This window comes from Passer domesticus, chromosome 4 (genome assembly GCF_036417665.1).
Source record: "Passer domesticus isolate bPasDom1 chromosome 4, bPasDom1.hap1, whole genome shotgun sequence".
Lineage (NCBI taxonomy): Eukaryota > Metazoa > Chordata > Aves > Passeriformes > Passeridae > Passer > Passer domesticus.
The window spans coordinates 78735135-78804761 of NC_087477.1; the positions used below are offsets into that span (position 1 = coordinate 78735135).

General features: G+C 46.3%; 2 protein-coding genes and 3 long non-coding RNA genes across 6 annotated transcripts; 4 read left to right on the forward strand and 1 right to left on the reverse strand.

Moving 5' to 3' along the window:
- Positions 1–572: 572 nt before the first annotated feature.
- Positions 573–17585, forward strand: RPIA (ribose 5-phosphate isomerase A). Its single transcript, XM_064419019.1, has 9 exons — positions 573–845; positions 6191–6251; positions 8264–8319; positions 12070–12129; positions 12933–12997; positions 13305–13373; positions 13879–14020; positions 14465–14564; positions 16383–17585. The coding sequence occupies exons 1-9, from the start codon at positions 663–665 to the stop codon at positions 16478–16480; spliced, it is 834 nt and encodes a 277-aa protein (XP_064275089.1). The 5' UTR covers positions 573–662; the 3' UTR covers positions 16481–17585.
- Positions 17586–22669: 5084 nt separating this feature from the next.
- Positions 22670–23817, reverse strand: LOC135300125 (uncharacterized). The gene is made up of 2 exons (XR_010362007.1): positions 23705–23817; positions 22670–22771 (listed from the first exon to the last, which is right to left on the reverse strand). It is a non-coding gene; the product is annotated as an uncharacterized LOC135300125 (long non-coding RNA).
- A 109-nt stretch (positions 23818–23926) lies between these two features.
- Positions 23927–27100, forward strand: LOC135300126 (uncharacterized). Its single transcript, XR_010362008.1, has 4 exons — positions 23927–24178; positions 26606–26666; positions 26770–26888; positions 26974–27100. It is a non-coding gene; the product is annotated as an uncharacterized LOC135300126 (long non-coding RNA).
- Positions 27101–35309: 8209 nt separating this feature from the next.
- On the forward strand, positions 35310–50891 carry SUCLG1 (succinate-CoA ligase GDP/ADP-forming subunit alpha). Of its 2 annotated transcripts, XM_064419020.1 has the most exons (10): positions 35388–35457; positions 41099–41167; positions 43913–44016; positions 44862–44978; positions 45485–45697; positions 45786–45843; positions 48138–48221; positions 48822–48973; positions 49509–49697; positions 50638–50891. In XM_064419020.1, exons 1-10 carry the CDS (start codon positions 35406–35408, stop codon positions 50662–50664), a joined length of 1065 nt encoding a protein of 354 aa, XP_064275090.1. In that variant the 5' UTR covers positions 35388–35405; the 3' UTR covers positions 50665–50891. The 2 variants fall into 2 exon arrangements, with proteins under 2 accessions (XP_064275091.1, XP_064275090.1); XM_064419021.1 differs by lacking the exon at positions 41099–41167 and having other exon boundaries at positions 35310–35457.
- Positions 50892–65082: 14191 nt separating this feature from the next.
- LOC135300127 (uncharacterized) lies at positions 65083–66066 on the forward strand. The gene is made up of 3 exons (XR_010362009.1): positions 65083–65519; positions 65833–65864; positions 65989–66066. It is a non-coding gene; the product is annotated as an uncharacterized LOC135300127 (long non-coding RNA).
- The last annotated feature ends 3561 nt before the right edge of the window (positions 66067–69627 follow it).

The following is a 69627-nucleotide window of genomic DNA, read 5'->3' on the forward strand; positions in this document are numbered from 1 at the left end:
TGCCTCTCTTAAGCTGTTTCAGAAACAACTTCATCAAAGGTCAGCCCAGGGTAGAGGGGAAAGCTATGACAAATAAAAAACGGCTCTGTGTGCTTCAGGACAGGAGATCTCTGGGGGTTTTGTCCTGACCCTCCTGCAGGGCGGGGTAAGGACCAAGTGCTGGTTGATACCGTGTGCCCAGAGGACCCCTGGCATTTTTCATGTCCTTGTTGCTACTTTCGAGGTTGCTAAAGTTTGAAAGTCCGAGAAAGGCTCTTCCTCAAAACCTGTGGAAGCCCGGCCAGAATTCCAGTTACTCCCTGAGCTCAGTGCATCCTTGCAGGGACTCCCCCCGCCACCCTCCCTCCTCCCCCAGCACTTCCCGGTGGGACACCCCGCATCCCTCTGCTCTTCGTGGAAACGCGTGAACTCTTCCAGCCCTGGCAAACGCAGTCTCCCGGTACTTAACACGTACTCGGTACTTTCACATCGATGCAACAAGTGGCTCCGGGCACTGTCGGGCATTGTGGGAGCTGTAGTTCGCCGCTCGCAGCACTACAAGTCCCAGCCTCCCGGCGGAGGAGAAAGAGGAGGAGGAGGCGGAGGCGGAGGAGGAGAGGAGCCGGCACGGCCCAGGCCTGCAGCCCGTGAGGAAGAGCCCCCCGGGGGCGGGCCGCGCCGGCATGCGGCTCCCCGGCCGGCTCGCCCTGCTCCGGAGCACGCCCCTGGCTGCCCGGCCGCCAGGGAGGGTCCGAGCGGGGCGGGCGGCGGCGCGGCGCGGCTTCTCCCGCGGGCGGCTCGGCGGCACCATGGCAGAGGAGGCCAAGAAGCGGGCCGCCTTCGCCGCCGTGGACAAGCACGTCCAGGTGAGGCAGCCCGGGGTGCTGCGGGGGGCTCGGAGCCCCGGAGCGGCCGCGGGGTGCGCGGAGCCTCCGGGAGCACAGAGTGCACGGAGGGGCTGCGGGGACCCCCCAAAGCACAGAGTGTCTGCAGAGTGTTGGGGTCCCCCAGTGCATGTTGTGGGCATGGAGTGCTCCAGGGTGACGGGACAAGCTCTGGGCTGCCGGGAGCTCCAGTACACAGTGGCTCCGGGCTGCCGGGACAGGATCTGGTGTGCCGGGACCCCCAGTACACTGAGCGGCCATGGGGTGCACGGAGCTTCCCAGCGCATGGAGAGGCTGTGGAGAGCACGGAGCCCCCAGTACAGTGAGAGATCCCGGAGTGAGGGACTGGCTCCGGGGTGCCGGGACCCCCCAATGCACGAGGGGCCACGGCGTGCGTGGAGGCTCCCAGTGCACGGACGGAGCTCGGGGTGCGCGGAGCGACTCCGGGCTGCAGAGACCCCCTAATCCACGGAGCTGCCACATGGTGCACGGAGTCTCCGGAGGCACGGATGGGTCCTGGGCTGCGTGGAGCGGCTCCGGGAGCAGGGACGGGCTCCGGGCGCTGGGACTCGGAATGCACGAAGGGGCCGTGAGTTGCACGGAGTTCCCCGGTGCACGGAGCAACTCCGGGGTGTCAGGACTCCACAAAGCACAGAGCGGCCGCGGGGTGCTTTTTGCAGAGCGACTGTGGATTGCGGGAACAGGCTGTGAGCTGCCGGGACCCCCCAGTACACGGAGCGGCGGTGAAGTGCACGGAGCTTCCCCGTGCACGGACAGGCTGCGGGATGCACGGATCCCCAGCACCCAGAGCGGCTCTGGGGTGCCGGGACTGCCCAAAGCACGAAGCGGCCGCAGGGAGTGCAGAGTCCCGCGGTGCACGGACGGACCTTGGGACGCATGGAGCGATTCTGGGGTGCAGGGACACCCCAAGCACAGAGCAGCCATGGGCTCTCCCAGAGCACGGATTTCATGGAGCTGCTACGGGTGTAGGGACAGGTTTTAGGGTGTTGGGACTCCACAATGCACAGAGGGGCTGTGGAGGACACAGAATCTCTGGTGCATGGATGGACGCTGGGGTGCACAGAGCAGCTCTGGGGTGCTGGGACCACACAAAACACAGAGTGGCCACAAAACATAGGGGTGCACGGAGCCTTCCAGTGCACGGCCAGACCCAGGGCTGTGTCAGGCAGCTCCAGGTGCAGGGGCAGGCTGTGGAGTGCCGGGACTCCACAGTGTATGGGATGTACTGAACTTCCCAGGGCATGAATGGGTTTCAGGTGGCACGGACTCCTGCAGCGCAGAGAGCAGCCCCAAGGTTCATGGATGCAGTGGGGGGCACTGAGAATTCCCCACATTGGGAGCATGAACAGTCCTGGGTGCAAAGAGGGACCCTGGGGTGCACGGATAGGTCCTGCTGAGCCTCTTTCTCCTTCGCTTTGGACTTCACTCCCTTTAGCTGAGGCAAAGGGAGAAAACTGCTTTTCCTTCCCCAGTGTGTGCCTCCCTAGCAGCAGCTTCATGCCTGATCCAGCTCAGCGCTGCGTATGCCGAATTTGGGGTAATGTCTGCACCTCCAGACTTTCACTGTGCACCCTCCTGCAGGCTGGGCTGTGGTGGGAGTTCAGGCTAGTGCCAGGTACTGCTTCTTTCTCCAAATCCAGGATGCGCTGCTGCTACGCCCCATTTTTGAGCACCCAAGCAAGGAGCAACAGTCCCTGACCAGGGGATTCTGTCTTGTCCTCTGCAGGGAGGGAAATGCAGCCAGGGGCCCTGTGTCAGATAGGGCTGGAGCTGCCTGAGGTTTGGCACAGCCTGGTTTGGAAGCTCAAGGATCAACGGTTACAGTCACGCAGAGCTTTATCGCAGCGTCCCTGCCAGCCCTTTCGCAATAGCAGTGGTGAAATCGGGGTGAGGAGTTCCTGCTAAGAACGTAGATATTAGCAGTTGGGGGAGGAAAAAAAATCCCTTTTCCTTCCCGCTCCCCCCTCGCTGGGGTAGCGTTTCGAGGTTCAGTTGTGATGGCTTCCCTTACGTCCCATGAAAGTTTTGCTTGTTGTGCAGCTGCTCCTCTGAGCAGTCTGTACCTGCCTGAGACCCAGGCCAGCACTGTCAAAAATGAACAGTCTGTGAGATGGGGGAGCCTGGGGGCTCTGGCAGTTGCATAAAAATCCTCTTTCTTACCCAAGGCAAGGCCCAAATTGTGCATTAGGGGTTGTGGGAGGAAGGACTCCTTTCAAAAGGTGTGGAGCCAAGACACCACTGTTGCTGTGAGGTATCATAAATGGGGGCTGCTTTGATTTGGGGTAAACCCAGTACTTTTGGACTTCAGCAGTGAAATAGCTGGCCTTTGTGCTGTTTTATGGCCAGGCAAACTTAGGATAATGTTTCTGGCTGTGTCCCAGCTAATTAAAGGTCAATGTCCAGCTTGTGATGCCGGTTAAGTAAATTAGCAGTGTGTGGGGTAACACTCCAATGCTCGTGCAAACTGGCTTCAAGGAATGGTGGAGAAGGAGCTCAGGGTCACTGCCCAGGAGCTGGATGGGCTCAGCTCTCAGTTTGCACGGGCAGGGGGCAGCTGCTGTTTGTGATGGATACGTTTGTGTTTGCTTGTTAGAGCTCTGGTGGGGAGCAATGTTGTCTCTGAAAGCAAAGCTAAGGCTTCCCTTGCACAGCAGGGACGTGTGGGCGATGCCAGGGTTTGGTTCTGCTGGACAAATCTCTCTTGATTAACTATGCCATCAATCTGTGGCACTGGGGGCTTGGGACTGCTGCTGGGTGAGGCTCCTCACCTGGCACCCATCTTCACACCCATCCCTGCCTTGCCAGGACAGCAGCTCCTTGTGTGGCAGATGCAAACCTGGGTGTGGGAGGGGGGATTAGGAGAGGATAACTTTTCTGTTTTTCTTTTATTTTTTAAAATTAAAGCTAGATCGGTGTGTTTACCCAGAGCACTCGTCCCTGGGCAGCTGCAGGAGCAGAGCTCCCCAGGTCTGGAGTGGACACTGAGAGGGCCAGCCCCAGATGCCATGGACTGTGGGGCTGTGACAGCCTGGGGGAGTGGGGCTGGCACAGGGCTGGGGCTTTAGAGCTGTAAGCTGCTTGGGGAGAGCTGGCTTTGCGTTTATACAACACCTCTGAGGGCGGGCCCTGTGAGCGTGCCTCTGTTGGAAATGAAATTACAGCTACTGCCCTGTGTCCCACTGCCCCAGAGAGACTGAGCAAGCAAACCTTGGGCTTTGCTGTGTATTTATCTACTGCTTTTCCATGGAGCTCTTTGTTCTCTGACCTTGGAAACTTAGGTGGGACTGGCCAGTGCCTGTGTGCTGCTGGTGCTGCTCCATGTGTGTTGCCTTGTTGGCTTCTGTGGTGCTGGGCAGTGACTTTAGGCCCTTGGGGTGGCTGAAAAAATGCTGTGGTCGCTGCCCACTTCACCCAAAAGGGTCCTCAGCTGTGCTGTGGCTCAGTGCCTGGGTTTTGTTTGGTGGGCTTTTGGTAAGCAACTTGAAATGTAATTTTTTTTTTTGCATGAGGTGCTGCTCCTCAGTGCTCTGCTTTTCACCAGTGTTTGCCCTGCCCCTGTGTTTAAAATGTTTTGTGGTTGGTTTTGCCCCTGGTCTGGCTGGGGTTTGAGCTGAGGAGGGAGAGGTGGGAGTCACGGTAAGGCAGGGGCCGTGACAGCACCAGTTTAGACTGATTAAAAGTGCTGCTTCTCCTCTAATCACTGATAACTGGATTGGCTGGGACCCCTGTGAGCTTTTCCTGCTTTACTACAGTGGAGTTGCCCATGCTGAAGCTTTCCCCATCCCTTTAGGGTACCCAGCTGCTCCAAGAAGCTGTCCCACCCTACAGAAATGAGGGCAAAGAGAAGAAACTGCCTCTCCCCGGGTCAGAGCGAGTCTTTTGGGAACACTGGTACTGCCCGTGTCCTGCCAGCCTCTGCACAGCTTTGCTTGCCCCTTCCTTGGCTGGCCTTGCTCGGCTCTGCCTGCCTGTGGGTGCCACGAGAGCCTCAGGAGCTGTTGGGTGTGTGCTGGCCGTGTTGCAGGTGTGCAGCAGGGACCTGTTGCTGTGCCCACCTTCTGCAGAGTCACAGTGGTTAGTGAGGGCTGGGATGGAAGCTGTGCCTCTGTTTTTGGAGAACTTTATTTTCTTTAAGCTTTTAACTTGCAGAAGCAAGAGAAATGACTAATCCTAGGGGAGTGTGACCTGTCTTGAACTTCACCTTTCCAGGTAAACTTGAGTGACAGCAAGATTTTAGCTGGTTGAAGTGCTGCAGGTGTGGCTTTTTCCACAGCTGCCGAACTCTGGATTTGCTGCACACAAGGAACGAGCTCCAGATCTGTCTAATGTCCAAGAGATAATGCAAAACAGCTCTGTGCCTGCATCTCTGGTTGTCTTCATATGTTCCTCATCTGAAGTCTCTGTGGTGATACTGGGCCTCTTTAAGTCAATTTAAGCTTTGGATCCCATCCAAAGAAAACGAAGTACACTGAAAATGGGAAGTGCAGAAGGCTGCAGGTCACTTACAGGGGATGGGAAACTGAGTTGATAATAAACAGAGGCTGACGTGGCAGAGAACATGTCTTGCAGAAGTAACACAAATGCACCCATCCACCCTCAGCCTGCAGCACCTTTTAGGAGTGTTTCTGTGTTACAGATGACAGGGCAGTGATCCTTCTTAAATCAGGCAATACACAGAGAAAGGCCAGGATGGAGCTGTGGTTAAAATTTCATCCTCTTCAGCACATGCTGCCAGGCTCACCCACCTTCCAAGTTTTGCTGGACTCTCCTATAGGCAGCTTTACACTCTGTTTTGGAAAACATTCTTTATTATTCACAGGAACAGCTGCTGTGCTCTCTGCTTTGGCTGCTGGTGCATCTGTGCTGTTTACTAATGATATGGTTGGCAGCAAATTCAGCCTTTTACTGTGTGGCTTCCTTGGGAGATTTTATCTTGAGGTTGTTTCCCCTTCTTCCTCTGTGGTATTGTCTGAAATTCACAGCTTTCCGGCAGGAGAGCTTTCATGGAATGCCAGCAACCACCAGTGAGCGTGCATTGAACACCCTGAGATCGGACTGTGCTGGTAATTAGCAAGCACATGTCCTTTAATGAGAGGGAGAGTTGATTAAAATCCCTTGGCTGCAGACCACGGCCGTGCCCTCGCTGGCACAGCGTGTTCCCTCCCTTGCCTGCAGAGTGCTGAGATGCTGTGTCCACGTGCATCCCTGGACAAGGCTCCTCTTGCATGTGTTTACAATGCCACTTTTACTGGGAAAGTGGAGTCTGGAGCCTGCAGTAACAGCATTCCTCTGTCTTTCATTTGCAGAACAATCAAGTTCTTGGGATTGGAAGCGGATCTACGATTGTACACGCGGTGCAACGATTAGGTAGGATGCTCCCCTTCCTGTCCCTCCCACCACAAAAAGTCTCCTTTTCCATCTGCCCCAGCTGCTTGAAAAACACCCTGAATCACCTGGGTGCTGACTTAGAGCTCATGCCTTGGGTCTGTTCACTGGCTGCTGTGTCCTGCTTGAAGCTGAAGGTTAAAACCGTGCCTTGGGCTCCAAATTTATTGCCTGAGAGTCCTGAGGAGGTAATGATTTGCCACCTGTTCCTGACAGCCAGGAAAAGCTCTCCACTGGCACCCACCACAAACTGGAGCTGAGCTCCTTAGTCTGGTGCCAGCTTTGCCAGCTCTGCCCAGTGCTGACTTGCTGTGTGGCTCGGGGCCATGCAGCTGCTCTGCTTCCTTGAGCCCGTTTGCCTGTGGCTCATTTTGCTCCCCACATCCACAGGATTCACACTGAGGGCCCTGCTGAGGTGTAATGAAAATGAGGAATGTGAAATCCTGCTGCATTTTATTAATGTACCTTGCAGCCAGGTTTACCTGCTTGCTCCAGGTGCAGGGATTTGCTCAGGGAGTGATGCAGAAAATTTCTGCAAAATATTCAGGTGAGGCAAATGCAGTTTTACAGAGTGAGTGTGAGGGTAATTACTGTCACGGCTCATTACAGAGCGTGCAGAGGTTTACAGGTCCTTTGCAGGGCAGTCTCAGCCCTGCTTGTGGAGGTGCTGAACTTTGGATGTCCTTGGATGCAGAGCAGAGCAGCTGTGGGGGCCATGGTGGGTTGGGAGTGCAGGATCAGTCCTGTTGTTCTTGGGGGTCTTGCTTGGGTACAGCGGGGGAACTACAGAATCATTAAGGTTGGAAAACACCTCCAAGATCCTCAAATCCCACACAGCACCACTGTGTTCACCACCAAACAATACTCCCAGGTGTTACACCCACACTTCAGATGTGAAGATTGCACCACTTCCCTGGCAGCACAGTTCAGTGTGCCCCACCTGGGTGGCTCTGCCTCTCTGGGAGTCCCCTGGTGACCTCCAGCTCCCTTGGGCAGAGCTGTCCTGCAGCCCAGAGCAGGCTGAGTTCTGAGCACAGCCCAGCCCTTTGCTGTGCAGGGACACAGCAGGGCTGGGGCTGCCCCTTGTCACCCATTTCCCCACTCTGTGTGTGATGCACTTCATTGTCTGGGAGCTGCTGTTCAGCCTTCTGGGCTTGGCTCAGTACTGCAACCACTCCCTCCTTGAGCACAGAATCAGTCTCTAAATAAATGGCTATTGTATTTGAAGAGGAGTGGCTGTTCCAGGCTGCAAATGCTGGCTTTTCACGTCCCCTGATTGCTTTAGAACTGGGATGTGGCTTGTAACAACATCCAGCCTCATGTACTGCATGTTCAATCCTTCCAGCAGCAGCATTACCTTGGAGCATGTAGCTCATGTGCTTGCTCTGGTGCACGAGCTCTTGCTGGCTCTTGGGCTCTTGGCTCATGCCTGGGTATTGTAGTTACTAAAATAACATTTTGTCCATAATGATATCTTAGTAATAGATTTTAGTCATTTGAGGTTAGCCTGGGGGAGGAAATATTTCCTTCCATTTAATGGAATACTGTACTTTATTAGTTCTTTCCCTGCTATATATTTAAATGTTCTATAATAAATTAATGTGATGTCCCCAGGGCAACAAGCCAGCAAACCTTTCAGACAGCTGCTGGAGCTCTGTGTTTACATGGAGTGAAAGAGGGGATAGGGCAGATTTCCCAGGTGAGGATTTGCTGATGGGGCTCCTCTGCTGCTGGGGGCATAAAGGTTAATGGCTCATGGTGGCTTGGGCTGGGCCAGAGTGGGTGTTTAAACATTTCTGACTGTTGAAACTGAGCCTCAGCCTATGGAGGGGGCACCTGTTTGCATTTTGAGCGTGACTGAGTTATTTGCAAGCCAAGCAAGTAATTGCAGTGAATCAGAGGGGCTGTGCTGAACTGAGGTTTCTGAAAGAGAAAGTTGCTGTGTTTTTGCCTTGTGCAATGAACAAACCAGGGCTTCTGCTTTTTGCCTGCAGCTGAGCGAGTCAAGGAGGAGAACCTGACAATTGTCTGCATCCCTACATCATTTCAGGTGAGTGCTTTCCCCCTTTGCTTCCTGCCAGTCCAAACACTCCTGCAGGGGATCTCCCTGGGCTGTGGGAGCCCACCTTGCCTCTCTCTGCTTACAGTGGTGTGAATGAACCAAAAGCACCAGTGCAAGCAGTCGTGGTGCAGCCTACAGAAACACCTCACAAAGAAAGTGATGGTGCTGTGTTACCCTGACCTGAGCTGGGGCTGGGAGGTGTGTTTGGAGCCCGTGTGGTAAGGCTGGTTGTGTCAGGGTTGGTGTGTGGCTTCCTCTGGATCCCACTTGCAGGAAAATGCTGCTTAGTGGTGAACCAGACTCGCAGTGCAAAGCTCACTGGAGACACTTTGTCTCCTTTGAGTCTGTATCAGCCCTGACAGCTGTGAAGAATAATAGTTAGCTCTTGTGTTTTCAGCAGGAACTTCAAATGCATCAGCTGGATTTGATAAGAGATTGCAGAAGAGAAATTGGCTTAACCTCTTGTTGGCTGTGCAGCCTTTGCAGGAATTGATTCATACCAAGCTAGATGTTGAGAGGGAGAACCTGGATTGGTGGTGGAATACAGATCCGCTGGTGAAGATTCTGAGCATCTCCCACGCCTCTGGCAATTGGTTTTGGTCTTTTTGCCTCTGCTCCCTGAGGTGGGAGCCTTCTTTTGGGCAGGCAGGGGTGACACAGTGGGGACCACCCGAAGGGTCTTCAAGGCAATTCCCCAATAAAGGAATTGGGCATGTGTCCTTGTCATGGTCCTGGTGTGGGCCGGGGGACTGCATTTTTGTCACACTTGTCACCCTGAGGGCAGTCAGGCAGTGTGGCAGGCAGGGCAGAGCCTGTCCTGTGAGGTGTTCAGGGACTGGGTGGAGCTGACCCTGCTTTGACCTGGAGGTTGGATAGAGACCAACCTGAATTATCCTAAAATCTTAGGAAAACCTAACATCCTCTTACCCTGCAGTTGTATGGGTGTGGGGGTGACAGGGCTCTCTCTTCCCAGCTCTTGCAAACAACTGGGGTATAGTGCAAGGTGCTGCAAAGGCCAGAAAGTGGAAAAAAAATTAAGCTATATTGGTACTTTTGTTGATTGTGGTGAGAGTCTGTCTTTGAGCTGTCTCTAATGATTCCCACCCTGAAATGCCATGTCCCGTTTGAATTTAGGAGAAGTGCTCTTAGTTTAATCATTAGTTCTTAAAGAAAATACTGATGAAGCTGTTGCAGTGAGCGTGTCCTGCCTTGAAATGTTGTCATAGTTCATTTAACACCACCAAGTTTCTTACCAGTTAAACAAAAAATTGCTCTTAAAGGCCAGAGAGAGATTGTACACCTGCAGGAGCCAAAATTCCAACATGGGGCTGCCTTGTATCTCTTGCAGTCCCTTAGACCTCAACCAATTCCGAGTGGAGCATTCCCAGGTCAGCAAAACAGCATTTTATTTTCACTGTGTACAGGTGTAGATGGCTGCCTGAGGTCACTGGCAAGGAAGAGTTGGTTTCAGTGGGCTTTTATACTCCTCCCTTCCCTGTTGTCAGGTCATTAATGCATCACCATCAGTAAACTAGAGCAGGGTAAGTATCTGTCCCTGGCGTTTGCATTCTCTCTTCTCACCAGGACACGGAGTGGGACTGCTCCTGTCGAGTGCTGTGCAGTTACCACCACTTTTCCCTCAGTTATGGGAGCTCTGCTTTTGATTCCCACTGCTCCCATTGCCTTGCAAGCAGAGCCTGGAGAGAGCCAAGCCACCTCGTTGCCACACTGCTGACTCAGCCTGTTCAGGGTCTGGCCTGCATGTGCAGCACAGTGTTTTTCAATGCTTTGAGTTTCCCAGATCCCTGAAATCTCCTTTTGTGGACACCATGTGATGAATGCCAACTCACTGATTTTTATTCCTATCATGTTGTGTGTCCTTAGGGCCCCACAGCCCATGGTGTTAAAACTGCATGCCATGAAATGCCATGATAAACTATCCAAATCTTATTGCCAGGAGTGCCACCTGCTCATTCTAATGTTTCTGGGATGCCAGTACCTGTGACTGATGCACTTTGTTAGTATTAGTGGGTGGAATTCAGGGGAACCAGCTGATCCAGGCTGTTGCACTGGGGTTTCTTGGTCCAGCTGCAGCATGGTAGCAAGTTTGGACTGAGCAGAGTCTGTGCAAGGAGGGAATCTCACTTGAATGATGATCTGTAACATACAGAAAGTTCAACCAGTTAGAGATTCTGGAGATGACACCAAGTTGGGTGGGAGTGTTGATGTGCTGGAGGGCAGTGTCACTCTAGGACACGAAACAACATGACATGGACTCGCTGCTCTTTCCAAGGTAAAAAGGGTTTTTTGTTTTCTGGCTCCAGCATTTACAGATTTCCAAAAGTGACAGTGGTTTGGAGGGTGAAAGTGCCACCTCTCCAATGACACTGGACAAACCAACAGTCCATCAAATTCCTCCTCCTCCATAAAAGAATGCAAAACAATAAGTTATTTACATAAAGCGTGTGAGAAAGTTTGTTACAAGAACGTAAACATCAGAAGGCTTAGAAAATCTTAAAAAATCAGGGTGACAGAGCAGGAAGGCTCTGCAGAGAGATCTGGACAGGATGGATGGATGGATGGATGGATGGATGGATGGATGGATGGATGGATGGATGGATGGATGGACTGACCAAGGCCAAGGGTCTGAGCTTCACACCTGGAATCCTGTGTTCAGTTTTGTGCCTCATGAAGGGCAAGAGGACAAGAAGGGCACTGAGGGGCTGGAGCACAGGTGTGATGAGGAGCATGTGAGGAGCTGGAGAAAAGGAATCTTCTCACTGTCCACAACCCCCAGCCACGTTGGAGTTGGTCTCTTGTCCCAAGTGAGAAATAACAGGACAAGAGGAAATGGCCCCAAGCTGTGCCAGGAGAGGTTTAGATTGGATATTAGGGAAAGTTTCTTCACTGAGAAGGTGGCCAAGCACTGAACAGGCTGCCCAGGGCAGTGGTGGAGTCACCACCCCTGGAGGGATGTAAAACCATGTACCTGTGACACCTGGGGACGTGGTTTAGGGTGGCCTGGGCAGTGCTGGGTTAAGGGCTCGACTTGGTGTTAGCAAACCTGGCCAAACAATTCTGTGATTGCCTGTTCAAGCTGAGGGACTGAGCCCAGGGCAGCTCTGGGTGCCCTGTGTTGTGTTGCCACTAGAGGGAAACAGCCACTGCAGGAGACAGATCAGAGCCACCAAGCAGCTGTTTCAGCAGCTTCCCACACTTTCCCCATGAGTTGTTTCTTGTTTACTTTTTAGCTTGTTTCCAATATGACAAATATTTTCTGTTAGTTCCACATTGCTGTAGTGTAAATATTTAATTTTCTTGGTCCCATTTTTCAGCCAGAGGAGATAGGAAGGGCTGGATGGGTGTAAGGGAGAACGTCCAAGCTGAAAAAACATAGGAATTAAAAATTCCATATATGCTTTAGTGCTTAGGTAGAAGTGATTCCCACCAAGCTGATGAGGCCTCCTGCTATTTAGTGTGGAGACACCCAAACCCAGGAGTTCTATTGCACCACCTGAGCATTTCAGTTCAAATCAGCAGCAGGATTTTCTTTTCATTAAACTGCTCTGATGTGGAAACATCATTCTCCTTGCTGTGTGTTCCTGCTGCAGCCTCTCCACGAGCAGTGGAGCTCTCCCAGGGAGGCTCCATCCTTGCTGCAGCCAGGGAAGGACACCAAGAGTCTGTTTTCCTTTCCTGCCACGGGTAAATGGTGTTTGCTCTCTTCTTGGTGCACAGGCTCGTCAGCTGATCCTGCAGAATGGCTTAACACTGAGTGACTTGGACCGAAATCCAGAGGTGAGTGGGACCACAGAGCTGAGACCTCAGCTGACCTTCCTCTCACCTGGTCCTTCAGAAAGCATCCAGGCTCCTCAGTCCTCCCCTGAGGCTGAGTTTGGGCAGCCACGCTGCAGAACTTGAGTTGGGACAACAGGAAACAGCCTCAAGTTGTGCCACAGGAGGTTCAGATTGGATATTAGGAAAAATTTCTTCACTGGAAGGTTGGTCAAGCACTAGAACAGGCTGCCCAGGGCAGTGGTGGAATCAGCATCCCTGGAAGTGTTAAAAAAACATGTAGATTTGATGCTTAGAGACATAGACTAAATAATCTTAAAGGTGTTTTCTGACCTTAATGATTCTGTGATTTGAACAGGTTTAGTTCGTTTTTCCCCAAAGTTCTTTCTTAATTATTGTCCCTTTAGATGGCAAGAAGGCTTCTGGGTTGTGTTGCCTCCAAGTGCTTGGCATCTCTTCCAAGATGAAGCTTGAGACAGGGAAAAGATTTTTCCTGGGGAAGTCTTGCATGCTGGTCCTTAAACAACACCAGAGGCTAAAGGGATGTGCCTTGCAGGCCAGCACTTGGTTTGGGATTCTCCTCCTCTCACATGCCTGTGGTTGATGGAGGGGCTTGGGTGGTCTCAGGGTATCCTTGGCTGGCCCATCAGACACTTGTGTCTGGTCAGGCTGGCACCAGGCTGGTCCCAGCTCTGGTGACACTTGTGGCTGCTGCTTGGGACACTCCAGCCCTGGAGCTGCACCAGGAGAGGGCCTGGATGCTGCACCCGAGGGGTTCCCACAGCCATTTTCTCCTCTTCCCACAGCTTGATGTTGCCATCGATGGAGCAGATGAGGTGGACTCTGACCTCAACCTTATCAAAGGTGGCGGGTGAGCCTTGCTGGCTGTCTGTCTGTCTGTCCCAGTGCTGGTGGAGCTCTGAGCATCCCTGTGTGGCTGTGGGTGTCTGGGCTGGGCTGGAGGGGATCCTGTGCACCCACAGATGGCTCCTGGCCAAGGCTGCCAGGGGCAAGGGGCACAAAGTGAGGGGTGGGGATAAGGAGGATAAGGTGTGGGGCAATGGCAGCACCAAAACCAGCAAGAGCATATTAGAGGGCACTGGATTGCAAGGCCATTAGGCACGGTGAGGAGCAGTCTGATGTTTTCTGGTTTTGTTTTTATTTTTTCCCCCTTGCAGTGGCTGCTTGACACAGGAGAAGATAGTTGCAGGATTTGCAAAGTGCTTCATTGTTATTGCTGATTACAGGTGAAGATATTACAGTTCATAATACCTTTCTCCTCCATGGGAGGTTTCAGATGGTGCTGTGTTAGGCCATTATTGTCATTCCAATGGTTGCAGGAGAGCAGGAATGGGTGGAAATGAGCCTGGCTCCCAGTATTTCAGCAATTCAATTTATCTTTTTTTTTCTTAATTTTCAACTCAGCAGGCCTGCTTGGGAGTCAGCAGAGCTTGTGGGGAAGTGGCAGTTCTGCTCTCTGAGCTCAGTGATTGTCAGCATGGGATAAATTTTCCAGCCATGGGGCTGTGGAGAAAACAACTCCTGTTCTGCTTGTCCAAAACATGTCAAAACAGAGCTTTTGAGTGGATAGAGCATTGTGCATTAGACTGGCTCTTGCTGCACCAGGGCACACATGGGCTGGTGTCCATCCTGAGCCGTGTGCCTGAGGGCTTTGCCAAGGGCTTGGGGTGCTGTTAATGGTGACAGCAGTGTAATATCCAGCACTAATCCCACCTCAAACTGTGCCCTCAGGAAAAAATCTGACAGACTTGGGGAGCAGTGGAAGAAGGGAATTCCTATTGAGGTCATCCCTATGGCTTATGTCCCTGTCACCAGAGCCCTGACCAAAAAGTTTGGCGGTGTCGTGGAGCTGCGGATGGCTGTTAACAAAGCAGTGAGTGTCCCTGTCAGCCCTGCTGCCCTGGGGACCCCCTGAACGTGGGCAAAGGGAGGACCAGAGGTCTGGCCCTTCATCTGGTGAAATCTGGGCTTTCACTCCCACAAATGACATCTTGTGTAATTCCTTATTATACTTTATTATACTCTGGCTGTGACTCCCAAAGAAACATCCTGGAGCAGAGGAATTTCCAGCCTGGGTCTGACCTGCTGCTCTGGGGGTGTTGGGGGGCTGCAGGGCAGTCTGAGCTGCCAAAGAGGGTCTCAGGTTGGGGGTGGTGGTTTCACTGACAGGTTTATTGTGGGGACAGCCCCAGTTTGTGTGAATGATGACTCTAAACCACTGCAGTGGGGACAGCTGGTCCCAGTGAGGGCTGTGACAATCCCTGTCTGGGATCAGGAGACACAGGGCTCGTGCCATGACAACTGGGTTTGCTTCCAGGGCCCTGTGGTGACAGACAATGGGAACTTCATCCTGGACTGGAAGTTTGACAAGGTTCATGAGTGGCGTGAAGTGAACTCTGCTATCAAAATGATACCAGGTGATGTCTGTGATTTTTTTAAAAACCACAAAAGCTGGCTGAGGCTGGGTGTGTGATAAGTGACCTGGACTGTGGCAGCAAGGGAATGTGTGTGTGTGTGTATTTGCTTCCCTCCTGTAGGTCCCTGCATTTGTTTCTACTCAAGAAAGCAGTCAGCTCAGTTGGTACAATTGTGCCCATGTGGCTTTTTCCATACACTGGTGAAAACCTGGAGTGATGCTTGATGTTGACACTGCTTCCCATTAGACACAACAGTCCCGCCCTCTTCCTTACTGTCCTTGTGCCCATTTAGAGAGGGACGCCAGTGGAAACACCAGTGCACTCTGGAGGGAAGGTTTGCACTGTGCTCTGGTATTTTCCAGGAGCTGCTCACAGCTCTGCATCCCGTTCCCATTGGGAAGCCCTCCCTGCTGGCCTTGCTGTGAGGATGAAGTGTACTCAAGCTCTTGCTGGGCTCGAGCAGCAGTGGCTGAGTGCTCTGTTTGCAAACAAAACAGCCTCTTTGCAAGGACTCCTGCATTGCATGAGACCTGCTGCCCAGGCAAGAGCTGCCTCTGGATCATCTGGGTCTGCCCAGGGGCACTGGCACTCTCTGAACTTCAGGGAAGCAGCATCTGGGTGTCTTTCTGGTTATCTTGGCAAAGCCTGTCCCTGGAGTCCTGCCTTCACACAGCTGCCTTCACTGACTGCTCATGTGTTGCCAGAACGTGCAGGAACAGGTTGGGATCTTGTTGCACAAGCCGAGTTGCCAACATCCCCACAAAGCAGCCAAATATTGTCCTGGCTCCACAAGTGAAACACCAGGCCAGGCAGAGGCTCTGGTCAGTGGTTTTGCTTCCCTCAGTAGTGCTTATCACAGAATCACAGAATTGTTTGGGTTGGAAGGGATCTCTGGTGCAGTGCTCCATATCCTAACCCTCTTGCTGCCCATGGCTGTACAAATCTCTGTATCATTAGAGTTGTGTCTGTGCAAGAGGCAGACAGTGCTTGGTTGCTCTGCACAGCAGGAGCTTCTTCCCTGCATTTCTTGTTTTTTGAGAAAGGAATCGTAAATAATAGTAAATAATAGTAAATAATAGTAAATAATAGTAAATAATGGGACCTGTTTCCTGCTCAGAAATGGACCTGCTCAGGGAAGAAGAGCTTCTTCCCTATGCAGAAGTGGATGAGCCTACACGTGTGGCTGTTAAAGTCTAAATGCAGTGCTGGTAGAAGGGTTTTGGCCACCCTGTGCTTGTGGTAGCCCTTGTCCTCTGTTTCTATCCACCTTCCTTGGCCTCTGGCTGTGTCTCAGTGATCACTGTGAAGTTAGGAGCACCCCATAGTTAAATGAAATCAAAAGTACATTTACAAATGGGCTGCAAATTGTAGAGGTAGCACCAGGGCTGCCGAGTTTTAACACTTGAACAAATGTTAGCCAGGTGTGCTCTTACAGGGAAGTCTTTCAGGTGAGTTTAAAGGCAAAGGGAGTGATCCCCAGTCCTGTGGGTGTGTGCAGCTTCCTCTTGCTCCCATGGGTCATCAGATAGCAGAAACTGCTTTTCTCATGCTTGTGTTGGTGCAGCAGTGGTGGCTGGGGCAGCGGGAATGTCGGGGGAGCTTTGGGAGTTGTTCCTCAGTCCCTGGAGAGTTTTTGCTCAAGTGGCTGCATGGAAAACACTTCCTAGCAGCTCCCAGCGTGGCCGATCCAGGTTGGACACAACTCCAAACCTCCGATGGAGACACTGGTGCTTTTCAAGGAGCCAAACCTCGGAGGGCAGGGCAGAGGACACGAGCAGGGGTGGCTCTGGCAGTAACCAACAACCTCTCGTTCTGCAGGCGTGGTGGAGACGGGGCTGTTCATCGACATGGCCGAGGTGGTGTATTTTGGGATGGAGGACGGCTCCGTCAGCGTGCGGGAGAAGCAGCCCTGCTGACAGGGCCCTGCCACGGGGACTCAGCTTCCCGCCGGTGCCAAGCCCACGTTTTGCCTTAAGGAGCAGCGGCTGTCGCAGGAGACCCGCGGGAAAAGCCCATCAGGATCCGCTGATGTGATACTGAATGTCTTTTTTTAAAGAGAAACAAACAAACAAAAAATAGATTCTATTTATATATATATATTTTTACTTTACAGGAATGTCGTCTTTTTTTAATGAGTCGTTTCAATGAATTGCTTTAATGTTTTTATTTTCTTTTCTAAGAAATACTTACCAAAAACATTACTCCCTGGTTTTGTGTTTGGAGGTTTGTTTTTTGTTTTTTTTTTTTCTTTTTTTCAAAGAGAACTTGAACCCTTCTGGTTGCTCATAGCACTTAATGATGGAGGTCAGAAATACAATCCTAATGCATCGTTCCTAACTATCCTGGCTGGGAGGGTGATGTATGTAACAGGAGCACATCCAGTTGGGACCTGCTGATGCCTTATTTGGAACCTTTTTGGTTCAGTATTTTATGCCTTTTATTTTTCTATACCACTGTTTTTTAATAGTTCAGGATGTCTGGTTGTCCTCTGTGCACATGACAATTCTCTGAGCCTAGGGTGGTCTCTACATCACCCTCTCTGGGAAACTAATAAGGGCCTTTTCTGGGCTTCTGTATGGAGGAGACATTCATCCTTTGAGCCAAACTCTGCTCTCATTTAATTCAGTACCTCTGATTAAAGTCTGTCCTGTAGCTGGAGATGTTTGAGACTTTGTCCTTTTAGACCAAGAGCACAACTGGGTGCTTGATGAAGCTTACAGGAGCATATTTTAGCAGCTTAGGGCAGCATGGAATAGTGTTCAGTGGCAAATGATTTGGTTTGGAATGAAGGTTAATTGTCACCCCTCACAGCTGGTTGATTTGTGGAAGGATAGGGCAGAACGCACACGAAAACAGAGTCTTCCTGCCTAAATTTTCAATGTGTAGCAGGAGAGAGACGCTCGTTCAGTATCTCATTTTTGGTGTGTAGGTGCTTTGCATGGTTCTGATGTCCAAATGCAAGCCCTCTCTTTGTGTTTTAGACACTGAAATAAAGAGCTCTTATACCAGACTTGGTGGTAATTTTGTTGTCAGAGTAAATTATTTTGTGGATAATGGGGCAGATCACAGTCAGACCAACTTCTGCGAACTTCCCCCTTGCAAGAATCCCTCACCCTCACCCAAATCCACCCTTTCTGCATTTGATTTCTTTTTGCTTAAGGTAAATGAATTATTTAAAATTAACCAAATTATCTGTCAACACTTGCTATCTGCAGTACTTTCCTCAACAGACAATGTCTTCAATTTTTACATCTAAAATCTGTACAACCTTGTACTGAGCAAACTGCCAGCAGCTTGCTGGAAACACTGGGATTTCTTTTCCCACAAGCCAAGTGCTGCAGAAGCCATTTGTAAAGCCCTAGCTCTGGCTAGAGGCTGTTTTCAGATGCTCTTGGGCTCCTAATGTAATCCTGGATAAACAGAGAGCAATCGAGCACAGCTTTGTGCCCAAGTGCCTTCTCACTCAGTGTGCTGCTGGAAATGAGATTAGCAGGAGTGAATGCTGCTGTTGACTCTCCTCTGCCTGAAATCAAACAGCTCCTTCTCAAAAAGCCAATAAACCCATTACTGCACCATTACTTTCTGGCCCTGGACCAGCTGTGATCTCATTCAGCTTTGTGCTTAGCAGGGGCTCCATAGCCTGAAGATGGGCAGCTCTGACTCTTGAGCTGCTCTGGGTGCTGGGGTAGATCCCGTGGGGGCTTTTGCAGCAGATTCCCCTGCTGGGGTGGGATTTTGAGTGGGTCTTGGGCTGTGGGTTGTGGGCACGGTGTGCACTGTACCACACAGCTGGAATTAAAATGTCTGTGTGCAATTAAAACCCCTGGAGCAAATGCAGTGTCTGAATCCTTGTGCAAGCTCCCCCAGCTGACATTTGCAGAGCCAGCAGATGGAGTTTGACTTAAGGGCCTCTTGGGAATGGTTGTGTCCTTTCCCTTGGAGGCTGCCAGGCTCCCTCATCTGTCATGACCGCCCTCATCTTCATCTGCCAGCACGTCCAGGTGTGGTGCAGGTAGTCCATCCTCTCCTGGGGATGGATATCACTTTCTTCAAACAAAGTGAAGTGTACAGGCAGCAGAAGTATTCCTAGTCCCTGGTCCTTGCTTTTCCAGGCTACCACCATTATTACATATGTTTTTGGAGAGGTAACAGTTCATAGATGAGCATGCTGTGGTGGATCTCCAGCTGAGGGCAGGCACTGCAGCTCCCTGTCACTGCCCTGGGTAGAAGCAGTGCAGCTGCTCCTGAGAGCTCCTGAACCTGAGTTTGCTGGATTTGATTTTACCACCGTGGCTGGTTTACTGTGGCATTTGCTCTGGGCTTTGGTTTTTCAAGGTGCTCTTCAAAAGAGCCTTCAGAAGCCTTTAGAAACGGGCTGCCACTTCTCTCCCACCCTGCTCCCATGCACCCTGGGAAGAAAAGCAGGGATATATTTTTAGAAGATGGCATTGGGAAAAAAATTGCTATCAAAAGCAGGTGGAAGGAGGTGTCCTTTTCCACCCAAGGCAGGCTGGTGGTGGCTATTTCGGGTGCATTCCTGCAGTGGGTTCTGTTACCTGATGTGATCCAGGCCACCCCCCCATTGCCTTTTGGGTTGTGCGTGGTGGGTAATGCACAGAGATTTACCATTAGCTCTGAATTATGGATTAACTTGGCTCTGGAGGAAACAAACCTTTCAAGAAAGAGCAACAGCAGCACTAAAATTAATGAGCAACAGAGGTAATGAAACACTAGTCCCATTCAGGAAGAAAAAAAAAAGCAATATAAATATAGTAAGAGAGTGTATCAGATTTAATTTAATTAACCTGTGGTTAGTAGGTTAAGTAATTAAGATTAATTAAACTAACCAGAAAGAAATTATTATTGTTTTGTTAAACCAACTTACCTTATTCCATGTTATATAGAAAGTATTACTATTTATCAAGTTATTATAGTCAGTGTAGGATGGGGTTTATGATCTGACATAATTACTGATCTGAGAAATGTGACACAAAAAGAGGTGAAAATAATTAAGCAGGCAGCATAGAGGGTGTGTGCTCTGGGTATTAAACCAAACAATTACAGCTAAAGTGATGAGGACAAAATCAGCATAGCATAACGAGTGATAAAAATTAGCTGTGAGGAATATTAGTAAGCTGTAATATGTATTAATATCTTTGAAACATAAGGCCTGATCCATTTTTTAACTGTGAGGATTTAACAAAAAATGGTGTAATGACATTGTCCGTAGTCCAGCTGCTCCTGGAAAGGAACGAGGAAAAGGAAAGATGTCCTCATTTTCAAAGTAATTTTTCAATTTTATCCAGCCTTTTGAATCCTCAAAAATGTCTCTGCAGCTTTATTTCACTCAGTACATCAGCAGAAAGGTGATGCATTTCAGATTAAAGATGAACTTAAAGACCTAAAACTGATGGGTTTTTCCACTGAAAATTGGTGAAGTTTATTAATTTCCCCTTCCAGTAACTTTGATGGGAGTTTTATCATCCCTGTAACTCCATAACCCTGGTAGCTGGGACCAGGAATTTTTTTTTTCAGATCATGAGACTTTTGTGTTTGTATTTTTACACCTACCGACACAAACACCTCTTACACTTCCTTAATGACACTTCTAGACTTGTGAAAGTCATGTCAGACCATCAATGTTAAAATGTAGTGAACAAAACAGTAAAGGATCAGTCACTGGGTTTGACTACAGGAAATTACATAAACTATTTTTTTAGTGGAAATGGAAGACTTTGTACAAGAATGTCTGAGTGAAAGATAAAACCATCAATCATGTAGGAAAGCAAAATGCTTTTGATGATTTATGTTGTTTCTGGAAGTCAGTAACAAAGATGAAATTCAGCAGGAGGAAAAAAGTGACTATTAAGCCAAATACCTCAGATCTGTCAGCCTCCCAACACATCAATATCCAAGTTCCCTTGGGGATGTAGAGTTAGAAATATTCTTAATCACACTAAATTCAAACTTCATCTCATGCTGTATTGTTAAAAATATGTGCACATGAATTTGATAATGCAAAAAACCCCACAGAAGCTGAAGTGCCTGCTGACTGGAATGATCTTTTTGATTGTGCACCAAACTCTAAATTCCCTCATGGTGGTCTTCCACTGCAGGATTAATTAAAGAAAATACTACATCAAGTATCCTTTCTACTTATAAACGTCTCACAGGTTTGTGTAATCTCCTACTGAAGCTATTACTAGAATGCCTTATAGATCAAAATCTCTAATTAAACATTAATTCCCTTAAAACATTTTCAAAGCCTTCATTTCAGTAACTTGCTAGTTTTATTTGCCTGCCACAGCACGCTGTCTTCTTGTAATCAGTATTTAATAACCTGTACAGTTTAATCCCAGTGTAATGTATTTGGCAATGACAAATGAAATTGAAAAACCCTGCTGTAAATCTAGATGGTACACTGGGATGCTTTTCTTACTCTCTTAATTTATTGCTAGGAAAAAAAAAAAGACAGTCCTGCCTTCATTTTAACCCTTAAATAAGTATTATTTTTTGAAGAGGAGATTATAATTCTTTCCTTTACTTTTATATGTAACTTAGTGAGGGTTGGACCGGATCAGTGAAGAATCAAATCCAACAGCTCATAAGTGATGTACCAAAACCTTGTCTAATTGAAGAGCAAGCAGATAATCACACTTTGTACTGAGAGGGTTTTCAGGGTATGATCCACTGCATATGAGCACCTTGGGCAAACTCAGCCTCTTTGCCACAGACCACCACTTTTTGGACAGGGTACTTGCAGGTTTCTCTGCAGGTCAGCTGTGGGCTGTGGTTTATCATTTATGAAAAGTTTCTTTCATCCCTATTTGAGAGCACACGCAGCACATGCTGATCCTGGCAGGGCTTTGGGAGCTGCACTGAGGGTTCCTGCTCAGGCTCTTTGTTTTTCCTCTGGATTTGCTGCTGTGATAGCCCTGGCTATCAACAGCATTTCCCAGCCTCCTTCCAGAGGCTCCCCAGCAGCCCAAGGCCATTGTTGCTCCTTCATCTGATCCTTGGAAGCTGCTCAAGGAGTTGCTTTGCTGTAATTCCTATCTCTGATGCCCACAGATGCCCAATGGGCTTCATTTCCAGTTCCTGGGATGCTGTGCCTCACCAACACCATTGCCTCAGCACCAGCGAGGCTGGCCAAGAGCTTTTACCACTTTTAAAGCAAGTCAGCAAAAAACTTTAGCAGGTTGAACACCCTCAGCTGTAGAACCATTAGAAAAATAATCTCTGCTCATTGGATTGTACAGCTGGAGGTTTTGCCACATGTGACAGTCACAATCACATCAAAACATTACACAGAGGTTCAGCATCATTTAATCCATCCTGCCTGGGCAACTTCTTGCCTCTTCTGCTTTTCAACTAAATCAATTTTGGGCCATGTATAAAGGATAAAAAAGGTAAGATTGTTTTTTTAAAAACAGAGGGACATGTTTTTATGCTCCCAGGCAGGCAGGCACAGTTCCATGTTCCCTCTCCACAGCTAAGCTTGGCCTGTGTCAAGTTGTGAAGAGGAAAACCCATCTGGTTACTTAGCTGGGATTTTTTTCCCCTGGAGTCAATCTAATACCTCAGCCTTTAAAATCATGGATGTTCTAGAGACAGTGAACTGAAAGTAAAGTTGATTACATCTCCCATATGCCAGGTCAGCAGGGTATATTTCATCCAAGCTCCTTCATCTCAAAGTGACATTTCTTCACTTCAAGTGCCCAGAATTCTGGACACCAGTCAGAGGATATTGTTCATTATTCCAACCAGGACATGGCATATTGGAATTATTCTTTAAGGACTCTCAGGACACCACCAACCCAACCACCCTTGTCCTTGTGGGGCAATTCCACTGGCCAGATGTTAACTGGGAAAAGACAGGTCCAGGAGATTCCCAAGGCACCTGGATGACAACTTGGCAGAGGGCCACAGGAAGCTAATGTGGAGAGGTGCCCTCTGTGCTTTGCTACTTGTTCCCAGAGAGGCTCTCATGGGGGAGGTGGTGATTGGTGGTTGTCTTGGCCACAACGACCATGAAAACACTGATTTTCAAATCTCTGGTGCTGCTGGAACCCATCAGGGTCCTGGGGTGGCTCACTGAGCACTACTGGCAAATCAGCATCTTTTATTGGATGTCCTCCTGCAGGAATGGTGTTGGTTGCTTTGAGCCTCTGTGCAGTAATGAGGGACGACGACAATTCTCCAGAGCCCTTTGCAAATATAAAAAAAATTTATTGACAACTGAACTATCCCAAACGAACTGATTTGAGTCTGGCAGTGGGCACTAATCACCCAGCTGCAGCTCCATGCAGGAGCACCAGAGCAGGGTGCACAGGGCCTGCAGGGCCCGCCTGGAGGGCTGCCTGTGGACACCCCGCAGGTCACCGAGGGCCTGGGCTGCCAGCCGGGTCTGTGAGGAACAGGGGGAGCAGCAGGGGCTGGCCGGGCCAGGGCTCTGTGTCCCTGCTGCTGGCACCTGCTCCTCTGAGGCAGAAGGAGTTGCTGCCTTTGCCTCCTCCTGGAGGGGGTCCCACAAGAGCTCCGGGTAGTTGGGGTTGACCCAGACCGTCCGGATTGTGATCTGTCGCCAGTTTTCCCGCGGGGATGTTTTTTTGCTGTTTTCCCCTTGGGAAGGCTTGGGGATTCTGTTGACTTCCCCTTGGGACAGCTCCTGTTCCATGTGGTTTTCCCCTCGGCAGGGCTGGAGGGGATGGCAGACTTCCTTCTGTTCCTCCCCACTGGCCCAGGACCCCTCCCCGGGCTCTGGTGCTCCCAGCACTGGCCCAGGCTTGCTGAGGGTCTGGGCTGTCCCCTGGGCAGATGAGGGGCCTGGGAGAGAGCAGAGGCTCTGCAGGGGTGGGACATGGCTCTGTGCCCCTGCTGAGGACACCTGCCCACCCAGGGCTGCTGCCTCTTGTGCCTCAGGAGGAGAATTTGGGCAGCGCTTCTCACTCCGTGGCTGCCTGTGGTCCACCTGGGGCTGCTCGAAGTCCATCTGTGGGACAGAGGGGGCATGGGGTGGAGGGGGCTGTCTTGGCACAGCTCCAGCCCAGCCTTGTGCCATCAGCAGCCTCTCTGTCCGGCCCCATCCTTTGTCTCTTCAGGCTCAGCAGCCCCTGGGTGGGCAGGGATTTGGGATTCACCTTCTCCCCGTTGGGTGTCTCTGTCATGCTTTCCTGCAGGGGCTCTCAGGCCGCTGCTGCCTCCTGAGAAAGGTGCTCTGGGGCAGTGGCAGCCCGGGCCTCTGTGCCCCAAAAACACCCCAGCACAGCCCCTGTGTCACAAAGAGCCCTGGAACACGCCTCTGTCACAAAGGGACACAAAGGACACTGTCACAAAGGGACATCCCATGAGCCCAGGGACATCCCAGCACAGGGCAGCCCCTGCTTTCCCCTCTGAGCTGGTCTGATCCCACCCGTCCCACACAGCCGCACAGAGACCCTCCCTCTGGACTCCTGGATCCCTCTGGATCAGGACTGACTTGGCCTTGGGCCTTTTTTATCTGCAAGCCTTGATGGGGCAGCTCACATAGGGGATCCTTTCTACAGCTGTTCTGGGTTTGAACTCAGCTCTTCCACTCGGCTGCCTAAAAGTGGTGCAGTCACCAAGTGCCAAATGTGAGCTCTTGACACTTATTTCAGTCATCCAGATTGGGAACATTTTGGTTATAAAGGGGAAAATAAGCTTTGTTTGGTCAATGAATGCTTAGAAAACTCAAACTTTTATTGATAATACTCACAGTTCCAAACTGAATATTCAGTAAATGAGACAGAAAAAAAGCCTGATGCTTTCTAGTCTTCATTTGACTCATTTAAGAGAAATAGATAAGATAAAACCCATGTGAGAGAGACAATCCACACGTTGCTGTTACTCTGTGTTGGATGTCTGCCTTCCCAAGAAAAAATTCAGTGGAGAAATTCACGCCCTAAGGCCTGTATTTATTGCTTGAGGAGTAAGTGAGGTATTTCAGGGATGTCATTATTTACAGGATCAATATTGCTATTTAGCCAGATGGCTGGCCAAGCACAGAGAAATACTGTCTGCTATAATTCTTTTATTTGTCTATTGATCCATCTCTGCACCCATTTTGCTGATCAAACAGATGGATAGAGCAGGACCAGGAACAACTTATTCCTAGTTTTCCCACATCAGTAATAGGATTTATTTCACATAACTTCCCACTCAAAAGCTACATGAGCTTGGACAAACATGGAGCCTTATGGAAAGAGCAAAATGGATTCACCCCATCTATTTTAGGCAGAACCCCTCAACTCCTGGGGGTGCCCACCCCAGACAAAGGTAACCCACATCCCCTCCTGCCTACAAGTCTCTCAACACCAGAGAATTATAACAACACTTTAGCAAAGTGTTGCATTGCTTAGAGCAGAAATGTGATTCTAGGAGGGATCTGTAGAAGCAGAAAGGATGGCTACAAGATTTTCCTGAATTCAGAATATTCAATGGAGGATGCAGAGAGATTTTTTCAGATCTACTCAAGTATACAGAGTACCTCATGTTGGCCCAAGCTGTTGCTTACTTGCTAGAAAAATGTGATCTTGTAAAAGGCTTCCACTGATCAGAGGGTGACAACCCATGGCAAGGGTTCCTCACCTCCACACCCAGCAGGAACAGCTCCAGTGAAGTGCGTGGAGCTGATGAGCCAGAAATCACTGACAGCTGCATATGGAGTCCCAGATGGAGAGGAAAGATGTTTTAAAAGATTGAGTGAAATGCAGTTTTAAAAATCAAGGTGTTTCACAGAAAGATCTCTGATGGGACCCATTCACTGGGCTTGTTCTGTGCAGAGGTGTGATCAGGGGGAGGATATGGAGATTCATGTGCTGAAAAATTCCATGGAACCAGTGTGGGAGCGGGGGATGCTTTCTGGGAACCAGCCAGGTCACTGCAGAAACACGACAGGTGATTTTTGGAGAGTGAGATGAAGCCAAAACACTCAAATTTGTGTTGTTTATCTCCTCATCACAGGGATGGTGACAGTGGCTGTGCTGGAGACTGGGCTGTTTGCCAGTCACTCCCTACATCCAGTATCAGCCCTGTCATTGCCTTCATCACCCACAAAAGTCTGATTTAACACACTCGGGTGCCAGCAGCCAGGTTGCTAAAGAGAGTTTCTGGGTTGTGACCAAACCTGACCAGCCATGGGGCTGTTTGTTTTTCAATACTGTTCCAAGAAGACAAAAGAGATGAGCATCTCAGTTTTCACCTGGCAGTAGTAGCTGTCACCCCTGCTGATAAACAGATGGTTTGAAATCATCCTGTTTTTCTGGAAACAGGCAAGGCCTCTCCAGACAAACACATGCAATGCTTGGAGAAGTCAGCCCAAACAGTCTAAGCAAAACACACCAGGAACCTTTGGTGTCTTGAGGATGATCACTGGGGCATCTCGGATACAGCTCCAAGCCCTGAGGATGGGCTGGTCCAATGGGCACAGCTTGGGAAGTTCACCAAAGGGAGGAAGCCTCCCTGGGTCTCACAGGGTGCTTCCCAGGCTGACATGGGGCAGAGGAGGGGCTACATCTATCTTTATCTATCTATACCTATGCCTATATCTATCTATCTATGCCTATATCTATATATCTATATCTATATCTATATCTATATCTATATCTATATCTATATCTAATCTATATAATCTATATCTATATATATCTATATCTATAATCTATATCTATATATATCTTTGTCTAAATCTAATATATATCGCTATCATCTATATCTATCTATAGCTATATCCATATTTATATCTATATCTGTATATATCATCTATATCTACACTTAATCTATCTATATCATCCATAACTATATCTACATATCATCTATATCTATATTTATATCTTTCTATAGCTATATCTATTATAATCTATATAATCCATATCTGTATCCATATAACCTATCTATAGCTATGATTAATGTTTTCATCTAGGATTTGTTAGATTGATTTAGAAAAAGCTGGGCTACATATTGAGGATGGGGGGTGGTTGAAAATATTTCTCTCCTTCCTTTTCTTTCCTCTTTTCTCCCAGGCAAATTGTGGGCCAAGTTTGTCTTCTCTCCAGTCACAAAGGGAACTGGCATCAGGCTTGGGTGAGCTGTGATTTGGTGTCATCTCAAAAGAAAGCACCACTGAGTCCAGCAGAGAAGCTCATTTAGCAAAGCCTGTCAGTTTGAACAGACTCATTGCTCTCAGTTGGTTTTAGGCTGCATCTGAAGTCAGATGGACAAAGCATTGCTTTAAAGTGAGGAAGAGGAATTTGACTAAAGCCACTGTAATAATTAATCTTGTGATGGGCAAGTCATGCAAATTAGGTAAGTGTGTAGAGAGGCTGGGAACGCTCTGCCCAGGCCTGAGGCAGTTCACACACCTTTGTGCCACTCTGGGTTCCTGTTACAGTGGAGAGATGTGGGTCCTAACCCATGGTCCAGCCCTGCTCTGTGGTTCAGCCAGAATCAGCCATTTAAAACCTCACCTTTCAAATGTTTCTCACAGGTAAATCTAATAAAAATCATATTTTGTCACATGCAGGTGTATGCGTGGTGCTTCACTGTGGTCTCCTACAGGCTTGTCTCATTCTAAACCTGCCAATAATCTCAGTGAATTTAAGCACTGCAAATATTTCAGTTTGAGGATAAATGTGTCTGGGTGTTTCAGTGGAGTGTGAGAGCAAACAGCTACCCATTGTGGTGTAGCCAAGCAGAAACCCCCCTGAGCTGAAAATGCCCCTTGCTCAGGAAAAGCAGGCTCCTGCCTGTGCTTGCAATGCCCTGTGATGGGACATCTCCCAGAGAGATGGGAGCACCTCCAGTGGGTTCCTCTGGAACCCACTGCAGGTCTGACTCAAAGCTCTCTCAAGGTAAAAGTGCCATTTATTTTCTGTGGGACTTTATATCTGTTTTCCCATTAAATGCACTCAGCTTTTAGAGAAGGACAGCTGGGATATGAACTAATTTAGCTGAAGTTCCTGGGCTTTCCCATTTCATGTCCATTTTAGGGATAAAGTTAAACTAGGTTCTTCACAGAATCACAGAACAAGCTGAGTTGGAAGGGACCCCCAAGGATCACCCAGTCCAGCTCCTGGCCCTGCACAGCACCATCCCCAGGAGTCCCACCCTGTGCCCAGAGCATTGTCCAAGCACTCCTGAGCTCTGCCAGGCTGTGCTGTGAGCACTGCCCTGGGGAGCCTGTTCAGTGCCCAGCCACCCTCTGGGGGAAGAACCTTTACCTGATATCCAACCTGAACCTCCCCTGACACAGCTTCAGGCCATTCCTCGGTTGCTGTCCCGTGGCACAGAGCAGAAATCAATGTCTGCCCTTCCTTTTCCCCTCACAAAGAAGTTTGTTCACAAATCAGCACAGTGAGAACACCCCCATCAAGATGTTCACTGCTTCTTGTAAGGTGCTGTTGTTCTGACAATCACTTTTGCTTTCTTTTTCTTTTTACTTTTTTATTGGCTTTAAGTTTATTGGTTTTGTTTTTTTTTTTGTTTGTTTTGTTTTGTTTTGTTTTTTTCACCTTCGGGGAATGCTTTAACAGCAATTTCACAGGAATTCAGTTTTGGTTTTTTTGCAATAACTGTTGTCACTGGAGTGAAAAAGGAATCCACAGGAGCAATTACTGGTCATGAGAGAGTGAATAAATGAATTAATTATCTTCAGCTTTGCTATTATTTTCATGCACATAATGATGGCACAGGCTGGTGCACTGACTACAGTGTGTTTAGGGGAGGGAGAAAAATTCTCTAAAAGCCTGTGGGAAATAATTAGTTTGAACCTCCCCCCGAAAACAGTGTATTTTTCTTTTGTGGCAACCTCTGTGCCAAGACCTGAGGATGAACAGGTTCCTATGGATGACACCAGCAAAGACAGAAATCAGATTGCCTTGGGAACAGAGGAAGAATATTCTTCCCTGACCTTCACATGGGCTGAAGCAACTGTGCTTGCTCCTTCACCTTCCAATCATTTACCTCTCTGCCACGAGCTGCTAAAATAGGGCAGAGATACAGCCAGCCTCTGTGGCAGTTTGGCATCTAAAATTAGCTCCTGCAACAGAAAACACCTCGAGTTTGGCCTGATTAAGTTCAGTTGATGTTATTGCTATTTCTTCACGATTTCAGTAGGAGGACGTGGGTGGCTGCTTGTGTGTTCCAGGACCATCAAGCATCAACAACCACAGTGACAACACAAATGCCATATGCTATAGCCAGGGAAAGGGCAGGAAAGTTACTGCTAGCACTGAAATGATCAGAATAAAGGCAAAAAATAATATCCTGTGGTCACTACTCTTTCCTGCCTCCAGCACAGTGTTTTGTGTTCCACATCAACTTCTTCTCCACAGCTTTTTGCTGTAGTTTCAAAGGGTGGTCCTGCACACTAATTCCTTCATATTGAACAAACTGCAGAGCCTTTTTGTGCCCAAAATCAGAGGATTTGAGAAACACGTGATTTATTTTTTTTTTTTCAAGAAAGGTGTGTCCTAAAGCACCCTGCACTTCCTGAGGACAAAAGCTTGGCTTTGCTTAGTTTGTATTTTGCTCCTCAGTTAAACCTGCAAAAGTTGGTCTCAGCCCAGGCTGTTCAGGAGGGAGCAGTCAAAAAGTGAAGCAGTTGTGACATCTAGTGGTGTTTGTGGCTGTTACAATGCACGGAAAAATCCGGGAATCGTGGAATGGTTTGGGTTGGAAAGGACCTTAAAGATCACCTTGTTCTTTTCAGGCACTGTGGGATGCCATGGGCAGCAACACCTTCCACTAGACCAGGCTGGTCAGAGCCTCATCCTTGAACAATTTCAGGGATGGGGAAGCCACAGCTTCTCTGGCCAATTGAAAATATATGCTGAATAATACTAAAAATGAAAAATAGGTATACTTAATGATATTTAAAGGATAAATAGCCAGAGGGATCTCACAAAGGTCACCAGCTCTCAAGTGCTGCCATTGCAGTGCCTTCACCACTGCTGCTCCAGCTTTAACTGCAAGGATGTGAAATGAGGATTAGCCCCAGTGGATTTAGTTTAGACATTTGTATACATTTTGTAGACATTCAAAAACTAGTCCTGAAGCAAAGGATTTCAGTAGAACATTAACTTGGTCCTGTAGAACTTTGCACACTGACATTGCTCTGTCAGCAAAATTTTTACAATTTCTGCAACATTAAAAACCTCAAATAAAACTCTTAATTTTAGAAAGCATCTGGGTTCTTTTAATGTTTTCAGTTACTTTTGCAAGGACAAAGCTGGCTTCAGTGTAACAACAAATTTGAGCAAAATTATTTTTTTCTTTAGGTGCAAGACAAATCCTGCCATGGAATAAACCTATATTCATATTTTATTCTGGGGCTGTTAAGCCTCCAGAGAAATGGTGGGCTCTAGAGAACTTCTACTCTTCATCAATCCCACAGTGCCTGAAAAGAAAAGCAATTTTAGTGCAAAAAAATTCCAACAGATATGTTTGTGAGGCTGCTGTGGCCAGCTCTGGGATTTCCAGACTGCACATGACCTGTCTGACCACTGAAAATGAGCTGGTGGCATCCAATAAAAGGGAGTAAAAATGTGTAATTTGTCAGCTCAGCATTTCTTAAGGCATTGACATATATTCAGATTGGCCAGGGCCCTGAGAAGCTTGGTCTAGTGCAAGATGTCCCTGCTCATGACAGGAAATTGGCCTACAGGATCTTTAAATGTTCCTTCCAACTCAAAGCATTCTGTGGCTCGATGATGCAGAATTAAATAAGAGATGCAGCTGAGCTTCTCTTTGTGCTTTTGTGCGTGTGTCTCCAGGATAGGTGGGTGAACATCACTGGAACTAAGGGAATAGGCCCAGGAGACTGCTGGAGGGAGAAGTTTGTCACCTGGGGATAAGAAAAGGCGCCAGTTCCTGCTGCAGGACCCCAGAGCCCTGCCCTACCCAGCCCACTTGTCCTGCAGTGGTCCAACCAATCTGTCTGTGAAATAGCTGATGATGATGATGGGGAACAGGGCAAAAGGGAAGGAGCTGGATTTATTGCTCTCCCTGGTGAAGGTGAACACATTGTTCCATGTGTTTGTGACTTCTGGGGACACCAGACTAGACCAGACCTGATCTGATCTGTTGTAGGCTGTGCTACATTTAGCCAGGTTGAGACCTTTCTCTTGTTGTGGCTTTTGGGTGCTCCCAGTCCTTACCACTCTCTTAATTTCTGATGCTGATGTTCAGAGTTATGTCTTTCTTAAACCCTACAGGGGTAAAAAAGATCACTGCTCCATGTCATTGCTCCATGACTAATTATGCAGAGACACATGAACCACAGCATTTCAGGGATGCTGAGGTCAAAAGAAATGTTCCTATTTCCCCTGCTGCAGTTCTGGCCCTTAGATGTCAGGGTTTTATCAGCTTTCAGCTTAACTCCTGCTGAGATGCACCCCACAATCCTGAAACCTTAAAAATCAGTGTGGCCTCCAGGGAAAAAGACAAATTTATTTATCACACAGGGATTAATTGGTATTCAATGGAGTTTTTTTCAGGGCAAAGAATTACGATTGGAATGAAATGGTCTTTAAGGTCCCTTCCCACCCAAACCATTCCATGATTCTATGAAAAATTAACAGCCAAACTCAATTCCTGATAGCAGGGGGACAAGTCATGGCCAGAGGCTTTTCTGGCATAAGCATTTCAAGGAACTTGCATGCCATTTTGCTCCTGCTTCTCTCTGTGTGGCAGAGGTTTTGCAGGATCCTTTATCCTGCTCCAACACCAGGAAAACCCCAAGCAGGGTATCTGAGAACAGAATTTGTCCCAGTCTGCTGTTTTCCCTTTATGAACCCCTCCCATCTTCAGGTCTGCTTCACTCCTCGTTACCAGCAGCGCACCCTGATGATCTGAAAGTGCAGGTCTGCAGGATGTGACCTTTCCCAGCTCTGTGGGGCAGCCCCAGGTCTGACAGCCGTGTTTTCAATAAACCAACTCGCTGTGCTTGGCTGCCCTGTCTCCAGGAGGGACAAAGGCAGTGCGAGGTGTATGGCTGCAGCCCAGTGAGCTGCTGCAAAACCCCATCAAATGTCAAGCTTTTCTCTAAGACCTGGAGCTGCTGAAGCATTTCTGGCAAAATTTACTGAATAAAATGAGTAAGCTCTGATAAGCCCCTGATATGTGACAGAGCCAGGCTTGGTTCAAATCGCAGAGCAAAGGAAAAAAACCCCACTATTTAGATGAAGATCACTACAAATCTTTGGCAGCATCTTCCTTCCAGGAGAAATCCAAGCCATGGTGGACCTGAAAGGATCATTTTGGGGCCGGCAGGCTGCAGGTGTCCATCCTTAGGACTTCCCACTGAAGTGCTTCCGACGTTGACGCTGTGACCACAGTTGGTGCCAAGCTGAAATCTGATCTCCTGTTTGTGAAGCACTGTAGAAATGTCAGCCTCTTCAGAAACAACAAGCCACAGCTTAGGGGATGAGGGGTAGTGTTTGCGTGGTTCTTTATTTTCATTTGGCATTAATAATACTGAGCCCCCCACAGTAACTATACTAATAGTACCACAAACGTTAGCAGGATTTTTCAGAAGCAAAATATAGAATTTGTTTGCTGAAAGCAAAATGGGGACTGCACAGAAAAAGAGCAAGCTGGATGATCCTTTTCTTGCTCCACCTACACCCTCGCTGCCATGACTCTCCACTGCTCCTTATCTCTGCTCTCTGGAGTTACAGAAGTCCCAGCAAAGTTAATTTCTAACTAATTCCTTAGCAGATGCTCTCAGCCATAGCTCTGTTACTGAAAACCACAGGCTCTAAGTTAAAAATAAAGCAGGTTAAAGCACAAGTGTGGCTAATCCCTCCAGAGGGAATCCTCAGCTCTGAATTTCTCTGTGCTCTTTTCAAAGGAAAGAAGAGCAGTGGTCCAGCTCCTCTCAGTCACTTTACTTGGGCTGAGATGCTGGGATTATTTTTATTTACAACTTATAAATTATAGAAATCCACAAACTTATCTGTTTTTAGAAGGGCCAGCTCTCCTTAGCTGCTGGAAGCTGGGTAGATGTGAGGCCAGGTTTAGCTTCACACTTGGGTTCCTGCCTTGATTCCAGGGAGATGGTGGGGGATGACCAATTTGTTTGCACATCCTTAAGTTCCAGTGATAGGAGGTGATGGTGCCACTACAGCTAACAAGATCATGAGGATTTCAAGCTGCTGGGTTGTTTTATCGAGGGTAAGCTCAGACATACCTTAGATCAGACATCAGACAGCAATCAGACATCAGCTGATGCCAGAAATGTAGGTCCAGAGTCATCACTGAGGTGAGTAAGGGCTAAACCAGCTCAAGAACTTGTCCCTGGTTTAGCAATTCCCTAAATACAGGCTTTCCCTCCAAGGATGGCCTTCCTGCCAAACCCTCCCTGTTGGCACCTGCATTGGTCAATGAGATGTTTTTTAGACCAGGAGACAAACCTGCTTCAGGTTCTGAATGGGAAATCAGGGGTATATTTGATGCTGTTAAACACCTGCCCACAAAGTCCATTTTGTGGCTGTGCCCACTGTGCAGTTTGTACAGGTGCCAGGCTGAACACAACCTGAAGTTTTTTAATATGTCTGAGTTTATTGTATGGATCGAGTGTGTGACTCCTGCTGTAGAATTACAGAATGGCTTGGCTTGGAAGGGACATTAAAAACCACCCAGGTCCAACCCCCTGCCATGGGTGAGGACACCTCCCACTAGGCCAGGCTGCTCAGAGCCCCATCAAATCTGGTCTCAAACACTTCCAGGGATGGGGAATTCACAGCTTTTCTGGAGAACAAGATCATCCTGAAGGATTTCTGCCTGGTGGGAAGTTCACCACAATGTTTGTGGCATAAGGAAGGGGCAAACATCCTAGGAGTCCTTTGGCCACTAGAACTGGCTCTGACCTGAGTTTTGTGAGGCAGCCCCTGTCACTGCTACCTGAATGCTGATAATTGCTGCATTGTTTCTCCCTGGGCTGAATGGTTTCTTTATAGGCAGTTGAATAAATCAGCAAAATGAATGTTGGTTGGACAGAGTGTTCTCTGATGGGAACCAAACCACTGCATTAAAAAAAAATTGAAAATAAGTTTATTTTTCCTCAATCCCATTTATGTCTGGCCAATTAAGATATTGTACAGCTCATTTTTATACCCTGAAACTTCAACAGTTAGCGTGATGATGCCTTGCATTGATGTTAATTACAGACTCAAAAGACTCTATACACAGTAAGGTTTGAATAAAAAGGACTGAAGAGATATTTCTGCTACTGAGGTTTAAAAAAACCAAGCCATCAAAGCAACAACCCCTACCCTCATCTTACATGATCCTGTTAAAAACACTAAAAAAGTGAAATGTTTCTGTATACAGAATGATGATGCATTGGCAGCTAACTCAAATTCTATAATCTCCACAAGAGTCTTAGTGAAAGCCTCAAGGAAAAATTGATTTGAAAATGGATCCAGGTATAAATTTTTTAGTAGTGAGGGAGTTCTTTATAAAATCAGTGTGTGTGTGTCCTCCTAAGGGAATACCTCATGAGAAGCTTAACATTTGGATTCATTACAGCCTCCTTCCAGACTCAGTTTTAGGGACACAATTAATTAATAAATCAGGAAGAAATCAGAGCATGACTTTGCTTCCTTATTTTTGCTCCAAAGCAATACTTTCTCTCTTCTCAACCACTCCCACAGCCCTCCCCACCCCATCTATGCTCATAAATACACAATTATTTGTACTGGTTATATTTACAGGAATGTTTCTGGAGGCAGCTGATGGCATGGGTTGGATCAGGTAATGCACTGTGGTTCCTCCCAGCCTGACCCCGCCTGTGATTCTGTGAGGTGATGGAGTCACCAGTCCAGCTCCTGGCCCTGCACAGCACCATCCCCAGGAGTCCCACCCTGTGCCCCAGAGCATTGTCCAAGCACTCCTGAGCTCTGCCAGGCTGTGCTGTGAGCACTGCCCTGGGGAGCCTGCTCAGTGCCCAGCCACCCTCTGGGGGAAGAACCTTTTCCTGATATCCAACTTGAACCTCCCCTGGCACAGCTTCAGGCCATTCCTTGGGTCCTGTCAGTGTCACCAGAGAGCAGAGATCAGTGTCTGTCCCTCCTCTTCCCCTCACGAGGCAGCTGTATCTGCACTGAGGTCTCCTCTCTGTCCCCTCAGGCTGAGCAGACCAAGTGCCCTCAGCCTCTCCTCACACGCTTCCCCTCAAGGCCCTTCCCCATCCCTGTGCCCTCCTCTGGGCACTCTCTGATGGTTTAATGTTTTTCTTACATTGTGGCACCCAGAGCTGCCCCAGCACTGGAGGTGAGGCCGGCCCAGCCCCGAGCAGAGCGGGACAATCCCTCCCTTGCCCGGCTGGCCGTGCTGTCCCTGATGTCCCCAGGACAGGGATGTCCCTGCTGGCTGCCAGGGCACTGCTGGCTCAGGCTCAGCTTTCCACTGCCCAGGAGCCCCGGGTCCCTTTCCCTGGCACTGCTCCGCAGCCCCTCATTCCCCAGTCTGTCCCTACATCCAGGGTTGCTCCATCCCAGGTGCAGAATCCGGCACTTTCCCTGCTGAACCTCACATGGTTGGTGATTGCCCAGCCTTCACGTTTGCTGACGTCTCTCTGCAGGGCCTCCCTGTCTTTGAGTGAGTCCACAGCCCCTCGCAGCCCCCGTCCCTGGCGGTGTTTGAGGACAGACTGACGTGCTCACAGCGATGCCGGGGGCAGCTTGGACTCGGTGATCCCAAAACCCTTCCCCACCCTCACGGCTCCCGTGCCTACAACCCCCAGAAGGCCGCGCGGAGCCGCTTCCGCCGCCGGGGCGGGCCGAGTTCGGGGCCGCCGCCGCCGTCATTGCGGACGGGACGATGTCTCGCTGCAGCCCCGCCGCCGCCCGCCTGCTCGGCCGCTTCCTCCGCCGTGAGTACCGGGACGAGCCCTGCCGGCCCCGCCGCGGGAGCCGCGGGCAGCGCCGGGGCCCGGGCGGGCCGGGCAGGGCAGGGGCCGGGCAAGGTCACGGCGGAGCGCGGCCGGGCGCGCTCGGCCCGCGGGCAGCGGGGCGGGACTCGGGCTGTGCCCGGCGGAGCCCGCGCTGCTGCCGGCGCTGCTCCGGGCATCGCTGGGCCTTGGGAGCGGGCAGGAGCGGGGCAGGGCACGCCTGGCTGTCAGGGAGCTGCCTGTAAATGCAATGGGAAGTTTCCCGTGGAGGGTGGGCGGCCGCACGGGGAGGTTTTCTCGGCGTTGTAGCCCCGGAAAGACTCCGAAGGGCAAGGGCCGGCGGGAGCCCGTGGAGCTGGGGCTGGAGGCCTCTGGAGGGCCTTGAATTACCCTGTGGTTTCAGCACAGCTTGCTAAAGTTCTTTCTGTTGCCAGGGATAAGGTTGTAGGCGTCCCTTTTTGGAGAATGCCAGCAGTCTGAGACTAGTACTTCAGCTCGAAACATTTAATATGTGTTGTTCTGAACATCACAATGAAAAATAAAGTGCTTTTCTCCCTCCTTTTTTTTTTTTTTTTCTCTTCTTTCCAGAGTGCTTTTTCTTTGGCTGCATCCTCTTGAAAAGGAGACTTGTAGTGATAGAAAAAGGATAGTGGCTTCAAAGTGAAAGAGAGTAAGTTTAGATTGGATATTAGGAAGAAATTCTTTACAGTGAGGAAACTGGAACTGGTTTCCCAGAGAAGCTGTGGCTCCCATCCCTGCACATGTTCAAGTCCAGGCTGATGGGGCTCGGAGCAGCCTGCTCTAGTGGAAGGTGTCCCTGCCTATGGAATGGGGTTGGAATGAAATGGTCTTTAATGTCCCTTCCAACCCAAACCATTCTGTGAGATCAGTGTGGGTATGCCCAGGCACAAGAGCAGTTACTAGGAATGTAAACAGAGAAATTTGTGCATTAATGTGGTTCTTGTAGCTGAAAATGAATGAACGAACTTAAACCTTCGTCATTTGGCTGCACACAAAGTGTTTTTGTCTTTGTGGGATGGTGACTTGCAGGTCAGGTAATGTGATCTCACAACCCCAGGCTGCTCTGAGTAGTTTCTGTGGCACACCTACTGTCCAGGTGGGTATCCATTCCTGCCTCTTGTTCTCCACAAGCAAGATCAGAAAACTATTTGTGCTGTTAATTTCTGCCACTTCATCTTTTTGAATTGGCTCCCCTGGGCCCAGTAAGAATTGGTTCTGATGGAGGGGAACAGATGGGAATGTAGCACCTTCCAATTTAGTTCAATTTATACTCCCAGCAAAGCTACTCTTGGGTGCAGTTTTATGTATTAAAACCCCACATTGTTCCCTTTACAAACAGCAGTAAGAGATTCAGGGAATAGTTACTAAAATTATTTTGGAGGGTAGAAAGGAGGAAGAAATCTAAGTGGCTCAAGAAGTGTCTTCATGCAGCTGTTCATGAAGTCTTTTACAGAAACTCCTGCAAGATGAAATAGTCCTTCATTAGAAATCTTTGGCTTGATACTCTTTACCCTTTAAAGACTGCTGAAACCTTAAATTTGTGCTTTGTATGTACATTTTCACTAACAATTAACATCTGCTTCTCTGCGTGATTTGAAATCACGAGTGCCCAGTGTGTTCTGTTGCAAAAGAGATGCAAACCTTGTTTTTGTTGGTGCATTGCTGAAGGAACATGCAGGGTGTGTATCCCTAAGGTTGAGATGAGAAAGCTGTGGAAATGGAGTATGAAATCAGTCAGTAAATGGTGAGTGCTGTTCAAAGGTCAGCTCAGAGCACAGCTGGTGTATGGACAGCATTAGGAGAGATCTGTGCTTGCCCATACCCTTGAAGAGTTTTTGTAGGCATCTGAGCTGACTGGAGAGTCAGGATTAGGGGTTCCATGTCCTGGACGTGTTAGAAGGCTTTGGAGAGCTCTTAGATTAAAAGATTACAGTAATTATGTGAGTAACCCTGGCAAAGGATTGCTGCAGAAATAACAACCCAAACTGAAGAATTCCTTAATTGTTTTTATGTCAACAGTGTGGAGGGAGGAAAGCTCACAAACCCTTACCTGCTCACATTCTTGGTGGAGGATCCCTGGGGAAAAGCAGCTTGTTGGCTTGCAGGAAGTAGTGGATTTGTACTGAGGAGATGACTTGGATTAGAAAAGAGAGATGTGTTGGAAGAACTGAAATGTTTCTGAATGTCATTTCCCACTGGTTGTAGATTTGTTTTAATGTGACGGGTGTAGTGGAGGCATTGCATCTGCCCTTTGCAGCCTGATTAATTGACTTAATTCCTCAACTCCTATTTCATGGTCACAGATCTGGGTTTCCATCATTAACAGGAATTTGGCAAGGGAAGGGTGAGAGGGGAGAGCCTGAGGACTGATAAACAGGAATCCTGGAGTGCATAATCCTCTTAAAGGATGTTTTGAACAATCCCTCAATAGCATGAAGATTTCTTTGTCTTCAAGGAGCATCTTCTGCTAATGTAACTGATCACTTTTGAGTTCTGGGGATGGGTTTGTGCTCCTCTGCACTGTCAGGAGCTCCCCACAACTGTTCCTGTTGTGTCTTCCTCAGGCCTTGCATTTGTTGGCAGAGGAAGGAGAAAGGAGATGGTCATAAAAATGTAAATTAAACTTGTAGAAAACATTGAAAGGAGCTCTGAGGAGCAAGCTGAAGGCCCATAACTGATGGGAGATAAAGAGGGAGGGTTGGGATGTGTGTGTGGAAGAAAGACACAGCATTTTAAGTAGCACTACTCATACCTCAGTCCTTCCCTGAGCTTCCCCTACACTGGCCTCCATTTTCCCCACTTACATTGGAGCTCCTATGATTTCTAAGGCTTTCTTCTTTCCTTACATAGGTTATAGAAAAGAAAAGGAGTACCTTCCATCATCTCCAAGTTCTGTGGCTATTTCAAGGAGCAATAGAGGAAGAATTTCACTTATTCTTCTTTCCTTAAATAGGTAATAGAAAAGAAAGGGGATATCTTCCTTCATCTCCCAAGTTCTGTGGGTATTTCAAGGAGCAGTAGAGGAAGAATTTCAGTCTTCTGGCAATGTAGGTGTCAGCTCAGGTCATCGTGGAGAGGAATTTGCTGTTTCACCTTCCTCTTATACTGGGCTTCTTTTATGAGCAGCTTCAGATGCTACCTCAGCTTCCAAATTTCCTTATTTTTTTGGTTTGGGGTAAATATGGGTAAGAGGGAGACATTTTGATTGGATTTGTGTCCATAGGAAATCCTACAAGAAGCCCTGAAAATAGTAAGTTCTGAGCTTTGTATAGTTTGGGTGAAGAAGAGATTCAGCCTTTAGGATCTGTGCTGTCACTGTTTGAACAACCCAAATAGAGAAGGGTTTGGACTAGATGTACTCTAAAGGTCCCTTCCAACCCAAACCATTCTGTGATGCCATGAAATGTAGCTTGAGTTGCATTGTTTTAAATTACATTTGAGCCTGAGAGGTGTTGCTGCTCAAGGAGGGCCTGAAAGCTCAGTGTAAATGGTATTTAAATACCCTGTGTGTTTTAACATACCCGCTGAATGGATCAGTTTTCTTTTTAACATGTAAATTCCTGTTTGGACTCCATGATTAATAATAGGGTATTTTTCTAGAAAGGCTTGTTAATTGTAATGCACAAGTGAACTTTTAAGTCCTGCTTGAACCTTGGGATTGTGAGATTTTTTCCTAAGAGGTAAATGAGGTAGATTTTCCAGTTATTTGTCCTGCAGTGAGTTCTGCTCTTGGCTGGGGCCTCGTTGCCTGGAAATGCCAGAGGAACCAGGAGCAGTGTAAGGTGTTGGAGTAACTCTGTCCCTTAGTTTCTAATAAGGTTTCTTGACTAAAACAGCTGGTGTTCCATATACAGGCTTATGCCCCACTGCTAAATTTAGATATTGCTTTTCAAATCCCCTGAGACAGCAGAGGTTGGGTACTTGAGCACTTTTCATAACTGTTTTCCTTTACAATGGATCAAAGCAGGCTCTTGCCACAGTACATCTCACTTTTTAGCTAAGTAGAAATTAAAGTACTGAAAAGCCAAAATAAATCATCTTGTTATTTGTATAACTTTATTTTTAAACCACAAACTGAACAGGGGTGGGGCAGAAATGAATATTGTGTCTGGAAAGATTGTCCAGTCTCTTATTTTATTTTTAATACACTTTGTTAAAAGTCTATTACAGGCCTTTGTTGGACATGGTAATGTTATTTTAGAACTCTGACTTGACAGAATGTAACATTTTTCCCTGTGCTTTTGGGAAGAGTTTGATTTGATAAGACTTGTCCTTATGCTCTAGGACTTCATCTGGAGCCTTCACCTTTGGCCTGTAATTTAGATGTGAGCATTAAAATAGCATCACCAATGGGTTTGGCCTTGCTGGTTCACAGCTAAGGAACATTTAAAAAATTTTTTTTTCCTCCAGCCTTCATGAAACAGCATGAAGACCTAAGCACCCAGATTTTTTTTTTTTTGGTAGTAAAATCAATTGTCTGGATGGGTTTGGAAGTTGTGAAGCAGGTCCTGGGTGGAAGTTGAGACTTGGCTTCTATTTCTGACTCATACCTGCTGTGAACTTGGGCATGCCATTTCCACTTTCCACCTGTTTCCTTCTCATCTTGGATCTGTCTTTAACTATTGAAATTGCCAGCTGTTTGCACCCAGGGCTTGCTGTTTGTGCCACGTGGAGCAGAACCTCATCCTGACCCATGGCCCTGCTGCTCCCCCTCTGCTGATAACTGGGGCAAACCTTGCTGCTGCAGGCAGGGCCAGGAACACAAGTACAGAACTGTATCATTTGAAAAACCCCAGAAACTCAGACTCATCCAGCCCAGAGACTGCAAGGTGATTTTTAGGGTTTTTTCCCATAAATCACTTCAAAAATATGTTGCTCTCCAGACATTTGCCCATGCTAAGCTGCCTGCCTCTGGAGACAGCACAGGGCTCAAATCTACAGCCAGGATTTTTGAACCAGTTGTATTTTCTCTGAAGCAAGGCCATACTGTAAGAACCACATGGTTTTCAAGGGTAAATCCATACAAAGCTTAAATTTTAAGCTGCTGTTTAGATATAAGTGCCTAAATTTTTTTTGATAGTTTAGAAAATGCTCAAAAGCTTTTTATCCTTGAAAAATATATTATTACTGTCTTCTGAAAATGGAGGATTGGCAAACTTAAGCTTTCAAAAACATTTTTGTGCAAAGTTATAAAAATCTGAAACTTGATCTGAATGAATGAACAGTTGAACTGGGAATGTACAATTGCTGTAAGGTGTAGAGAAATTGTGACTATTTGTGAGTTTGTCATCAACAAGGAGGCACTGGAGTCTCCCTCACTGGAGATACTGAGGAAACATCTGGACACAATCCTGTGCAATGTGCTGTAGCATGACCCTGCTTGAGCAGGGAGGTTGGACCAGGTGACCCACTGTAATCCCTTCCAACTTGACCCATTCTGTGATTTTTATTTTTTTCAAAGTACAGAAATTGCTCAATGACAGGTGGCTAGCAAGCATCCCTCTCTTACTTTGCAGGTGGATTTGCCAGTGGTTGGGCACAGGCTCTATAAAACTTAGATCTGAGTCAGTTTATGTTGCCTGTTTGTTCTTTCCCCTTGCAGGCCCATTTTCAAACAGTCATTGCCATTCTCCTGGAAGCCTGGAGTGTTCTCCCCAAGGCCTCACTGGTGGTAAGGACTGTAACAGCTCCTTCTCAAGGGAATCATCCTCTGCTGTCCTCAGGGCTGGGTGTCACCCAGGCACATCTCCTGACAGTGAGGGATTTTCTGAGTGGCTGGGCTCAGGTAGATCATTCCCTGCTCTCCTAACCAGCATTCCAGCTGTTCCTGGTTTTGTTTTGCCTCTCCTTTGCTGGAGGCAGGCTGCTCTTCACCAGATGTGCCTTTGCAGGCAGGGCCTTACAGCCCTGCCTAGGAAGACCAAGTCCTCAGCCTAGGACAAAAATCATCCTGTGCTGTCTTCTGTAGCAGTGGCTTCTCTCTCCCCTCCCACAGCCAGCCTGGTAGCCTTTGTTCATTAAATCTCAACCTTAGATATATTTTCTTAAAATCATAAAATCACAAAATGCTTTGGCTCGGAAGATGACCTTAAAGATCATCCTGTTCCACCCTCTGCCATGGGCAGGGACACCTTCCACTAGACCAGGTTGCTCCAAGCCCTATCCAGCTCCTGCCCTATCCATCCAGGGATGGGGCAGCCACAGCTCTGGACAACCTGTGCCAGGGTCTCACCGCACTCACAGTACAGTTTTTTTTCCCTAATATCCAATTTAAATGTGCTCTCTTCCACTTTGAAGCCATTCCCCCCATCCTGTCGTTACATGCCCCTGTCAATAGTCTTGCTCTATCTTTCCTGTAAGTTTCCTTCAGATACTGAAGGGAATTGAGTCACCCCAAAGGCTTCTCTTTTCTAGGCTGAGCAATCCCAATTCTCTCAGCCTTTCCTCATAGCATCCTCATAGTTCCATCCCTCTCATCAACTTCCTGCCCTTCTCTGTATTCACCCCAGCAGCTCCACATCCTTCCTGTGCTGGCCCCAGAGCTGGACACAGCTCTGCAGGTGGGGTCTCACCTGAGTGGGGCAGAGGGGCAGAATCCCCTCCCTCACCCTGCCCACGCTGCTTTGGATGCAGCCCAGCATACAATTATTTGTTTGTTTTTATGGCTTTTCCTGAGGATTTCAGGTGGATTTTGTCTGTTACTGCTTTCTGTTTCCTGGCATAACGAGCTCTGCAACGGTATTTGTTGTGATTTAGGTTAAAACCCTGAAGGTCACTAAGCTGAGGTGCAGTTTTACCACTTTCCTCACAAGTTTGCTGCATCCTAGTCTGTTCCTTTCTGTATGGAGTTTTACTTTGTGTCTGTGTAAAGTTGAGGATTTGCTGCAGCTCCTTAAAGAACAGCAGAAGGTGGCTGGAGTTAAACCCTGGGTTTGCCAGCACTTTCTAAGAATGGAGTAAGGATTTTAGGTTTAGCTGTAGCACTGATGTGTGTAGGCTGGTTCTGGCATGGTTTGGTTTTTCTGTTCACTCCTTTGAATACAACTGAAGCATAAAAGCCATGTAGCACTAAACTTTAGTTGGCAAGAGAGAACTGTGAAGCTCTGTGATGGAAATGTGTGTGTATGTGGATCTTAAAAAGTTTCTGCAGATTACTAACCCATAGACGTTCTGTTATTATAATAATTTAATAATGCACCTTAACAAATTTTGTGTATTATCATAAAGATACTTTTTTGCTTCTTTCTCCTTAAAAGCTTTTACTCCCTTCCTAAAAAGAGAAAAAGGAAAAAATGTTCTCTTGTTCAGATGTGTCTGAGTATGTATATGGAACAGTCTGGGGACCATGATTCAGGGTGTGTTATTTTGATTTCAACTGCACTAGTTACTTTCTTAAGTCTTAGTTGCTAAAGTTTGAAGAGAGCTGAAGTAAATAGTAACATTTTGGTGTATATATGGGAGATCTTGTATTAGGATTGTGCCTTCTCAGGGTCACTCTATGTATAAATTAAGGTTTTTATGTCAGACACTTGCAGGGAATAAATTGGTTCTGATCCCCTCAAAACTGTGGTGTTTGAAAAAGCATATGGCAATAAATGTAGGTGTGCATCCTATTTATACCAGAAGCCCTCTCTTCTAATCTCAGGCTTTCTTCTGTGGTAACATTCTGTGCATTTGCTGTCATCATTCCTTTCCCTTCAGCACAGATGCAGCCATTCCCCTTGGCTTTTTTGTTGCCAGCACATACTGTGCTCTTTTTCTACAGTTGTGTTGTTTTCTTCTCTCAGCACAGTTGTGAGAACTAAATTGAAAATCACTCTGGTGGAGTATCTGGAGGGCTGTGTTTCCTCTCGAGCCCAAATGTGTGTCCAGCAGTGATGCCATAGCTAGGAATCTGTTGGAAAAAGATCTCTTGCTGTCTTACATAGCATCAGGTTTTTCCTGGGCTGAGGGACCCTGGAGCTCCTCAGTGTCTCTCCTTGTTTGCTCTGGACTGTGCTCTGTTCACAGGAGGTGTCACATAGTACCAGTGTTGTAACAGCCTCTGGATTTTATCAGGATTTTAGCTCTGCTTTGTCACTTTGCAGAGTGTCTGAGAAGATAAAAATGTGTTTGATTGCAAATGAAAGCTGTGCTTAAGAAGTTGTTTCTGTCAGGAGGAATCCTGATACTGAGTACTCAGCATGAGAAACCTCTCCTAATTTCTAGTAAATTGAGTAATTGGCATAATAGGTGAGCTACAGGTGTTTAATGTCTTAGCCTGACAAGCACTGACTGAGACTTCTTGAAAACATGAGCTGCTCATGATTTTTTGATACAAGCATTGACTGATATGTACTTAGGAGGACATTTTTTGACTCAGAGTCTACCAAAGGAGTGGATTAATGGTTTGTGCTCTCTTCTCTTTTCTCTCCAGTTCAACAGAATGGAGTCCGACACTGCTCCTACACAGCATCCAGGAAAAACCTGTATGTTAACAAGAACACAAAGGTTATCTGTCAGGGTTTTACAGGCAAACAGGTATGTCTATAAGTAATTTTTTCTATCAGCCTTTCAGTCAGAAAGTTAATTGCTCAGAGAACATAGTTATGTATGAAATTGATTATATACTGCCTTTGTCTGTGTTGGTAGGATTCCTTCACCATCAGGAAGGTCCCTTCAGCACTGTAGTTGACATTCTTTGGCCCAAATACTTGTGCACAAGCTTGAAAGTTGGTTTTGAGTCATCTCTATTATAGTGCTTTTCATTTTTGTTTTTCATATTGTATGTAGCTGAAAGGGTTTCTTTGTAAAAGGCTGTTTGCAAAAAAACTGCAAAAACCTGCCCATTTTCAAAGTGCTTCTTTCACAAATGCATTTCAATATCAATGCCTATGAACTAAATTTCTGTTTTTATTTCAGGATATTTAATAATTTTCTCAGACTCACTCTTTTACACATTTGCAGGCAGAGAAGGCTGCTTTTGTAAAACTATCAGCTAGTCATGGATGAGCATGCTAATTTCTATTTCACTGTAGTGTTTGTCATCTGCCAAACTCAATGTGGGAAAGAAACTGTGGCTGCTGTGTCTGCAGGTGTGTTAGCAGCACACAACAGAATACCCTTGAGCATGAAACTACAGTGCTATAATTGAAAAAAAAGAGCATATTAATGTATTCCAAATGCATTTAAACATGTGGATGCACTCGCCAAAATATCTGATTTTATGTATATGCATATATATGTATGTGTAGTGAAAACTTCCCTTCTTATTGCAAATTTCAGTGGCATAAATTGCCTTCAGAATTATAGGTAACATCAAACTTTTTGGTTAACTTTATTTGCTATTATGTGGCTTCTAACTTTACTTATTTTGTCTCTCATAGGGCACCTTTCACAGCCAGCAGGCATTGGACTATGGCACCAATCTAGTTGGAGGAATTTCTCCAGGGAAAGGGGGAAAAACTCATCTAGGTCTGCCTGTGTTTAATTCTGTGAAGGAGGTAATTTGCAGCAGTGACTGGAGGGCACAGAGTTTAAAGCTGAAGGGTTCCTTATTTCATGACTCACACTGGAGGGACAAATATTTGAGCCGTGGATGTCACTGGGCACAGAGTGAAACAGAAGCCTTGTAAAAGAGGGAGCATTCAGGGTGGTCAGGCACCAGTTTGGCTTCCACTGTGAAGTTCACAGAGCCTGGTACACTTGCTTTATGAATGCAGCTAGTTTCTGATTGATTCTGCTGTGCATGATGAATTTTTAGCAAACTGTTATGTAAGAGCATTTATGATGGTGATCACAGGGCAGATCCTTCCCAGACAGTGGTCAGTTCTCACTTCCTGGTTGTGCCCCATCTTCAGGGAATTTAACACTTGCTTAGATGATAGCAGATTAATACAAATCCTTAATTAATGCCTGAGAATGGATGTATTTTAAATGACCTGTTGTCAAACGTTCTCTTCAGCCCCGCTAAACACACGATGTATTTTTTTTCTTGTGTCCCTTGCAGGCCAAAGAACAAACGGGTGCTTCAGCCACTGTCATCTACGTCCCTCCCCCATTTGCTGCTGCTGCCATCAACGAGGCCATCGATGCAGAGATGCCCCTGGTGGTGTGCATCACTGAGGGCATCCCCCAGCAGGACATGGTGCGCGTCAAACACCGGCTGCTGCGGCAGAACAAGACCCGCCTGGTGGGCCCCAACTGCCCCGGGGTCATCAACGTAAGTCACCTCTGGCTTTGGCCCAAGGCTGAACTGTTCCTAGTGGTGCTTTGAATGTTCCATCTGACTTCTCCCACTCTTTCCTTAGCCTGGAGAATGTAAAATTGGTATCATGCCTGGTCACATTCACAAGAAAGGAAGAATTGGTGAGTTTTTGAATATTTATGCGTCATCTAAAACACTAGTTTGGTGCTCTAGTGTTCTTCCTCTGAGGCAAGGCACATCCTGCCCTGGAGAGAGTTGATAACACTGTGGGACAGCTTTTCTGTCCTCAATTTGTACAGTAATTTTAGCATTATCAATCCTGACAGCTGAAATCTGGAATTCTGCCATAGTAGACACTGGGTGCTGATGGTAGAGGCAAAGCAGTTGGGAATTCCTGTAGGTAATGTGATTGACTTGGTATCTTCAAAGGAGAGCCTTGAGGAAACTTCCATTTTTCTTGAGATTTGAGAGCACTAAGCTTTCCAGCACTATTCCTTCCACCAGCTTGGCTGCTTGGGGCTGGGATCCTTCTCATGTAGTGAACTCAGTACTTCAGCAAAGAGAAAGACTAGAGAGAAGTTCATAACACAATTTAGACAGCTATGACACCATCACAAGTGGAAGTGACAAATATACCCAATTTTAAGGCAGTGTGGTAAAGGGCAGGAAGGCAATGACTTGTTCATAATGAATATTGGTCACAGCCCCTGTGTGTGATGAGTTACACACCCTGTTACATGTAAGTCTCTTGTCCTGACTTCTGTCAGCTCCTTGTTGTAAACTATAGAAATAACAACTTGATTTTTTTTTATTTTCAAATAATGCAGTTCAAGACCTGTAGAGAGATTTTTTCTGAAAAGTCCATTTGTACTTAGGTAGAGCTTCAGAAATATTGCTGTAAGCAGCACATGCTGCTGCTGCCTGTCAGCAAGGGAACCAGTTTCACTCGAGCACAGTAGTACCTTTTGTAGCATTACCTTTTCTTTTGATGGAAAATGTGTTTGTTGTGGGAAAGCCTGTTCAGTGCTGTTGAACTAGGGACTCAGTGCATTTTATTATCATGAGGAGCTCCCTCTGCTATGGTACTACTCTGGCTTGAGACTAGACTGCACCTAAGGAATGCTGGAAGATAGCACTCATGTTCCACCACCAGCTTTCACAAGTACCCATAAACCTGGAATTGAAAAATCAAATGGCTGCAATTATGCCCTTTATAAAAACCACTGAGACATTGCTCTATGACTGGAAAAGGGAACATCAACCAGTGTTACTCTGAGCTCCCTTCTGAATCAAAGTTCTGTTCTGATTTTCTAAATATATGCAAGAAATATGTTGCAGACACAAGTTATTAGAATCTGAATGCAAGGCACATCAAGTGCAAAAGAATATTTAACAACTTGAATCCAGTAGCTCTGCCATTGCTGGAAATGTTTTCAATGGTGATCCAAGAATCAAGGAATAAAAATGTGGATTTGCCACCCTCCCAGTTTCATCTAATATGTGACCTTTGGTGATGTGCTCTCCAGCTTTCTATTACTGTGAGGCATCCAATAATCATCTGAATATACTGTGATGCAAGGTATAAAAATAGTCACAGTCTTTGGACTTTCATCTGTAGCTTCTCTGAGGCAATCTGATCTTAGTGGTAAACAGGGAGGCCTTTTCAAACATAGCAAGGAAAAAACCCTGTGCTAGAGCACATCTGAGCTGGCCAACAGTATAAATAGTTGATAAAACTAAGGTTCTTAGTCTAGTGGCGTATTTTCTCCTCTGTTCATGCAATGTATGTGTTATACTCCTTGTTATATGGCTTGAAGTAGATGGAAGATGGTGTCTGTTTTTCCTGGAAACCTTTCCTTTTGTAGTACTAACAGAAGTCTCGACTTGAAAAAATGAACAAAAAGCCTTGCAAATATTTGGCCCCTGCTCTCTATGTTACCTTCCATTCTGAATTTAAAACTGGGTCTCCTGTGATATTGTAATGTAAATGCCAGGTGTGTTCTGTAGAGAAGCAACAAATACCTTAATAGTGATAGCTTGAATTTGTGCAGCCTTTTCCTGTTTTGGAAGATCTCTTGTGTGCCTGGCCATATTGGGCCAGGGGATGTGATTAGTACAGAATTCTTTAGTTAAACTGTTGAGCTGCAACTCTGTTTCAGCTATTCACATACAAGATAAGAAGTATGTTCTTTTATTTGCTTTTCAGTTTTCTTTTCTGGTAAGACTTTAGCATGACAAAAAACATAACTGACTTTCTGGGCAGCTTTAGTTAAGTGTCAAAAGATGAAAACCAAGAAATGGTACAGAAAGAATCTTACAGAATGTTTTGGCAAGGACAGCTGGAAAACCTGGAATCTCATGTTGTTTACTGAGGTGATTTTAATTACTATAAGAACAGCTGCTCCTGGTTATGTGCTGGGTTAGTGGTAAGTTTATCTTCTTTTCTTTCCTCAAGGTATTGTGTCAAGATCTGGAACCCTGACATACGAAGCTGTTCATCAGACAACACAAGTTGGGTTGGGGCAGTCTTTTTGTGTTGGTAGGTTCCCTCAGAATCTGCCTCTTGTACCTGGACTAATCTGCTTTTCCTTCACAAGTGTAAATCCAAAATAATTCCTTTTTGCAAGTGTAGAATTTGCTGGATGGCAGCTGTATTGACAAGTGGGATTCCTTTGTGCTGTGAAGAGTACAGCTCTTCTGTGTTAATATTTCCACATCAGGTCCTTAAAACCAGCTTTGAACAGAGAACAGCCAGCAAATATGATGTCAGTTTGGAAACAGACTGTCCCAAGAAGTTTAGTTGTAAGGGATTAGGACATTCTTAGGCTTTTAGCTGAGTGTGTTAAGTAAATTCAGTTTTCATACACCAAAATTGTGGAGCTGGCATATTGGGCCTGCTGTGTTCATAACATTTGGTTTATGGTTTGAAAGGCGAACACTCAGGTGTCAGAGCTTTCTGTGAATTGTGGGGGAACAGGAATTTGACATGCTCTGACTTGGGTAGAGCCTTCAGAGCTGCCTGTCTTACGAGCCTTTGAGAATACTCTTATGCTGAAATTTACTTCTAAACTTCAATTGTAAGTGCAATATCTTTATCCTGAGTTATCCTCTTTTTTTGTGGTTTTAATATTTTTTGTAGGTATTGGAGGTGATCCCTTCAATGGAACTAATTTTATTGACTGCCTTGATGTCTTCCTGAAGGATCCTCATACTGAGGGGATCATATTGATTGGGGAGATTGGAGGAAATGCTGAAGAAGATGCAGCAGCATTTTTGAAAGAAAATAATGCCGTAAGTCTTAAAACACCTTGCTTCCAGACACTTTCATAGTTAGCCAGCTTCTTGTGCCACATCAAGGAAAGCTCATTTCAGTCTCTCATCTCTATTTACAAAAACCACAAACAGTCATGGGGTTTTTAAAGAAAAAGAGTTGAAATTAAGAGTGTTGAGGTTGGACTCGATCTTAGAGGTCTTTCCAAGCATATTCTGTGGTTCAGTGAAGGGGAGAGCATTGTCAACTTCAGAATTTTATTCCTGTAACAATATTTGTAGTGGTTTTTTTTTTTTTTTTCTAGTATGTATGGGTCTATAGAAAGATTTAAAGTTTGTTTGCTTCTGGTTTATGATGATTATCAGGAGAGGAATCAGGCACTTCTTTGTGCTGTGTGAGCTATTTAATAACTTTGCCCGGCGAGTTGATATTGAAATAAAAAATGAACAATTAAAAAAAAAACTAACAAAATAAAAATGAACAAAATGAGCAATTTTCCACCTGGAACTGCTTTTCCTCTCACCCTCCTCCACATAACACATTTATCTCTTCCAGGGCCCCAATGCCAAGCCAGTGGTGTCCTTCATAGCTGGCCTGACAGCTCCTCCGGGCCGGCGGATGGGCCACGCTGGAGCCATCATTGCTGGGGGCAAAGGGGGAGCCAAGGAGAAGATTGCAGCCCTCCAGAGTGCAGGGGTTGTGGTCAGCATGTCCCCTGCTCAGCTGGGCAGCACCATCTACAAGGTTGGTTCCTCAGGCTTTGGCTCATCTAGAGCAAGAAGCCCTGAGGGAATACAAGCTGGGAGTCCATCTCTTATCCAGACACTGCTGCTCTGAACTTGCTTAAACATAAGAACTCTATTGGCTGGACAAGCTGAAATTGCTACATAAAAGATATGTGCACAGAGTTTTATTTAATATTGTTTTATAGAAAAGTAAACGTAGCAAAGTAGAGAAGAGATTACATTCTGCTTTCAAGCGTAGCAACTTGTTGAAATTATTTTCTGGATGCAAAGAGCCTGAATTAATGTAAAATATGAGAACATTATTTCCTAATAGGGTATTTGAAGGAGAGCCTTGGCGTATAATTCAGAGTTATGGTTGAATATATGCTGCTGAAAAACTGAGGTGTGGAATGGGATTATTTGCATTTTACTTAATTCATATCCAAAAAAGGGGATTGCTTCACAGCTAGAGGAGATGCATAATTCAGCTCTGTTAGGTGCTTTTTGTTTCCTGTGGTGACTGTATAGTACAGGATCTCCACAGACTGCTGTGGGATTCTTCCCTTCTTTGTTGTGCTTTTTCTTCACTGAAATGAAAATGTTGATTTTGTTGCTTCCCTGGCTTAAGTCCTTCACTGCAAGGATTCTACTGCAGTTTTGATGCAGAATTGGTGTTTTTCAAGCCCATTAGGCTGTGTCTGGGATCAAATGATTCCTTGACAGCATTACAGTCTGGCAGTGACTACAGTTTGGCTTTCCATAGCTGGCTTGTTAATGTGAGGTGGGAGAATGCACAGTTTAATTTCCCCCTAACTTGCACACTTCATGCTTTTTATATTTTAATTTTTAATCCTTAACATCAGATTTCCTAAGATACATACAAAGTAATTTGAAATAGAAAAGAGTAATAGAAGCATTTTGTGTTTTCCCTGCTGGTAACATCTGTGTGCTCTTTGCAGGAGTTTGAGAAAAGGAAATTGCTGTAAGAGAAGACACTTTGGAATACTTTCTCCAAAACACCAGTGCAGCACCCGGCCTCCGCTTATCTTCTGTCTGCTAATCTTCAGTTGCCCCAATGTCTTGACATTGGTCAATGAATTTGACTGGGAAGCCATAAACCTCCTGGCTAAACCTGTTTTGGTGTCTCCTTGTTTCAGACGTTGTCACCCTGTTGTAAATCACAGCAAATTAATAAATCTACTACTAAATCTGATCCATCTTTTGAATTCCTGAAGCAGAGCCGTTTCTTCGGTCATCATAAACAAAATCTTTTGTAACTTAAGCACTGCCCCTTTTTAAGGTGAAGTTGCTTGTAGAGCTGCTTTTAAGGATCAAGGCACTGACTTTATGCACATACCACACTTTGCTTTATTTTTAAGAAGTCCAGTCCTGCTCGTTGGTTGCTGGCCAGTACCTTTGAACAACAGGCCAAAGTTTCCGTCCATTAAACCAAAGCTGCTGGATCTGGAGGGATTGGTGTTGATCCACGTAGCTGGATATGCCTGAGGTCCAGACTTTCTCTTCAAGGCTGATTAGCCATGCACAGTGCAGTCCTCTACTGGCAAGGAGTTCTGTTTGTTGTGTATAAAATGGAATTGTTACTGATGAAAATTAATATAATTTCACATGCAAAATATATATTCAAAATTGTCTGTAACTATGAAGATGATTTGGTCTCTAGCTGACTTTACCTTAACTTCCACTTTATATTAACTAGCATTGCACTGCTTGTATTCTGAAGTCCAAGTAACAATGGGACATAGTGGAGAACAATTATTATTCTCTAGAAAATAACATAATAAGGTAACTTTCTTGTTAACCACTCCCAGCACTGTAATGGATAACCCTTTTTTTTTTTTTTACTGTGGATATAGCCCAAGTATTGTGCCTATCAATGTTGCAAGTTTCATCAGGATGGATTAAACCCCAGATTGCTTTATATAGAGGACTGAAAGTTCCTGTAACCTGGCACTTGTTTAAAGCTAACCTTGTGTCCCATAAAGGTGCTGTTACGAAAACCCGTGTCGTTATTTATTTAAAACTGTTCTTGGTTTTCCTACTCAAATAAATCCCTGTGGAATTTCTCTTCCTGAAGCAAGCTGGTGTGTCAGTTCTGACATCTGCAGCTCCTAGAGCTAAGCCCTGGTGAAGTGCATAAGGGACAGGTCACATCTCTGCACACTGAAGGTGTATTCATGCATGTATGGTCTGGCAGCAGCCAGGTGATCCAGCCTTGGGACACAGAGACCAGGTGCTGCATTGTTCACCTGGGCATGATTTACTGAAATGAACCTGACACCCTGTCACTGGACAGCTGAAAGCAGCATTGAGCAGTAAATCATTTGATAAAGCCTATGGCAGCAGAGAAGGGGTTTTTTTTACTAGATCTGCTCAGTTTTCTGGTGGTGCTTGTTTTAATCTGGAGCAAAATGACTGACGGGTGCCCTTTAGAGACATAGCACTGCTAAATTGTCTCAGTCTGTGCCAGAGTGCAGTTCCTCAGCAATGAGTGTCAGGGAATTGCAGCCAGTCTTATGAGCCTGATAATCAGAGTGACTCATGGCAGTGCTGTGCCTGTGCCCTTTGGGATGGGCAATGCTCTGTGATGAACTGCCTGAATTTCATCCCTGTAACAGATGCTCTTCCAGGCTAGCTGAGGTGGAGGGAGTTTCCTGCTAAGGATTGCTCCTTGGGAGCTCTTTTAGAGGCACCAGCTATTTTAGAAGACAGCTATAAACTCCAGTGATTGCTGCACCCTGAGAAAGTGTTTTCTTCTGTCTTGAGATCTGAGGATGGGTTTAGCAATTCACCCCTGGCTCTGAGGTTTGCAGCAGTGTCCAGTGCTGTGCCTCAGCTGCAGTTTGTGCTAACTTGGCACTGATGTCACCTCAGGATGGAGAAGGACCCTGACCTTTGATAGAGATTTGGTTTGCACAGTTTTTTCTTGCTGCCTAAAAATGTGCACTTGACAAATATCAGCTAATTAATGACAGCATCTCTTTGGAAAACCTTCACATCTGTTTAGTACCATATGTTCTTGTGGGTAAATATTTTGAGTAATCTGATCTGTAAAATTGTTTATTTACTCATTTTTTGAAGGCAAAACTTAAATTAGTGTTGAGCCTTAAAGCTGTTGCTACTTTACAACCTAGTAGTTAACCTATATAACTATAATCTGGTATAACCCAGGGAGTTTTTATGTGCAAGAGAAATGCTGCCAGTGTTGGTGTTTCCATGTTTTGTGGAATAGTCCTTTTTGTGTTTCTTGATCTACACTTGACAGTGATGTCAGTCCATAAATCACTTTGAGTTTTGAGAGACGAATTCTGTAAGTTCATTTTGGTCAGGGAAATTAATTGCCATGCTGATTTTCTTCAACAAAAAGAGAAGGATGTAGAGCCCCTTGGGTTTTTTCCTCTTACTGGACAATACTTGGTTCTGGACAATCCCTAACACTTTCTAGTGATTGGATTCCCTGGTAGCAGCCAGGTGTCAATATAAACTGGGCCAGAGAATGCCAGGATCCGAGCCATGAGAGACACATTTCAATAAGAATTTCAGACTGACTTCTGTGCTGGTTGTTTCAAAGCAATGCCCAGCTTGTAGTGTCCAAAGTCTTAATTTTAATTGAAAGTGTGGAATTAAATCTTGTGCTCCAACATAACTATTTGCTCAGTCTACCATCACCTTTGCCTTCCCTTTCCCACTGCCTGGTGCTGGTCAGGATTAAATGACAGCTTTTCCTAGGAAGGTCTAGGAGCCTGCAGGTGATTTTGGAGGGTGGCAGAAGGAGCCGTGCTGCTGTGGATACCTGACAGCAGCAGGTTCTGGGTGTTGTACACAGTGGTCTGCTCCTCCTGGAGCATCTGTAGAGGGCTGGGAGTGCTGAGACAGCCTTTAGCTTTGGGATGACTAGAAATAGCTGGTGAAGAGGGAACAGTCCAGGTTTGATGCTTTCCACGGAAATTTTAACCCCCAAAAAACCCCAAAAAGTTGCTTGGCCATCAACTTGCAGCACTCCAGTAGCAATTAAATTAGGTTTATGCTACTGGCCATATTAAATAATTGTTTTTCCTGAGTTATTGAATAAGGGATTAGAACTGTATTTCTCTATCAGAGATTATACCCCAGCACAGGGTGGTGCAGTTTGTCTGTAATTAAAACTACAGGCAAGAACACATTTAGGAATTGCTGTTTGATTTGCATCCAGCCTTTGGTCTGTGCAGCCCAAGGCTCTGAGGACCCTTCACAGAGGCTGACTGAGGTGAGTGGTGGGGGTGAGTTATTTCACAATGTAGGGTAAATAAATAATGCAAAATCCTGAAATTACCTGCCACTTCCTCCTTTCCTGCCTGGGCTGTATGAGGAGCCACAGAGCCCTGTGACTGAATGTGATGGAGGTGATTCTATGATACAGGAATTAAAACCTGTAAGGTTCCATTGTTAGGGAGAGGTTACTTCAGGATGTCCCCTCTCCTTGTAGCTCTGTGAGTTTGGTTTAGTGTTGAATTGACCTGAAATCAATGCCAGCAATTTTGGCAATTTTATTGACTCAGAAATGATGAAAGTCTTTCAATTTTCTAAAGGAATTTGTCAGCTTGTTCCACTTGAACTTGAGGTATAAACAAGATATTTTCCTAGAAATGGAAATCTGAGAGTTTTGCTGAAGTTAAAAACCTCGGGGAACTTGCTCAGAGTTGCACCAGGGTTGTGGTTGGTTTGTTTGTTTGTTTTGTGTGTGTGTGTGTGTGTATGGTGTGTTTGGATTTTTTTTGGTTCACGGGGTTTTTTGTTGTTTGTTTGTTTTTGTTGGTTTGGTGGTTTTTTTGTTCACTTTTTTTTGTATTTTTTTTTTGTTTTGTTTGTTTGTTTGTTGGACCTGCTGACCATCCATAGCTCACTCACAGGACTCAGACCCAGACAATTCTCTGCCACTCAGAACATCCAAAAACTCATTAAATCTGACTTTATTTCTGCAGCAGTTACATGATCTCAAAAGAAAAGGCAAGAGATGCCTCTCTGTTTACAAAACCACATAAATTTCTAGGGCTGGGAGTAAACCTGTGTTTCTGTGCTGTAATGAGTAACCCCACAGAGCAGTGTTGGTGCTGGCAGTAGGAGCAGTATCCTCTAACGATGTCTGTGCTGTGCAGATACATAATTGAGGGTCTCTTAAAACCTGTTTTGTTGCTGTAAAAGACAGCACACCAAATTTATAGTTTCCAGCACATCTGTAACGTTACAAGATAGCTGCTTTAAAAAACCTCACCAGCCTCCCAGCCTGCTCCTTTCCATTTGCTGTTTTGCTCTCTAGGTGGCAGGTTTTGACTCCAAAACATGGATTTGGTTCCTGCTCTGAACTCGGGCTCAAAGTGTGCTGGAGAAATAAAAGATGGAGGCAAAGGACTGCTACTTTATTCTTTCTCTGTGTTAGACTGATTTATGATCATATCCTTTTATATGAGTTGGAGAGAGGTGTTAAAGGATCTGCCTGGTTTCCTCATGGTGCTCTCACTACACTCACGATGTGGAAATGTCTTGTTTTTCTTGCTGTATGTCTGAACTGTGTGGCTTTGGCAGTCAAATGGGACCTGCCTCAGACAAATACCTGTGTTCATTTTGAAACAGGCAAGAAATGGCTCAGACTGTTTCTTCAAGGGCTCAGCAACTCTGACTTTACTTTTTTTCCTTTTATTCACTTGTTTGCTCCTTGGAAGAGAAGCGTCCTCCGTGCTGCTGTGTCCTCCAGGCTCTGTAACCTCCAGGGCAATGGGTCAGCTGTGTCCTCAGGGCTGGCACCAGTCCTGCTCCTCTCACGGCCAGCTGGGCACCACACCACTTTGGTTCAGTGGAACCAACCCAGTCTTGTGGGAGGTTTCCCTGCCCATGGCAGGGGAGGTGGAACTGGATGACCTTCTGAGGTCCCTTCCAACCCAAACCATGCTGTGATTCCATAATTCGAGGTCTCAAGTGCCAGCCCTGGCATGGAAGAGGCTGCCAGGGCTCCTGTGGGCCAGGAGCTGTGTCTGGGAACAGCTGCTGTGTGTGTGGAGCCAGCTGTGTGCATGTACAAGTGTCTCTGAAGGATTTGTACCCTGAGGGACGGTGCCTTGCTCAAGGTCACCCTCTCCTCCCTTGTTCTCCCTGCAGACTGCAAGTCTAATTACTGACTGCAGCCCTGGCTACAAGGAGGAGAAGCAATTGGAGATTGAGCCTCCAATCATTTCAGTCATTTAACTGAGTGTATTTTATTTATCTTTCTGTAGGCAACTGTTATGTTTGTTCAAGACAAGCACTAAATTTTTTTCTTCCCCAGAGTATAGATGACTTGGATGTAAATCCAACCCAAGCTCACAGATGCCAGCCTAGACTGTTCTTGTGTTTGTGGGGCTCCCAGACGAAAGAAGGAATGATGAATCTGATTCCATGTTCTCAGAAGGCTACTTTATTATTTTATGATACTATATTATATTATATTATATTGAAGAATACTAAACTAAACTATACTAAGGAATGAGCAAGGATACTGACAATAGGCTAAAAAGATAATAATGAAAACTCGTGGCTCTCTCAAGAGTCCCCACACAGCTTGACCCTGATTGCCAAAGAGTGAAAACAACTCACAGCAGAATCCAATGAAACAATCACCTGTGGGTAAACAATCCCCAACCACATTCCAAAGCAGCAGAACACAGGAGAAGCAAATGTGATAATATGGTTTTCCTTTTTCTCTGAGGCTTCTCAGCTTCCCAGGAGAGAAATCCTGGCAAAGGGATTTTTCCAGAAAATATGACAGTGACAGACTGTGGCTCAGCCCTGTCCTGAAACATGGAATTTGGGGAAGATCCATATCCACATCCCAAAATTTAGGCGCGTGGTAGAACTCAGTGCTTGGGAAACAAGGCCAAGACAGCAGAAGCTCTGAAATGGTCACATTTCAGGCATGTCTGATCTCCTGGTCAGAGCAGAAACTTGGACACCCTCACCTCCATGGAGACAGCTGTGCCTCCAGGACAGCTTGGCTGGCTCTGCCTGGAGCTGCAATCTCCCTCCCCCTGTCCAAGTGACTTGCCCAAAGTCATGTTGGAAGTCAAGCTGCCACTCCCACACCTCAAAAAGTCATTGGAGCTTTCCTTCCAGTTTTAAATTGGTGCCATTTTACTCAGTATGCACCGTGTCATCCTCCTTCCTGATGCATTGAAACAGCAGCAGATCTGAAATTTTTCAATTTGTCCTATTTATGGTACAGCCCATTTCTGCTGCAAAAACACAGTTAATAATTTATTTAATGTGTCTTTTATAAAACACTTGAGAACACCAAGATCTGATTTTGTACAGGGAATGAAATCATACAGCATTAATCCACTCTTTCGTGCAATGATGGAAAACAATATAATTAGAAGCCATCCTTTCAGCCTGGAAATTGTAATTGGATTGTCAGTTTTATAGCATCAGCCTTCAAAGAATCAACAAGAATTAGTCAACTAAAGAAAATATGCTCAGCTTGTTTCCAGCAGGGGCTGTCTTCAGTGGTTAACTTTAGGGGTTATTGTTGTTTGTTCATTTTTTTATTTGCTGCTGGCAAATAAGGCATCCTTAGAGGCTTAAAACATGGATTTTTTTTTTCTAGGAAAACCTTCTGTGGTGCTAGTCACTCAGCCTGAAGCACCTGCAGTCCTCCTGTCCCCTTTGCTTTCCACCTTGAAGTTTGCTTGGAGCACCTCTGGGATCAGTGGATCAGTGTTCCAGTGGATTAGTGATCCTGTGGATCAGGTTTTGAGATTTGGTGGGGAGCCAGTGCACCCTAAATCGGGGTGATACAGCAATGGCAAAAGTGAAAGAAAATACCTCAAACCCCAAAAATGGGAGTGTTGGAGAGCAACAGGGGCAGAAGAGAGCAGGCAGCAAGGGAATGGTGGAGGGGAAGGGGCTTGTTTTGTATTTACTGCTCAACCATTTAACCTGCAGTGAAGTGAAGAAAAGAAATTGCTTGCCAAGGTATTTATTAGCTCTGCTTATGATAAATGGTAGAAATTATTTTGTGTGAAGCACTTAATGAGAAAACAAGCTTCTCCTCCACTGGGAATCACAGAATCATTAAGGTTGGAAAAGGCCTCCAAGATCATCAGCTCCAACTGTTAACCCAGCACTGCCGGGTCCCACCAAACCATGTCCCCAAGCATCACATCTACATGGCTTTTGAACACTCCCAGGGATGCTGATTCCACCACTGCCCTGGGCAGCTGTTCTAATACCTGACCACCCTTTCTGTGAAGAATTTTCTCCAGTCTATTTGGAGCTTCTTTCTAGTGCTGCCAGCCCAGGAGTGAGGGTGGTGGCTGGACCTGCAAAGCTATGGAGGTATCTCAGGGCATCTCCTGCACAATATTTCGTGTCCCAGCAGCCCATGGACAGGGGTGTTCTTCCTTGAGGAACACCACCTTCCTCTTCTCTCCTTAACCTTGTCTCTGGTTTCCCAGATGGAAAGCTGTTTCCAGCTCTCTCCAGACCAAACACCACATTGTGAGCTTACACAGTAAGGGCCCATTTGAATTTTTTGTCTGACAGTGAAAAGTGAGGTTTTGGCAAACATTGCATATTCTTATAGAGACGTTGTTACCTTTGGTTTATGGTTAAACAAACCCAGTAACAAACACAGCCTCTTGAAAATGCTCCTATCCATAAATTTGAGGTTCTCCATTCTCCCCCCAGCCCACGAGGCTTTGCAATCATCCTCACTACATCACTGTCCCACAGACAGGGCTGGGGACCCTCCTGTGACAGCTTTATGGCTGATGCCTGAAGAACGAGCTGTTACTCCTTGCAAATTATTTTCTAGATTGCCACGAAAGTATACATCATTGTGTCATGGGATGGCAACTATATTAAATCTGGTTAGATAGTTAGGGTGGGTTGCTGCCATAAATCAGCCCCTGCCTGCCTGCCTGCCTTGTTGTGGTGGAAATACAATCAATAGCTGTTGCAGCAGTTTATAGAGTTAAAAACATTTCTTTTTGCAAAACAAATTTTTAATACTTCTCCAATTCATTAACATCCTGTCTATTCACTGCTTTGAAAAAACCCCAAACACATCCTCTTGGAGTTTGCATTGTCACTTCAATAACACATCCCTAGGAACATTTGGAAGTCGTTAAAAAAGGGAATTATTTCATCATGATAAAAAAAGAAGGATGAGAACAGCTCAGCTGAAAAGATTGCGTTGTCAGTCCTGATTTAATGTGTGAATAATGCTTGCAGGATGGGGAGAACATCTTCTTCTGGATAGATTGTTTTTAGGTTGTTAGAGGCTGAGTGCTGGGATTTACAGCTTCAAACTATGTTTCTTTTTTCCAGAGGATAGTTGTAATGAGCTGGGGTTTGTTTCATTCCCCCGACTATAAGGGTCTCCTGGATGCCAGGCATGCAGAAGCCTGAAGATGGTTTGGATTAGAGGAACTAATTCTAAAATATAAACCAAAAGCCCTGCTGCCAACTCTCAAGTTCTTGCTGTGTGCCTTTAAACTTAATTCTGCTCCTTCAGAGCCCAGCTGCAGGGGCTGGAAGCCAGAACTGCCAGCCCATGGCAGTGGCTGTGTCTCCACTTGGAGGGACACTCTGGGAGCTTGGATCCCAAGGCTATAGGAGAAAAGCCAGAAAAACCTGACCTGAGAGCTCAGAAACTGAAATGAGGGGAGCTGTGCATCCTCTGGAGACAGAGCAGCCATAAAGGCCTTTTGAAGGGTTTCCTTTTGTCTTGGATTACAAAATGCAGCTGGGGTGTGTGATCTATCACCATCTGTTAGAGGTGGGGCAGTTCTCTTCTGCTCATTGGACAGTTTTCTTTATCTCTCCCACAACCAATCCTCCCTCCAGGAGATCTCTTCTGTTCATGGGCCATTAATTATTAATTATCTTCTGTTCATGGCCAGGGAGTGTCCCTGCATGGCTGATCAAATTCCATCATCCCACTGGGAGATGCTCTGCCCAGGGCAGGAGCCAAGCATTCCTACCTGGATACAATCTGAGCCTGGAACAGCACAGCAGCCTTTGCCCACTGCATTCCCAGAGGAGCAGCTTTCTCCTGCCCTGCATTCCCAGAGGAAGAGCAGGCCCATCTCCAGCAGCCCTGGAGCTGCAGAGGAAAACTGCAGCCTTGTGCAGGATCCCTGCTCCAGCAGAAGCACAGCTGGCACTGCAGGAGGGCTGAGCCCCCATGGGATGGGACTGTGCCACCACCCTGACACACAAGGCAGTAGTTTTTTTTTAATTTATTTTATTTTTACTATTGAATTTGTATTTTAATTTTCCTAGTAAAGAACTGTTATTTCTACTCCCATATCTTTGCCTGAGAGCCTCTTAATTTCCAAATTATAATAATTCCGAGGGAGGGGTTTACATTCTCCATTCCAAGGGAGGCTCCTGCCTTCCTTAGCAGACACCTGTCTTTTCAAACCAAGACACCTTTGCAAAGGCATAAGCAAGGAGACAATTCTTTAGAGGGTTCAAGAGCTGGAATTTTGAGGACCCTTCTTCCCTTGCAGCAGGTTCCCATCTTTGGAGCTGTAAAGCGACATGGCCAAAGCTTCCAGGGAGGTTCTGAACAAGGAAGAAATGGAGAAGTTTTGTTCCTGACCACACCTCTGCAGATGATGTGAGTGAGCTGCCTCAGGTCTGGGGGATACAAGGTGGCAAGGAATGGTTTCCAGGTGGTTCACAGGATCACAGAATCACAGAATCACAGAATCTCTAGGTTGGAAGAGACCTTCAAGATCATCGAGTCCAACCCATCCTATCTTATACCTCAACTAGGTCATGGCACTAAGTGCCACATCTAGTCTCCTTTTAAACACATCCAGGGATGGTGACTCTACCACCTCCCTGGGCAGATGATTCCAGTGTTTGACCACTCTTTCTGTGAAAAACTTCCTCCTTAGGTCTAACCTGTATCTCCCTTGGCGCAGCTTGAGACTGTGTCCTCTTGTTCTATCTGTTGTTGCTCGGAGAAAGAGACCGACCCCCAGCTCACCACAGCCACCCTTCAGGAAGTTGTAGAGAGTGATAAGGTCACCTCTGAGTCTTCTCTTCTCCAGGCTAAACAAACCCAGCTCTCTTAGTCGTTCCTCATATGGCTTGTGTTCCAAGACCCTCACCAGCCTCGTTGCTCTCCTTTGGACACGCTCAAGCATCTCAATGTCCCTCCTAAACCGAGGGGCCCAGAACTGGACACAGTACTCTAGGTGTGGCCTCACCAGTGCCGAGTACCGGGGAAGAATGACCTCCCTGCTCCTGCTGGCCACACTATTCCTGATACTGGCCAGGATGCCATTGGCCTTCTTGGCCACCTGAGCACACTGGTGGCTCATGTTCAGCCGACTGTCAACCAGTACCCCCAGGTCTCTTTCCACATGAGCACTGTCCAGCCACACCGTCCCGAGCCTATAACGCTGCAGGGGGTTATTGTGGCCAAAGTGCAGGACTCGGCACTTGGACTTGTTGAACTTCATCCCATTGGATTCTGCCCATCCATCCAACCATTCCAAGTCCCTCTGCAAAGCTCTCTGTCCCTCTAACTGATCGACACATGCTCCCAGCTTAGTGTCATCTGCAAATTTACTAATGAAAGACTCTAAACCCTCATCAGAGAATGGTTGGGATTGGGAAGGACCTTAAAGATCAGCTGGATCTTCAAGTCTTACCCAAAGGCTGGATGAGATTTGAAGTCACCTGGTCCAGTGGGAGGTGTCCCTGCCCATGGCAGGAAGGTTGGAATTAGGTGATCTATAAGGTTTCTTCCAATCCAAACCATTCCATGATTCTATGATAAAACACCCTGCTCCCATGTGGCTGGACAAATATCCAGCTCCGAGTATCCCAAGAATTCAGGTTTGTGGAGATTTTTCAAGGACTGCAGAGCCTGGACTCTTCCCAGGGAGACTCTTTGATGTCACTGAATGAACCAGGTGACTAAAGATAGGGTGACAGTAGCAGCTTGCTGGCATTCCATTTGGAAATATTTATATCCTATTCACTTGTTTGTTTTGTGTATATTTTTTTCTGACTGGGCAAGTGAATTCCTTAGGATTTGAATAGTTTGTTCTCTGCAGATGCAGCACTAAAGATCAGCTAATAAATGCCAATTATCCCAGGTAGCAGAGTGTCCTGTAATGGCAGGAGGCCACAAAATTTGATGACTTATTTGAGCCACCAGTGACCTCTGGTGCATCTACTGTCTGCATCAAACCATTCCTGCTCTCTTTCCTCCCTCATGCAAAATATGAAAGAAGCATACCTGTAATTAAACCACTGCTTCCACAGATGGGACAGTTTAAATCCTGCTCATCAGGAATAAGGCTATGGATATCCTCATTATAAACGACTTAACAAATAATTGATCTTTTTTCATCCTGAAGACCCTAAAAGCTCTTTAGAAACTTTACAAACTAGCAAATGATCCCTTAGAGGGTGTTTAGGAGAATGTGAGATGGAGCGAAGGGGAAGAGACATCTGATGGTGTGAACAGGTGGCACTTTTGTTCAGCTCCAGGTTCAGGCACCTAAATTCAGTTTTTGACAAATGTAGAAGTGGGATTCCACTTTCCACATGAAGATGCCAAATAGGCAAATCTTCCACATGGGGCTTGTGAATATGATACAGCACCTGTGGAAGATTCATGGGCTAAAGGAAAGCAGATGGAGGTCAAGGAGGGCAGCCTGAGACATCAGCTGCTTGCCAACTTGCCTCTGTGATCTCCACTGAGACTCAGAGAACCAGCTAGTTCCTGTATTTCAATGCCAAAATGTGTCTCTTGTGCTGAATCCCATTTTTAATGTTACTCAAAAACAAAAAAAAAAGGGGTGTGTGTGTGAATTTTGACATGAAAAATTCTGTGTTCATTATCTGACTTCCTTCTTTGTGTGTCTGTCAGGCTGTTTGTCCAAACTGACCAGCATCAGTGTTTCTGTGCTCTGTGGCTGTTGAGGAGGTCTGTGCTGGCAGATCTGTCTGTCCTTTTTGATATGGGTCCAAATGTTCAGCTATTAATTCATCTGTTCAACTGGCAAAATGTTAGAGGCAGTTTCAAGTCTCTCCTGAGCCTGTGACTTACAGGATATGTTGTGTCACTCCTCACCACCAAGAGATTAAAGGTCCTAAATTGTTGCTGGGGGCTCCTCTTTCCTTTTGTGGTTAATGAATGTTCCAGCAAAAGGGTTACAGTGCCTCTTTCCTACACTGGCATCCTCTTAAGGGATCAGCACCTTCAGGTTCTGATCTTCTTCTGATCTTCAGCACCTTCTGTTCTGAAGGTGTTTGCAATGCTTCTGCATTTATGGGCAAAGTGGTCATGGCAAAGAAGCGTTTGGTGCAGAACATTGGCTAAAATGCTTTTGTCTGTGTGTTCAGGAGGTCACACTCAATGGCCATGATGGATTTTCTGGCTTTCAGCACCTGTTAGGTCATTTTTATCCTGCAGACCTGGTTAGATCATCCCAAGGCTCGCTCCTAATGCCTGCTTGGTTTGGTGTGTGCCTGAGAAACATCCAGAACAGTGATTTGTACCAGGGATTACTGTTCTGCAAGGGCTTTGACCAAAGCCTTTGAACACTCCACCTCAGGGAAACTCCAGCTAAGTTCATGACCAAGCTGGCAGGAGGTGAGTGGCTGGGGATCACAGGATCATGCAAGTGGGGAAGGGACCTCAGGAGGCCTCTGGCTCAGCCTCCTGCTCAAAGCAGGGTCAGCAGTGGGGTCACTGCAGCAAACACAGGTGGGCAGCAGCATTTTTTTCAGAAATTTGCTGTTTGAACATGGAGCTGCTCTTTGTTTGTATCCCCACTGCAGTCCCACATTTCAGTTTCCTGCTTGCAGCCTGATTCTGCAGCACCCCAGCAGAGTTTGGGTATTTTAAGCCCTTTGTCTACATGGGCTTAAATACACTTAATGATTTACTGTGGTTGGGCATGGTTTCTTCAATACTCATTGCCTGCTCTAGAGGTGGTGTGACTCATCTTCAAGCTGTGTCAAAAGGAAAGGAAAGGAAATCCTACTGCTCTTGCCTATCATGGTTAATACAAAATTTGTGCTTCTGCCTCACGATCAGCTTTGCTTCCAAAACACTCTGAAGGTGGAAAAATACATCCAATGAATTTCTTGGCTTCCCTTTCATTTATCTACCTCAGGGAGGTATAAGTGAGATATTAAAAGGCTTCAGACCAGTCTGGTGTTAAGATTTAAGAAGGGACAAGAAATCAAAACAGTTTGATGTTGAGGGTAGTGTGAACCACAGTTTCATGGCATTGAAGGGTCCCTCACTCCTGGAGTATCCTGAGCTGGAAGGGACCCACAGGGATCATTAAGTCCATGAGCAGCAAACCCATGCTCCATTTCCTGGCATCCCTCACTACCTTTGCTGGTTCAACAGTTTCAGCATTTTCTGTAAACAATCTGCACTTTTAAAGCCATAATTATAATTCTGAGTGGAAAACAAAGGGAAGGAGGGCAACAAAGAAGTTCTGTTGCATTCTCTTTCCTTTTAGTTATATCCTTCTTTTATCCCTCCTTTTCTCCCCCTCCCTCCACGTGTTCCTGGCAGGCCCTGCAGGAGATTATTCATTTGAATGGGGGCAAGTGCCCTTGGAGGTAATTGTGAAGGATTACAATCATGATCATGGCAAAAGCACTGAGGTGTTAAATTCAAAACTGCTTAATTTGTGGAGCCAGGTGCTGATCCATGGGGCTCCCTGCTCCAGAAAGAAACATTCCTGCTTCCCATGTGGAGTGATGGACTTTGCAGCATCAGCCACCATGCAGGGGGAAAACACTTTTTTTTTTTTTTTTTTTTGTACTTTTGGCAGATCTGTGGAAAACCTCATCAATAAGAAGAGCTCAGGGAAGGAAAATTAAAATAATTAGCCCCACAAAACTGGTGAAAGGAATCAATACAAATGATGCTGTAAGAGGTAAGTCTATCATTCAGGCTTTTCTAGCCACACTAGAGCAAGGAGCCTCCTAATGAAACTCATTTTAAAGTGATGAAAGCAAACCCCTCAGAATAAATACAGAAGCACCTAGACAAAAAAATCAGCAGGAGATTTTCTTGAGAAAGGCATAGTGAATTAAAAGAACTGACACTTTTACACCAAAAGTATACTTATCTCATAGGAAGGGGACATCAGGAGGGGTGGCAGAGTCACCTGGGCTGGGCACAGGTGGAGGGGAAGGAGGCAATGGCAAAGGTTGACACAGCTGAGCCCAAGAATATTTTTTACCAGGCTTGGAGCCAGAGGTGGTTTTAACACTTTGTTATTTTAATGAAAATGAACCACCTGCAGCTGAGCCCTGCCTGAGAGGCAGATGAACCTCTGGCATCTGGGTTAGGAAGCTTTGGTCTTCCTGGGAAGAAATTCACCAGCTGTGCAGGTTACCAACCTTCATCCTTGGAGCTGTTAGGGCTGGCTCTGATTTTGAAGCCCCTGTAGAACAGAAATTCCCCTGAATTCCCCTGCAGAGACACTGATGTGGCCCAGCTCTGGTTCAGCTCACACAAAGTTAAGCCCACTTTGTACTTTTCTAACAAAACATCAAAGTTCCAGATAGTTCAGGAAAGGCTGACATTGCCAAGTGTAAGAGAAAATTTTGTCCCTAAGGACCAAAAATTTGTCATGGACAGTGCAGCAAGAGTATGAAAATGTTCCTGCCTGCTTTCCCTTGTACTGTGGATGCTCCTACCTGGATGCTTGCTCTCTCCTTGCAGAACAGTGGTAGTAGCCTGGTGAACTGCCCTTCAGCTGCCATCCACTCTGCTCTGAGCCAAGCACCTCCTGGAAAATCATGCCCTGACTTGGTAAGTTTATTCATGGATCAATGTCTTTAGGGGCTGATTCCCTTTGGGAATCCTTGCACCACCTCTTCTGCACCTGGACACCCACTTTGAGAAGAAGAAGAAAGCTGGGTGGGAAGGGAGGTGGAAAGGAGTTTTGCTGACTGAATTATTTTCTTTCACTCTGAAGCTCTGGAGCTTTTGAAAATTTTCATGAGAGTAATTCTTTACACAACTTTATCTGATACTCTCTCCACTTGTATATTTTGCTGCCTCTGTTTTCCCTAAGATTTTCTTGTATTTCCATTCCCTTAGCCCCTTTTTATTTTCTCTCAAGGCTCTGCCATGTGCATTCTTCCTGCTGACATGGTAAGTTTTTCCTTCTTCACTGAGAAATGACTCATTTATTACAGTGGGGGTCCCAGCTCTTCCCCAACTGTGTACAGATGCCCTTTGAATGAGCTTCATGAATAATAATCCAAAAATAACCCAGTGATGTGATTTGACTTGGGCTCTTGGAAACCTGTAAATCATCTCAAGCACCATTGGTTAAAAGGGTTCACCGTGGAGATGAGCAGGTATGTGCCAAGCCAGAAACAGGCTCTGTGCAACCTGTTTACAAGACTTTTAAACCCAGGCAAGTGGGGAAATCAGGTCATTTTGGGGACATGTGGAGGCTTGGGCAAGGCCCCTGTCACTCTGAGACATCCATATCAGTGCTGGGGAGGTGTCAGAGTCCAGAAGGCTGGTGCCCAGCAGGCATGGCAGAGCCACAGGAGGAGGGTGGTGGTGGATAGGGAGCTGGCTCAGGCTGCAGACACCTCCCTGCTCAGCCTGGCACAGGGGCAGGGCAGGCCCACAGCAGAGGAGAATGTCTGGAGCTCTCTGGGAGTTTCTGGGGTCCCCGTTGAAGGAAAGAAACTGATGAATCTAACTTCATCTTCTTAGAAGGATTATATTATATTAATTATACTATATAGTATTAATTATACTATATCATATTATACTATATTACACTAAATTATATTATATTACTATACTGAAACTATACTAAAGGATAGAGACAGAAGGCTTAACAAGATAATAATGAAAACTCGTGACTCCTTCCACAGTCCCGACACAGCCTGGCCTCGATTGGTCATTAAGTCAAAACAATTCACATTAAACCAATCAAACATGCACCTGCTGGTAAACAATCTCCAAACCACATCCCAAAGCAGCAAAACACAGGAGAAGCAAATCAGATAATTATTGTTTTCATTTTTCTCTGAAGCTTCTCAGTTTCCCAGGAGAGGAATCCTGGGCAAAGGGATTTTCCAGAGAATATGATGGTGGCAGAGCTCTGCTGCCATAGGAGGGGTGGAGGGCTGGGACTCATGGTCTGTTTTCTGCTCAGGAGGTGGGTGCAGGTGGCTGGGCTGGGCAGCCCCCTGGGGTAACCAAGGCTGTGCTGCCTCTTTGAGATGTTCCACTACAAGCTGGTCTGTGGTTAGCATTAATCCAGTTATAAAGAAGAACTCCAGCACAGTTCTATAAACCATCCTCTGGGCTGACTGACAGAGGCTTCAACCAATAACAACTCCCCTAAAATGCAGGCATTTGACTGGTTCACAGTCTGGGGGGCATAGAGACCAGACCAATGACTGTGTAGCACTGAGAGTTTTTGAATTGCTATAAAAGCTGCTCAGGATCAATAAAACAGGCTGTTGGGCTGATGACCAGCGGGGGTCTGGTGTGTGTTGAGTCTCAGACATACGAGCACCACAGTATCATGTGGTGACATAGATAAGAACTGTGACCAGAACTAATAGAGTAACAGAGATAAGAACGAATAAACATCTGAGTCCGAACAAGAAATACCATCTTGAGATTTAATCTCAGCCTTGGCAGAAAAGAAGCAAAGAATCCATCAAGCTGGATCACAGGGTGCTGAGAGGAAGAGAGAGCCAGCAGTCCTGGCTTTGTGTCCTGTCCATGGCCTTGCTCACACCTCATGGACAGAGGAGTGACAAGGCTCAGCCCATGAAGATGGGGAGATGAAGTGGACAAATATTCTCCCCAGGATCTGCTCTGTGCAGTGCAGTTATGAGCCTTTAAGTGCAGCTCATTTGTAAGCAACACCTCAGTCTCATTGGGCACATTCTCACAGATGTTTTGGGGTTAAATTTTCCTCTTCTTCTGCCCTGCTATTCATCAGTGGCTACAATGAACAAGTCTAATTTTTAAATTCTTTTTTTTTAAATTTGCCTTTCTGATCCTCTCCTTTCAACCACTAAGTTTTTTTATTTCTTTGGTGGTTTTTTTTGTTTGGTTGGTTTTTTTTTTGAGGGAGAGGGCAAATGCTTCTTTTCATGAGTTGTACTTCATGAGACTAGTCAGTTCACAGATCTCTCTTTTTTAGTTGCCATGTCAAGTGTGTAACTTGTATAATTCCAGCAGTATCCTTCAGGCTGGAAGCTCAAGCAGGATATTCCTCTGAATGGGCAGTTTTAGCCCTGTTTGTTTCACCTGTGCCAGTTTTTCAGCTGCTCCTGCATCTGATTTTGAAGGAGCTCTGGTTTGATCTGATTTGATTCTGAACCCTCAGCAGTTACTCCACCACACAGTGGCATCTCATCTTTCTGTCCCCTAGCAGCCCCTCTCTGAAATGCTACATTGGCCTTGCAGGGACTGAGGTAAGAGAAGAAAGAGTTCTCTCTCACAGTTAAAGGGTTTTTTTCTCTCTTTTTTTTTTTTTTTTTTTGGGTGTTTAGTGGCTGTTTGCTCTGCTGGTGAAGAACAGTGTAAATACCAGAGCAACGAGTCCTCTGTAAGAAAGCTGAGGGTGGGCCCCTCCTTGCCCTGGAGCTGTTTGCTGTTGCTTTGGCAGCATCTTTGGGAGCTGAATGTACAGCTGGGCTGGCACTACTGGAGCCTGTTACTGCAAAAATTGGTCTTTTTGGTCCTAAAGTGCTTATTCTCAGGAACTTTACTGGCTGTGTGTGTGAGAAACAGGACAGTAAAAGCTGCTGGGCAAACTAGGCTTTAACCATCATCTCTGCAGATTCAAGGATTACTTATAGTCCTTGCCTTCATGGCCTGGTGAGCACAGCAGAGCTTGATAGGGACCAGATAAATTGTGATGGATATAGCTGTGCAATAACGGGCTGCTGGCATCTCTGCCAGTGTCATAGATCAAATTTGGTTCAGCCTTTCCATGTTTTGACTAAACTGAGATCCTGAAATTGTGTCTGCTAATTGTGACTTAAATGCTTGAACTCAGTGGAAGCTTGGTGGCTGACTGTGATTAATTGTCATATTTTGGTGCCATTGGTGTTATGGACCATAAAGTTTGTTTCAACAAAATGCCAGCGAAAGTTAAATGTATTAAAAGACAGGAATGGTAAAAGGGTCTGGGCAGAACACCAACCTTGGGACTGGCACTTTTTTTTCCTTACTCTGCTGCTGAGTAACTATAATAAATTTCCTAATTTTTTTTTTTCTTCATCTGTACCCGGCTCAGGAAAGGGGCTGTCTCTTCAAGCCCATCTGTGTGGTGCCTGGAGAAATGGGCATGTAAATCCTGCAGTGTTTCTGTGTGTTCCTGGAGTCAAGTCATGGCAATTCACAAGCATGTGTGAAATGTGCTCAGAGCACACAGAGACTGAGGTGGGAGGAAAAACAGCTGAGGAAGGTCATGGGTGAAACTGGGAGCCAAGCAAGATGGGACAGGTCACTGCCTGAAGCACTACTGCAAAAAGAAAGGCACAGGGGGACAATTCTCCTATCAGTTTCTCTGGGTCTGGATTGAAGGCACTTGTGACAGTTTTTCATGTTCAGACTCAGATGTTTATTATTTCTTATGAGTGAAACAGCCTCACAACCATGAGTTCTGCAGCCTTTCATTAGAAGGCACAAAATGGCCAACAATCTCTTGTTACAAGGTCTTTTAAGACTAAACTATCTAATTAAGAACTGACACCTAGATTATTTTCCCTTTTAACCCAATAATTGATCCCTTGAAGTCCACAATGCAGACTTTTCTGCCCAATTAAAAAACATCACCCAAACCCATCAAGAAGAAGGAAGAAGGTGAAGAAGAAGGTAAAGAAGAACAACCAGCCTCCACCCTAAACCCCCCATCTTGCTTCAT

Excerpts from the sequence above, each read along its gene's own strand:
- RPIA (XM_064419019.1), top strand. The coding sequence starts at position 663 with ATGCGGCTCCCCGGCCGGCTCGCCCTGCTCCGGAGCACGCCCCTGGCT. Across the intron at positions 12,998-13,304 it reads AACCTTATCAAAGGTGGCGG|TGGCTGCTTGACACAGGAGA; the intron begins GTGAGCCTTGCT and ends TCCCCCTTGCAG. Across the intron at positions 14,021-14,464 it reads GGATGGCTGTTAACAAAGCA|GGCCCTGTGGTGACAGACAA; the intron begins GTGAGTGTCCCT and ends GTTTGCTTCCAG.
- SUCLG1 (XM_064419020.1), top strand. The coding sequence starts at position 35,406 with ATGTCTCGCTGCAGCCCCGCCGCCGCCCGCCTGCTCGGCCGCTTCCTC. Across the intron at positions 44,979-45,484 it reads TGTTTAATTCTGTGAAGGAG|GCCAAAGAACAAACGGGTGC; the intron begins GTAATTTGCAGC and ends TGTCCCTTGCAG. Across the intron at positions 45,698-45,785 it reads ACTGCCCCGGGGTCATCAAC|CCTGGAGAATGTAAAATTGG; the intron begins GTAAGTCACCTC and ends CTCTTTCCTTAG.